The sequence below is a fragment of the Durio zibethinus genome, chromosome 24 (assembly GCF_047325235.1).
Source record: "Durio zibethinus cultivar Kanyao isolate XHJ-2024 chromosome 24, ASM4732523v1, whole genome shotgun sequence".
In the NCBI taxonomy this organism is placed as follows: Eukaryota; Viridiplantae; Streptophyta; class Magnoliopsida; order Malvales; family Malvaceae; genus Durio; species Durio zibethinus.
Genome location: NC_143185.1, coordinates 5,129,748 through 5,201,836, shown reverse-complemented (window position 1 = coordinate 5,201,836; position 72,089 = coordinate 5,129,748). Strand labels below are relative to the sequence as shown.

Here is a 72,089-nt window from a genome sequence, read left to right as displayed (position 1 = left end):
TGATAGGATGCTTGTATTTGCAACTCAAATTTTACTTTACACAACAATTAATTAATTTTAATTTTAAATTATATAAAATTCATAAAAATTTGATATGAAGCCTATATTTATAAGTTATGAATCCTTATATAATTTTTGAATGTAATTGGATGATTTTAAGATTATAGTAAAAGAAAAATAACACTCCAAATTCAAAACCCAATCCCCTAAAATTACAATTCCTTTACCATCCTCATCATTCCCTCATTTACACCCCAAACCCCTAAATCCTTTTCCTTCAATGTTTCCATCTCCTATCCTTCTATTCTCACTCAGATCAATCTTAAAATTGTTAATTTTCAAACGAGATTAATAGTTTCAAGTCATCTATTCCAATATAGAGATATTTATTTATGATGGTTGAATGATTGAATGGGCTTATGATTTGTAATTTGTGATTTTTTCGTTAAATTGTTACTTAAGGAATGCATTTTTATATGTTTTTGTAAGTTTTGGGATTTGTATATTCGAAAACTTCTTAAAATTTTTTAAAGTTTTGAGATTTTTAAAATTTTCATATATGTATTTCATAAATATTATAAATCAAGAATAAGAAGAGTTAAAGGGTAATTTATTAAAAGTTAATTAAATAATTTCATTTGGAGTATTTTTGTAATAAAAAAAATTAGGTGTGGAGAGAAAAAATAAAATGCAAATAGAAGCAGTCAAAAGTTATGATTCCTTTTAAGTGGTTATAAAATTATACAATTACCATTCTTAAAAATTTATATAAAAATTAGTTAATTCGAGTGATTTGATTATCGATTTTAGACACAAAAATAGATTGACTTCACCAATTAAACTACTTTTATTAACTGAATATAACCAAAATTGATTAGATCAAACTGAATTGACAAAACTCTGTGTAAAAGCTATAGAAGGAGCTCTGGCAGAGGATGAAGCATTATGGTGGATAAGTCCAAAAGAAATGGGAGAATTGATGCGTGCACAAGATAAAAGAGAGGTGGATGATTCCAGCTGCAAACAGATTAAAATTTAATGTTGATGGATCTGCTAGAACAAAACCAGGGAAAGCAGGATGTGATGGAGTCCTTAGAGATTCAGAAAGTAAGATTTTCGCTTTATTTTATGGGCCACTAGGAGAACAGGAATCTAATATGGTAAAATTACTGGCCATAAAGACTGCTCTACAAATTTTTGCTTCCTCTTCTTTTCTAAAAAAATTTGCGCTAATCCTGGAGTCAGACTCTAGAGTTGCTATTAATTGGGTTTGCAACAAAAACTCGAGACCATGGATGCATTGGCAAAATTTTGCTGAAATAGATAAACATGTCGAAACCGTTGGTGAAGTGGAATTCGTGCGTACATACAGAGATGGCAATTGCTTTGCCGACTCCTTGGCAAGGATGGGTGGTGATAGTAAGAATCTTTTTTATGCTTGGTTGTAATTGAATCTATTTTGCCTATAGGTGATATATTGAGGCTGATACTGCATTTTCAGCACAAGATCATCAAGTGTAACAATTTTTCTTATTAATTAAATCTCTTTGGCTGAGAAAAAAATCATATTTGACAAAAATTACTTCATTATTCAAATATTATATAATCACTTTAATTTTTTTTAATTACATGAGGGTCTCGTCGATTTGGCCAGTCTTTGAAGAAAACTATGCGTTTGGATTTGGCTTTCTTTTAATAGAGAGGAACATTGTCTAATAACATGTAAATATAATTGTAGTTTTATGTACATAATATTAAGGAATATTATACGGTAAAGTATTTTAAAGTACCTTATTTAACATTAAGTAATTTCATAAGTATGGACAAAAGGTAAGAAGTGAAAGAACTGATTTTGCATACTCTCTTTTATGCTTAATAAGATAATAAGTAGAGATATATATTTTTTGTATGTTAATGATTTGTTGACTCTCTAATCTCTAATTTGAGTGATTTTTGTTTCATTTACTATATTTTGTTAGTTATGTTTTGATCTTGAAGCTAAAAAAATCATTGATGATCTTACCAAGCTCTTTGCGTTGTTGAAAAGTAAATAAATTATAAAAATTATAAAGTGGATTATAAAGTTACAAAAGATGCAGATCAATACATATATATATATATATGTATACACTAATTTTTTATTTTTAAAATTTTTTATGGTCTCAAAAAATGTACATATATTTATAATAAAATATACATATAATTGTAATTTTATGTACATATTTTTAGGGTACATTGTACATATTAGGTTTGATATAAATGTGTCTTTTGTCTACTAAGGTTAAAAAAGTAAAAGCATAGTACTTATTAATCCTAAAAACTATTGTTTCCTTTTGAGTAATTTTTTTTTATTAGATCAAAATATAAAAATTTCTTTTATTACCTCTTTTTGTAAATCCCTCTTCCCATTTTTCTTTTTACTATATCCATTGGACCCATGGACTAAAATTGTAAATGCCATAAATAAAATGGTGGAAAAGTTGGAAAAGTGGTGCGCTGTGAAGTGTGAACATGATTTGAGAAACTAGTTTTGGCCCATGCACTAAAATTGTAAATGCCATGAATGCGAAAGAGTTGAAAGGAATGGGGAATTCTAAATGCATTTTTGTTTTATTCATACATCTCATTTTTTTTTAATTTTTTTAATGAGATTATTAAAATGTTATTTCATAAATTTAATAATTTTTGAAAATTTATCTTTTAAAAATTATAAAATTTTTTGAAAATGTATTTTTGAGAAATCATAATATTTCTCATAAATATATTTTTGAGAGTGTTAAAAATGAAATTTTATAATTTTAAAATAATAAAAATAATTTTTTATTAATTTTAAAATTTATAATTTTTTAATAATAACTTTTTTATAACATTAATTTATAAATAATTTTAACAAAATTTTTTTGTAATTTTATTTTAAAATTTTTTTTTCATTTTTTACAATTTATTTTTGAAAAGTGTTATAATTTTTTGAAAATATATTTTCAAAAAAATATAACTTTTCAAAATGGTAGATATCCAAAACCTTGTAAGAAAAGTAGTTAAGTAATTTTATTTATAAAAAATTTAAAAAAAATTAGAATGTAAAAAGAAAAAAAGGTGAAGCATATTTAAAACGCCCCGTAAAGTAATAGGACTAAAATTATAAATGCCATGAATGAACACATTATTTATATTATTAAAGAATCATGCCTTCTTACTAAAAATCTAAATGATAGTTGACGAGAAATCAATTTGGATTTAAAGAGTGTTTTCATGAGTTGTGGGCTGTGGGTTGATGGTATTTAATCATCCTAGACTAGGTGGCTTATCATAAAATAGTCTGTTAATATTACATTACTGAAAGAAATAGGACGGGTAGCTTCTGGCCAGCAAACGGTTTGTAAATCTATGGTGGGCGAGCGGCCAGCGTGTCAACCACTTTGAGCGAGTGACGTGACGATTGGATACACGTTGATTTGATGAATACAGTAATAAATTTAGAATTTTTTTTTATGTCTACTTATTATTATTATATATAATACTATTAATAAATTTACTTATTTTATAACTTGAATATGACTATCAACTCTGCTAACTTCATGATCAGAGCATAACACTGTCCACAATATTAGTTTTGATGTAAAAAATTTTAAAAATCTTTCTGTTATCTTTGTATACAAAAGAAAAGAGAATTGTATAAAGAATTATTTAAATTTATTTTTCGAATAATTGAATGGTAATAGGTTTTCTCATTCATTTATAAAAAAAATTTAATTTCTGTGGTTGTCTTCCAAGTCGACTTCACTACAACTTTTCTTATTGGCGTTCCCCGCCCCATTTCCCATGCCTATCAACTGCAGTGCAACATCAGTAGACAAAGACTTGAGATGAGTAGAAGAAATGCACAATACATGATAGCAATATTAAAGTGTGAAGCCCACTTACAAATTTGCACTGATATTTTCAGATGAAATTTTCTCTCGTCTTCTTTCCATACGTTAAATATCCAATTTATAATCTTGAATATAAGATCCCATCAAATCATATATTTAATCTTTAAAATAGTTTTAAAATAATAAAAATATGATTAAGTAAGAAAGTATGATTATTTTGAGTTAAAATATAATTTAAGAAAAGTTTTTATTCTCAAATTGATATGATTCTATTATAAAAAAAGTCAAATCATAAGATTGAGTCATATGAAAAATTTTAATTTTAAAAAATGTGAATATTAATTTTTTAAATAAAAATATTAACTATTCCAATAAGTAAATATATCAATAATCTTTTAAAAAGATATATTTTTAATTAAAAAAATTGATCTTTAATTAAAATAATACAATCCAAGATTCACTAGACTAAATCTCTAGAAATAAAAATTGATGTGAGTTCATTCGAAATATAATTTAATTCTAAATTATAACTTTTCTTCTTTCAATTTTCTTTTAAAAGGTTAGTTGTTTTAATATTATTTGCTGCATAAAACCTTATTGTAGGCAAGGCATTTTATTTTTCACTAAGGAGTCTTTAATGATTTGGCTTTTTTAGTGCAAAGTAAACCAAACTTAAGTTTCAGTATATCTTGGAGACTTTTGATTTAACCTTTTTTACATACCATAATTGATAGAAGTAAAATAAGGTATTGAATTGGATTTTTTGAGAAAATGAAGGGTCATAATATGCTAAAGGTCTCTGTATTTGTCGATTTTTAGGAATTTAGTTCTTTTAATCCTTGTAATATTATTTTTTAAAGATTTTAGTTCAATCGTTAATAATGTTAAATTTTATCCATTAAATGATTGACATGACTATTTATGTGACAATTTTATTGATTTTTAACAATATTAATACTTACGTATATTATAAATTCTGGCCACATAGACTACCAAAAAGCAATGTCAACATTAACACAAATATTTCTTAAACTAATAATATCTAAATATCATTAACCAAAAAAAAAAAAAAAGATTGAAACCCTGAAAGCTGAAGAAATTTTCATGCAACAAAAAATTCCCAAATTTTTAACCCTCATCGAAAGGTTCAAGTACTAGTCTGACTGATTCTTTTATGGAATTAATGAAAACAAAAAGGTTTCAAAAGAAACACAGTTGTTTCAATAGTTGCTTATGTTGCAAGTTTTGCAATTCTTGCTTTTTTTATCATTCCTCTATCCATCTACTATTATAAAAAGGGAAAAGATAGTAAGTTGGCTTCAACTCCCTGATAATCTACCCAAAAGATCCATCTAATTCAGATAATGTGGTTAAGATAGTTATTGCCAATAACACCAATGGAAGCACTTTTACACTAACTGGGAGTGGTTCTACAAGCAGAAATAGTAGCAACATTGGAGAGTCTTATGTCATTGAAGCTAGAGATTTGATCATATCAATTCAAGTTCTTAGAAATATGACAAAAAACTTTGTACCAGAAAATGAGCTTGGCAATGGTGGCTTTGGTGTAGTTTATAAAAGGGAACTAGATGACGAAACATAAATTGCAATTAAAGAATGGAGGCTCATGTGATTACAAGCAAGGTTTTGGATGAATTCTAAGCTAAAATTACTATTCTTTCAAAGGTTCGATATCATCATTTGGTTTTTCTTTTGGGTTATTCCATGTGGGATTCTAATTAAGGTTGCAAATTTGGGGATTTTTGTTGTGTGAAGAATTTCTTTAGCTTTTAAGGTTTCAATCGTTTTTTTTTTTAATTTTCAAAGTTTTTTTTAATGATATTAAGATATTATTAAGTTTAAGAAATATTTATGTCAATACTGATGTTGGTTTTTGGTAGTGCACGTGGCTAGAATTTGTAATATACGTCAACATTAACAATGTTAAAAACTAATAAAAATGCCACATCAGTAGCCATGTCAACCATTTAACAAATAAAATTTAACATTGTTAATGATTGGACTGAAATTCTTAAAAAATAATACTACAATAATGTGGACATCAAATTTGTCCTATAAAAAAAATAATAATATTATTAAATACAAAATACCAAAAAAAAAACAAAAAAAAATGAAGGATGGCAGTAGTGCTAGAGAAGGCACCACTACCACCATACCCTACCACCCATCCCCCCTAACCCAACTATTCACACCTCATCCACTACCTTTACTGTCAAATAAGACAGAAACAAATAAAGGCAGCATGAGGCTCGTGCTTGCATCCCATGCCGAGCCCTATGCCATTCACTACTGGAGCTCTATAAATAGAGCTCTTAGCCGAACAAGAAGAAAAAGAGGGGAAACAAGAAGAAGAAAGGGAACCCTGTAAAAAAAAAAAAAACACAATACTCATCGTTCGACGAAGAACCCTAGCGCTTAGAGCTTTCCTGCAACAAAAAAAGAGAGCAATTAGTACGGGTTTTCAAAAATAAAAAAAAAATAAAAATCTCAAAAAACTTCAAACCCTAATCTACATCAATCAGAGCTTTTTTCTTTTAAAAAGGACAGTAGATCTGAACTCAAGAAGTCAAGAAGAGTATTTTGAGAAATTTCGATAATTTTTCGATCATCGGCAATGACCACTGTCGATGACCCGACGACGGCCAACGCGGCTGTCCGACGACTGGACGGTGAGGAAGCTCTGCAGCTCCCTCAAAGCTCTCCCTTTTTTTTTCTAAAACAGAAAAAAATGAACAAAAAAAAATTTCAGTTATATATAGAGGCCTAAAGGCCAAAACAACGTCGTTTTGAACCCTAAGGATCCACGCGTCAACCCGTGACCCGACCCGGTGTCCGTGCACCCGACTCGCGACCTACTTCTTTCGTCAGCCTCTGACCGATCTAACTGAATCGAAATTGAACTGCTGAATGCAACCGAACAGTCAAACTAAACCGCGCGTTGATTGGACCGTTGATCGGTTCGGTTCAGGTAAAAAAAATTTTTTTAAAGATTTTTTAAGATTTTATTTTTGTTATTTTAATTATTATTCTTAATATTTATGCATGTTAAAAATGGTTAAATTTACCAAAATAAATTTTTATTGTTTTATAATATTAATTAATAAAAAATAAATAGTAAAATATATGATAAAGGTTTTTTATAATTTTATTAACTTTAAAATAAATCTTTTAAAATAATTAAAAATAATTAAAAATAATTAAAAAAATTTATATCCGACGATGATATTTAAAGGTATTCCGAGTAGTAATGCTTACGAAATCTCTAGGTGAAAATTTTTTTTTAAAGTACTACTAGCGTATTGGAGTATTTATAAAAAATTTTTAATACAATAAAATTTTTTTTATATAAAATAATAAATAAAAACTAATTAATAAATTAAGAATAAGTAATAAAAAATGAGAGAAAAGGAAATTTTATTGAATGATAGGATTTTAAAAGTATTCTGAGTAGAGATGCTTTAAGAAATCCTTAGGTAAGAAGATTTTTTTTTTAAATGTTACCAGTGTATTGGAATATTTATATAAAAACTTCAATATAATAAAAATTCCTTTTTCCTTTAAAAATTTAAATTAAAAAAAAATAAAAATTAAATAAAATAATTAATAAAATTTCTAAAAAAGAGAATAAAATATGTGCATCAACATAGTTACATTCTACATTGCATGCACGACATAATTTTTTACGAAAAATTAAATTCGAACCTCTAAGGATGAGATTCTAAAGTATTCCGAAAAGTGATGCCTAAGAAATCTCTAGGTAAGAAAAAGTTCTTCTGATGTTACCAACGTACTGGAATATTTTAAGAATTATTTTGATAAAAAATGTTCTAATTTATTTTTCTCAAATAAAAATGAAACAACAATTAATAAATAAAAAATAATTTATAATAAATAAAAAATCAAGAATTAGTTTTTAAAAACATTGAAAATGAGACTATTTTTCATCAAAATCAAAGGATGACACATAATTAATTGGTACCATTTTTAAACGAACGTTGTGGGAGTGCTAATCCTTCCCTACACATAACCGACTTTCGAACCCAGACTGTTACGTAGACCCTAAAATTATCCTTTTAATAAATTTTAAGATTTCATTAAAAGGATATGTTTTAATAGGTGGCTAATCGCATCTAGCCAAAAAAAGATTAGTGGCGACTCCATTTTTTGTTCTTTTATTTTTGTTTCCAAATTCATTGGACGGACACAAAACCGTTACGATAGCTTGACGACTCCACTGGGAAAGCTATTTGTTTTCAAAAGTCAGGCCAAAATTAACTATGTATTATCCTCAATTTTGCTTTAAATAGTCTTAATTGGTGTTTCTTAGGTTCTTAGATTTTGATTCAAAAAAAAAAAAACCAAAAACAAAAGAAAAATTCACACACATTTATTTACTATGCCTCTTATGCTTTATTTTTTTTTTGTAAATATTACTCTAAATAAATTAAGATATATTTGCACACATAATGACATGATGCATCTCATGCATAAGCTCTATACCCGAGCTCCATCCCTTATAGGAGGAAGTAGAGTACCTATGCTCTCGTGAGGTGATAACCTTTGTAATGGCAAGCAAAATGCTTTCACTCAAATTGAACCCTTTCCATTCGTAGCCTGTAATGGGTGAAGATTGAGGTGCCTTACTAGTCCAGCATGAACGACAGTGAGAAACAATTTGGGAACCTTTAGACACGTGTCAATCTAAACCCAGCATGTAATAAGCCTAGGAAACCAGCCTTAGGTAAAGCCCCGTCCACCTTCTTATAGGAAATATCTAAGAATAAAAGTTATGTATAATACAAAATAAAACAAAACAAAAAATTTTAAAAAAAAAACAAAAATTTTTTTTTCTTAAACCTCACACTAACTCAATTTTGTTTCATTTTTTTTACATTAATCATATCATACAATTTTGCATCGAGATATTTTCTCTAGGACATATTTCTCCTAAGAAGTTTTCATGGATCCCATAGAGCTACAGATTTGCTCATCTTCAGTTAGTGTCTCATGTGAGCAATATAATAAGGTACATGTTTCGTCAAAAGAAACCCAAGAAAATAGTGAAGATTGTTTGCCGATCGATTATGTGTCTGAATCACCCAAAAAAGTGCATTTAGATCTCACACAAAATAATTAAGATGACTTAGCCACATCTGGGGTTAGTTAAATGAAAAAAGAAGTTTTTGCAAAAAGTATAGACAGATTGCATCTCTCATTTCGATAGTGATTGATGAACAATTGATCAGAATAGCTATACAGTTTTGAGATCCATCTTATTGATACTTCACTTTTAATCAAGAGGAGTATTCAATTTTGCTCAGGATAGAACTATAGTGTCCAGATAAAGTATTCACTCGAAAGTCAAAAACAGGTTATCGTAAAAAGTTGACCAAGCTTATAGAGGTTAAAGTGAAAACCATTGATTCTTTCACGAAGTCTAAAAGTGAATATCTCGGCGTTCATTGAAACTTTCTTCGAAACTTCATTCAGGAGCATTTAAATGATGATTAAAGTATGGTTGTATTTGCTCTAGCCTGTATGGTATGGTAATCTTTTCGAAGACTTTGGATTACATTGAGATAACTATGGTAGACTTTTTTGAGTAAATTGAAACCCAAGCAATTAATTCCACTCCAACAGTCCTAGCTGAAACCATCAGGTCATTGAATTTCTGTCAACGAAATGAAAAAGGACGGTTCATAGGGTGTGCACCACTATTATATGTGTGGATTAAAAATCATTTCAAGTCTGAAAAGAGTGCTTTTTCAAAGCCGTATTTACAAAATAAAGCACCAATTGAAAAGTTTTGTGAAGTCAATGGCCAACATTGAAGACTAAGGAAAAATGGATCCTTTTTTTATGAAGGCTTATTGGGAATAAAATTGAATGGATGGTGCCTTGGATGCCTGGAGTGCCTTTGTTGTATCATGGAAGAAATAAGCCGTGGATACCATTGTTAGGGCTATGGGGTGTTGTGAGTTATGCTCCATTAATGGTGCTTAGGCAATTTGGTGCAAAGTAGTTTGTTTCTACCACTCAAGGCCTGGTCCAAGTAAAATTCATTTATGGGGAATTGAATCCTTTAAAAACCTCATAGCAGTTGATCCAAGTATGGAAAAGAACATGAAGAATGAGGTTAGGGCCTTTCATCGACAAAGTCACCCCTGATTATCAAATTTGAAATGCAAAGTGGCTCAAAGACGTAATAGTCCCTCCTAATGATAGCTCATATCAATTGGTTAATCTTTTGAAAGAGGTGCAATTATCAAAAGTTGAGCTTGTGAAGAAAGAATTAGAAACTAAAAAAGAAAAAATAAGAAGAGAAAATATGAGACTTCGTGAGAAGATGGGATAATTGAAATATGAAGCAAAAATACAAGAAAACAGATTGACCAAGATCATAAAAGAACGAGATGTGGCCAATAATGATTTGAAAGATCTACACCAAAAAAGTAAAAGGTTACAAGTCCAATTCAAAATAAAAAAAGGCACCAAGTCTTACTTTAGTTGGTAACATGAAATAGATGAGCTTCAAGAAAAAATGAACCAATGGAAAGGAAAAGCTCAAGAAAAACAAGAGGAAACCACCAAAATTTCTCAAGAATGTAAGAATTGGAAGGGGTTATACTCTACAACCTCAACAAGATTAGTGGAATGCCAAAGAGAAAGGAAATGTTGAAAGTCATGCTTGCAAAAAAAAAGAAAAAAACACTTTGAAGTACTGAATGAAAAAAAAAATTACTTCACCAAGTGATCCAAAGGTTAGACACGCAACTGCAAGACCACAAGAGCCATATTTCAGTAATAATAGATGAGTGGCATAGAAGAGAAAAAGATTGAATCTTCACATGTGATTCAGAAATAGATGCTTGCATAAAATGGAAAGCAAAAAGCTTAGGGAGGCAATAGTACATAAAGCACCTGACTAATCAAGTTTGCAAGGCAGTAAAGAAAGCATGAGAGATAGTTGAAAAGGTAAAAGCATTAAGAAAAGAAGTCATATATGAGAATATAGGCAACACCTAGTGAACTTTCTAGACGAGGTGAAGGACCATTATGAATAAGTTAAACACTTTTATGGATATAATTCTATGATGGTAAATCCCATGTAATAAAAGTTGTATGGAATCAATAAAAATTTTTAATGTTGAAATTTATCCAAAAGCAAATATCTCTTACTTGCATTCATGCATCATGTACATCATTTTTCATAAAATAAGTGAGAAAATAAAATTTTCAACACATAGCATTCTAACTTTTTTTTTCTTTTTCAAAAAAAAAAAAATTTTATGGTAGTAAAGGTTCAAGAATAGCTTGCCCATCAAAAATTTTGACCCAACCTACTCGTCATTCATACAATACTAAGACTCAAACAAGAATCATGGAATAAGAACAGGCCAATTGATTTGAGAGAATTGAGAAAGCTTAAGAAGAATAAGAGGGGATCTTAGTACAATAATGGATATGCTCAAGAAACTTGACAGGGGAAAAATAGTGGAAGAAAATCTTAACTTTCAAGAACAATCGTCAGATATGGTAAATTTTGTTTATCCTCTAGGGTTTGAGCCACGACCGACCCAACTTTTTCAAAGAACTAGAGTGCCAATTTTTACTCCCAACGGATATCCCAATCCTTATCCGAGAATGACATCCACACCTACTCCAAGATAATTTCAAAATTTTGTTAATCCTATTATGATGAAAAAACCACCTGAGCCAATCTTAGTTCCTGATTTGGATGATCTTAAAAAGAGAGAAAAGCTAGGGATAAATACACCTAAGAAAGTGAAAGATACCAATGCCTAAGAAAAGATGAAGTTATTGGAAGAAAGGTTTAGGGCTGTAGAAGGAATGAATTTTTATGGCTCCACAGACACAGTCGATCTTTGTTTAATCCAGATGTGGTTATTCCATCAAAATTTAAGGTCTCTAAATTTGAAAAATATGATGGTACAAAATGTCTAATGACTCATATCACCATGTATTGTCAAAATATGGCAGCACATATTTATGACGAGAAGTTGTTGATACATATATTTTAAGATAGCTTTATAAAATCTACAGCTAAATGGTATGTCCGACTAGACAGGACTCGTATTCATTTATGGTAAGAGCTCACAAGGACATTTCTTACACAATATTAGCATGTCAGATATTTGACTCCAAATCATCTATCTTTATAAGGTATGAAAAAGAAAGCAATCGAGAGCTTAAAAGAAAATGCACAAAGATAGAGAGACATGGCTACATAAGTTCAACATCCTCTCACTGAGAAAGAAATAACTGTTTTATTTGTGAACACCCTAAAAGCACCGTACTATGAGAGACTGATAGGCAATGTAACCAAAAATTTTACAGATATGGTGATATCAGGTGAGATTATCAAAAGTGACATAAAAAATGGCAAGCTTGATGTAAGAGAGACAAGTGGAGCAAAAAAAGATGAAGCTCCTGAAAAGAAAGAGAATGAAGCTCAAACAGTGAATTATGTGGGGCAATAGTTTAGAGGTTTCACACCCTATTCTGTACCAATCTACCAGACCCATTACCCTTCCATAAACCATTTTACATCCATCCCTCATCCATATCAACCATACCAATCATTACCATAACCAGCTTATCCACCCCGTTTTTAACCAACTTTTTGGACACCCACCTACAACTGTCTTGCTTCATCCACCAGACCAGAATGGAGACCTAGTCCTAATAGTGATTTGAGAGCCCTAAGAAATACCTAAGAAAAAACCACTTTCAATCCCATTCCCATGACATACATAGAGATGTATCCTCGACTTGTTGAGAAATATCTACTTGCTTCTATTATTGTTGAACCCTTAAAACCCCTGTTTCCAAAATGGTATGATCCTAATACACATTGTGATTATCACTATGAGAATCCAAGTCATTCCACTGAGAATTGTACTGCTTTGAAGCACAAAGTGTAAGGGTTAATTAATGAAGGGGTATTAAACTTTGATACCAACCAATAAGGGACTCTAAATATTAATGGGAACCTTCTACCGAACCATACCAGACCATCAGTAAAAGCCTTAATTGATAGAAAAAAGCCACGTGAAAAAAAAATAAATAAAGTTAAGACTCCGATGGCTAAGGTGTTTGAAGTTTTGGTCAAAGTTGCCATATTAAAATCAATAAAATCTCAGAATTGCTTTGAAACGATTAACTCAACTGAAAGCTGCAATTATCACAAAGGTGTTCTGAGGCATTCTATCGAGAATTGTCACCAATTCTGTCAAAAAGTATAAAATTTGATGGATATGGGTCGAATAGAGTTTTACCAAGAGAAAAAAAAATTGATAAAAGCTAAAGTGTCTACTATTGATTCAAAAAATAAGTTTGTGCATAAACCAATTACTATTTATTATGATGAGAAGCCAACATTGAAGTTAGAAAAGCCCATCTCCCGACTAGTGGTGACAATTAAAGTTCTTGGCCTTTTTTCATATCAGAATGATAAAGTAGTACCATGAAAATACAATTGTGATGTCGTAGTCAACCCATATACTGCCAACATAATGGGTGTAGGAGGCATGACTCGAAGTGGAAGGTGTTATACCCCAGAGGCTCTAGAAAAAGTTAGAAAGGAAAAAGCCAAGGTAGGAGAAGAAAAAAAAGTCAGAGTAGTGTAAGCCTTTGATGGAATAGAAAAAAGGTACTGAGAGATATAGAAATGTCATTACAGATTGGCCCGTGCACTTTCAACATAAAATTCCAAGTTATGGATATCTTTCCTTCATACAGTTGTTTATTGGGTAAGCCTTAAATCTATATGACTAGTGCTGTTCCATCATCATTGCATTAGAAAGTTAAATTCATTGTTGAAGGAAAGCTAATATGTGTGGTAGGAGAAGAAGATTTACTAGTAACTTAATCGGTAAATACTCTTTATATGAAATCAACAGATGAGTACTAGAATGCTCATATAGATCTTTTGAGATTGCTAATGCAACCTATGGCTGAAGGATCTAAATTGTATTCACCACACTTGTCTACGACAACTAAAATGGTTGTCAAATAGCTCACCAAAATGGGATGGCGACCTGAAACTAGACTAGGAAAAAATTTGCAAGGAATCATAAGCCACTAGCAGTATATGACAAGAAAGATAGATTCAGCTTAGGATATAAGCCAACAAGAGGGGACAGAATGAGAATGGTGAATGAAAAAAAAATAAGAGGATGGTTAATCTTGGAGGATATGAATCGAAGTCAGAACCTATGATCATTTCATACCTCTATGATTCTTTTCGTTCAGGAGAATATATTTACCCAAATTTTCTTAGAGCCCTAAATGCAGGATTCGTGGAAGAGTTTTTTGAGCTGACCATTCAAATGGTGGATGACGAAAATAAGAGGTAAGATGAAGAGCTGTTCGTGCACCCTTGTCCTTTAGATTTTAAGCTAGACAATTGGAAAGTCGTAGAGCTACCTGTTGTCTTTAAAACTTCTGAAAAGTAATGTATCGTGAAATTTTAAATCCCTAATTGCTTTTATGAGCATTGGGTGATCTTTTGTGGAGTTTTTATGTTTATCGTTTTAATAAAAGACTTAAAAGATGCATCTACATTTCTTCTATCATTTTCATCTTCATTTTGCTTTCCATTTTTCCTTTCATCATTTTTTTGCCATTTCATTTTTATGTGCCAATATTTTTTTCATATTACCTTTTGCAGGGTCTCAAATAATGAACACGAAAATAATCATGGCAATAATCTTGGATTTGATTTTGAAAACTTAATTCATGTTGATGAACTTGATAATGAGAAATATTCAGATAACTACACACTGCCTCTTGATTTGTTAAAATTAATAGAACATGAAGATAAGCCAATTGAACCCCACCAGAAAATTACCGAATTAGTGAATTTGAGAGATGGTGAAAACAAAAGAAAGGTCAAAGTTGGTACATCTCTTTTACTAGTTGAAAGGCAGAAGCTAGAAAAACAGCTCCACGAATATGTAGATGTGTTCGCATAGACTTACCAGGATATGTCAAAACTCAACACTAATATTGTAGAGCACAAGTTGCCTTTAAAACCAAAATATAAGTCGGTGCAACAAAAGCTAAGGCATATGAAATCAAAGATGCCATTAAAAATTAAAGAAAAAGTGAAAAAGCAATTTGATGTTGGATTTTTTAAAGTGGCAAAATATCTTGAATGTGTAGCTAACATAGTGCCAATTCCTGAAAAAGATGGAAAAGTGAGAATATGTGTTGATTATCGAGATCTAAATAGGGCAAGCCTTAAGGATAATTTTTTTCTACCTCACATCGATACTCTAGTGGATAATACTGCTAGGCATTTCATATTTTCCTTTATGGATAGCTTCTCAAGCTATAATCAGATCAAAATGGCTTGAGATGATATGGAGAAAACTACATTTGTGACAATGAAGGGAATATTCTGTTACAAAGTCATTCTTTTTGGGTTGAAAAATGTCGGTGCCACTTATCAAAGAGCAATGGTGACTCTCTTTTATGACATAATGCACAAAGAAATAGAAGTATATGTGGATGATATGATTGTAAAATCTCGTGAAAGAGAAGATCATGTAGTCAATCTCAAAAAGCTATTTGACAGGTTGAGAAGATTTCAGCTGAAATTGAATCCTGCTAAATGTACATTTGATGCCAAATCAGGAAAACTATTGGGCTTTGTGGTCAGTGAAAGAGGAATCGAAGTGGACCCAGAATATATACAAGCCATCTAAAACTTATTTCTTCTTCGTACCTCAAAAGAAGTGCGAGGTTTCCTAGGGAAATTGAACTATATTGCTCGTTTCATATCTCAACTTACCTACAAGTGCGATCCTATTTTCAAGCTTTTCAGAAAATATGATCCAGGAGAATGGAATGATGAATGGCAAGAAGCTTTTGATAAGATTAAAGAATACTTGTCAAATCCACTTGTGTTGGTGCCACCAATCCTAAAAAAACCTTTGATCTTGTACTTAATAGTGTATAAAAATTTAATGGGATCTGTGCTGGGCCAAAAAGATGAAACTGACAAGAAAGAATGAGCAATTTACTACTTGAACGAGAAATTCACTGATTACGAGTCTAAGTATTCACTATTAGAAAAGATGTGTTGTGCATTGGCTTGGACAGCTCGAAGGCTTTGATAATACATGCTTTATCATATCACTTGTCTTATAACAAAGTTGGATCTTATTAAGTATATCTTTGAAAAACATTTATTAATGGGGAGAATAGCACGATGGCAAGTTATGCTTTCAAAATATGATATTATTTATGTGTCTCAAAGGGCTATTAAAGGAAGTGCAATAGTCGAGTTTCTAGTCGATCGTGCAATTGAAGATTATGAGCTAATGAAACTGGATTTTTTTTATAAAGATGTGATGGCCATTGAAGGAAATAAACCTGTTAGGAGGTCTTGGAAGATGTATTTTGTTGGAGCTACTAATGTTTTGGGTCATGGTATTAGGGCAATTTTAATATCCCCTGATGAACACTATTATCCCATCACAACCAGGTTGAAATTCAATTGCATAAATAATATGACTGAATACGAAGCCTGCATTATGGGTTTGCAAGTGGCGATTGAGAAAAAAATCAAAGCGTTAGATGTATTTGGAAATTCAATTCTAGTCTTCTGTCAGTTAAGAAGAGAATGAGAAACTAGAGATTTCAAGTTGATACAGTACCATAAGTACATATTTGAGTTAGTCAAACAATTTGAAGAAGTTCAATTTGAGCATTTGCCTAGAAAAGAAAACCAAGCTACTGATGCACTAGCTACTTTAGCTGCAATGATTAAAATAGATGCAAATACTGAAATCTAACCCATTAAACTGGATATAAAAGATGAACCAGCACATTGTTCAGGTGTTAAAGAAGAAGTTAATGGAAAACCATGGTATCATGATATTATGCAATATATTAAAAGCTAGCAATACCCAGAATATGCAACAGAAAATGATAAGAGGACTATTAGGGGGTTGGCTATGAGTTTCTTTATTGATGGAGATGTCTTCTATAAAATAGGTCAAGATCAAGTACTCTTAAGGTATGTAAATGTAGCTGAAGCGAAGAAGATTATTGAAGAAGTGCATGATGAAGTTTGTAGGGCACATGCAAATGGTCATATAATGGCCAGGTAAATTATGAGGGTTGGATACTATTGGTTGACAATATAGAGTGATTGTATTGATTATGTTAGAAAATGTCATAAGTGTCAGATCTATGCTGACAAGATCCACACTCTTCCAACAATATTGCATGTTTTGTCTCCTCTATAGCCATTCTCTATGTGGGGCATGGATGTCATCGGTCCCATTACTCCAAAAGCTTCAAACGACCATAGATTCATCTTTATGATGATTGATTACTTCACAAAGTGGGTAGAAGTAACATCATATGCTAGCATGACCTGATCTGTGGTATGCAAGTTCATAAAAAAAGAGATAATATACAGATATGAGCTTTTAGAGATAATTATTTTTGATAATACCAAAAACTTAAACAGCAAAATGATGAATCAAGTGTACACTCAATTCAAGATCCATCATCATAATTCAGCATCATATCGTCCAAAGATGAATAAGCAGTGGAAGCTGCAAACAACAATATCAAAAGAATCCTAAAAAAAATTACTGATACTTACAAAGATTGGTATGAGAAGTTACTTTTTGCTTTGCATGCTTATAGAACATCAATCCGAACATCTACTGGGACTATCCCGTTCTCTTTGGTATATGGAATGAAAGCTGTGCTATCGGTCGAAGTGAAAATTCCCTTGCTGAGAATCCTAATGGAGGTAAAGTTAGAGGAAGTAGAATGGGTTCAAAGTCGCTACAAGCAATTGAACCTCATTGAAGAGAAAATACTTACAGCACTTTGTCATGGTCAATTATATCAAAAGAGGATGATGAGAGCACATGATAAAAAAATACATCCCTGTTACTTTAGAGAAAGAGACTTAGTGTCGAAAAAGATCCTTCCAAATAAACATGACAATCGAAAAAAATGGACACCAAATTAAGAGGCCCCGTATGTGGTAAAAAAGGCTCTTTTCGGTGGGGATTGATTTTGGTAAAAATGGACAGAAGTGATTTACCTACCCGATAAACTTAGATGCTATGAAGAAATATTTTGCTTGAAAGAAAAAAATGAAAAATAATGACTCATTTAAGCTGAAAACCTGAAAAAAGGTAGCTTGGGTGCGAAGATGAAGCATTATTCCACAATATAGGGGCAAATGTAGTTTGATGAACTCTGAAGGATCAAAGAAGTCATCTAATTTAGTTTTAAGAAAAGAATCTGCGAATATTTTGTTCATGATTATCTTATGATCATTATTTGGGCACCTTTGTTTCAACTCAAATACTTTGCCATGCATTTATTATCATTCTAATAAAATATGCTATCTTTCCTTTGAAAATAACACCTATCCATTTTTTTATTCTCATTCTCTGTCTGCCATACGAATAGAAGAAATGTGTGATTGCATTTTATTGATCCTGGACTTAAAATGATGAAAAGAAAAACAAACATGAAAGATCTTAGTATTACTTTTTAAAAGTTTACAAAGGCAAATGAAAAAAAAAAAGAGAAAAGCATGGTGAGACATTGATGTTGTAGACTTTTGAAGAAAAGTATCGGTAGGAAAGAATACAATGGTCAGATGTTAAGAATAGATTGGTCATATGGCAATTGTTGAGAATTTTGAACCTTTTTACCACAATGAATAATTTTGATTGCATTACATGCATTGCATTTAGAGCACTCAGTACATGCATCCATGAATAATAATGATAAAGATTTTTCATTTTCTAATCAAACAAAAATTTTCAAAAGAGAGAAATTTACTTGTTCAAATATAAGAACTTAGTTTTGAGAACATATGAGATTTTTAAAGTTATTGAGCCTCTGTTGAGAGGAGCTTTCTTAAAATGAGATTTTTAAAATTGTTGAGCCTCTGCTGAGAGGAGTTTTTTCAAGATGAAATTTTAAAGTTATTGATCCTCTCCTGAAAGGAGCTTTTTCAAATGAGATTTTAAAGTTGTTGAGCCTTTACTAAGAGGAGCTTTTTCAAGATGAGATTTTAAAGTTGTTGAGCCTCTGCTGAGAGGAGCTTTTGTCAAGATAAAATTTAAAAGTTGTTGAGTCTCTGCTGAAATGAGCTTTTTCCAAGATGAAATTATAAAGTTGTTGAGCCTTTACTAAGAGGAGCTTTTTCAATATGAAAATTTTAAAGTTGTTGAGCCTCTGCTGAGATTAGCTTTTTCCAAGATGAAATTTTAAAGTTATTGAGCCTCTACTGAGAGGAGTTTTTTCAAATTTCTAAAGTTGTTGAGCCTCTACTGAGAGAAGTTTTTTTCAAGATAAAATTCAAAAGTTGTTGAGCTTCTACTGAGAGGAGCATTTTTTAGATTTTAAATTTTCAAAAATTATCAAGCCTCTATTGAGAGGAGCTTTTTTCAAGATAAAATTCAAAAGTTGTTGAGCCTCTGCTGAGAGGAGCTTTTCCAAGATGAGATTTTAAAGTTGTTGAGTCTCTGCTGAGAGGAGTTTTCAAGATGGATTTTTAAAGTTGTTGAGCTTCTATTGAGAGGAGCTTTTTCAAGATGATTTTTAAAGTTGTCGAGCCTTTACTAAGAAAAGCCTTTTTCAGATTTTTAAATTTTCAAAAGCTATCAAGCCTCAAGTGAGAGGAGAATTTTTGATTTGATGAGAAAAACTTTCTGAGTAGTTTATATTCAAAAAAAAAAAAGAAGAGGAAAAGAAAAGAAAAAAAAAATCTCTTTGGATTCCGAACAAAATTGTTGTCTTTGTCTTTGTCTTCACTATCTTCTCACTCCTCATTTTTTTCGACATTGATATCAAACTCAATAGAGAAGTAAGCATCCTTATTAGCATTTAATGATTCAACTATATTGCTGGTATTTCAGTTTGTTCATCGGTTGCTCTATCAAATTTGAGTATTACTTTAAAATCATCAAAAAATGGAAAACGTTTGTTTCGTAACCCTCTAGCATGTAAAGGTGACTAGCAAAGTTCAAATAAAGATGTATCAAATAAAAGTCATTAAAAAAAAGGTCAAAAAGATAGATAGGCCATAATATCATCTAAAAAAACTTACCCAAACCCATTCATCAAATACTTTTTTCTCAATTGTGATACATTTTTCTTGATCATTCCATCCAAATTCACTAGAATTTTTCATATCACAAATTACGTGATATTGTCTCTTAAACAACGTAACCTACGATTCGATGTGAGGGTGGCATTAAGTTGTGAGGTAGGAATAACTTGCTTCAACATTTATTCAATATAACTTAGATATCGGACGCAAAATGTCCCATTATCCGTTCTTCATTTAGGATCATCAACCAAAGAATGTAGGCATTAAACCAAACGCGAATCCCTCTCTTTAGTCTATGAATGGTTACCAAAGCCAAAACTATCCAATCATCTTCTAGATGCACTTCAAATGGATTGTAATGGATTGTCATGCAATGAAGACATTTCAATTCCTAATCACATGGTTAGACATTATGAAACAATATCAATATAGTAAATAAAAAATAATCAAGGGAACAAAATAAATGAATACACATGGAAAGAAAGCAATGTGTTCTCCAAATTGTAAAATTCATTGAACACTATCAATCATATGGTACATAAAATAAAAACTATTAGGGTAAACAAATAATAAAATACAAAATATATCTATAATGTTATGAACCCCTAGATTACAACCAATGGATGAATATATCATTAGTTAGATTATCTATTAACTGAGAACAATAATCAGATGGCTTAAAATGCATAATCAAATATTGATTATCAAATTCATCTGGTTGGGAAATACTTCTTTTGGTAAAATCCCCTTCAATAGGATCAAAAACCATTTCAGACCTAATAAAATTATAGATAAGGCAACAAGAAAAAATGATTCTACATTGTGTCTTAATTGAATAAAATGACTTATCCTTTTGAAATTGCCCAACTAGCTTTCAATATATCAAAACATTTTTCGATACAATTTCTTACTTAAGAGTGTTTCATGTTGAACTATTCTTGTGGGATCATCAATTGGAGTCCTACCCTCCAATCACTAAGATGGTATCGTTGACCTTTATAAGGTGCCAAGAATCATTTCCCATTTGTATATTCGGCATTACATAAATAATAATTACCTGTTAGAATGATCAACAACATTGCTAATATGGAAATAAGCAATGTCGTTATTAACATTACACGAACATAATACAAATAATACCTTATGAAAACCTTAACTCATTTCTGTGTGCAATGGCATCCCTTAACACTCTACCATCTATTGCAAAACCTTCTCATTCCGGTAAAACACATATGATTGCATATCTGGGTTATAACTACCAAGGACATTGGAAGCAATTTCATTTTTCCTAGTCCTATATCTAGGCCGATTAACTATGTCAACATTGACTTTAATGTATGTCTTATCTAAGGCACCTAAACAACCCTTGAACCATTTTCATCTATTATGTGTTGAATTTTTTGGTATGGGTTTGGATTTTTTAAACAACAGCGTATACAATCTTAAAATAGAATTTAACACAGAATGAAATTGTCTACTAATTGTCTTTTCAGATCTGGCCACTTAATGCTTCATAATACTATTTTTTGTATGATGGGCAACAATGTAGAGAAAGCTAATTACTAGGTCTTCTATTGACATATGTCTAGATGACTGTAACCCCTATTCTATTTTAAACAAATGATATAATTTTACAAAAATTCTCCTATCATTTTTAATATGATCTACACACTATATATCGCTCTAAAAAATCATTGCGTTTAACTCTTTAATACGTAGCTTATCATAAGATGTTCTATCATAAGGTAGTCTACATCATTTTCTTATGTTAATATTTAATAAAGTTATAGCAACAAAACATAACAAATGTAACAAAGTCTCCATCTAGTTCGATTCCATCATAAGCAGTGTAACCAATCACATCTTTCTTAGTGAAAAACTAGCCATATTTGTTTAGAAGAAAGAATATCATTAAAGTTGAAAACATAATGGAAAGCAAATCTTGGCATATGGTGGATGGAATCCCCCCACATCATCAAGTAAGATAAAAATCACAAACAAAACATTGGAACATTGGAATGAGCTAAAATAATTTAACCACAAAACAAATAATATATATCATAAATGCCTTTAATCTAGAGCTAAACGACATCTAAAAAATGAAAAATAAGTTCATTAAAAGGCAACATGGATTACACACTATCAATCAAAAAGTATACACATCATTTTTTGTAAAAATCGATGATAAACTTAACAAGACAAAGATTAAATGACGAATAAGGAAGCTAAAATTTTTTCAAAAAGAAAAGTAAATGCTATGAGCTAAGATCTTTTGAAACATAAATTTCAATTGTATTTGTAATTATAATTGAAACATGAAGAAGACTTGAAATAAGGCGTTCATATATACAAATGCCATATTTGCAAGTTATATTCTCTTATGCTTCATGATTAGATGCTAGAACGTTCATATTGTCAAAACATGGTTATCAAGAGGGAAACCAAAATTTTAATATAGGACAATTGGGGCGGTTGTAGGAAGAAACACCTCAATTGATAACCAATGAAGATGTTTTTTCATACAAACATCATAATCATTTATTTATAGGCATATCTGAAGAAAGATCATGTCATAACACTCTGATCTATGAACATAAAAAAGAATAGTTTTTAAATAATGATCATTTAAGGCATTTCTTTAACCTAAATGCCTTGAATGATCATCATTTAAAAACTATTCTTTTAAGGCATTTCTTCAACCAAAACTTTATTTGAATGATGATTTATTGAAGGCATTTTTTTAGGAAAAAAACGTCTTAAATGATCATCATTGAAGGCATTTTTAAAGAAAACGCCTTAAATGATCAACATTTAAGGTATTTTTTAAGAAGAAACGCCTTAAATAATAATCATTTAAGGCATTTCTTCAACCCAAATGCCTTAAATGATCATTATTTTAGGTGTTTCTTAAACCTAAAATTTATTTGAATGATGATTTATTGAATAAGATTATTCAAGGTGCTTTTGGCTAAAAGCACCTTGAGTAACCCCATTCAATTTTTTGTAAAGGATTTTTCAAGGCGTTTTTAGCCTCATAAACATTGAAAGAGATTATTCAAAGCATTTTTGGCTAGAAACGCCTTGAATAATCCTACTCAATTTTTTTTAAAGGACTATTCAAGGTATTTTCTGGCAAAAAATGCAACGCATTGAGTAATCTCCTCATAAAAATTGAAAAGGATTATTCAAGGTGTTTCTAGCCAAAAATGCCTTGAATAATCCCTTTCAAAAAATTGGATAGGATTATTCAAGGTATTTTTTACCAAAAACACCAATAATCCCCTCATAAAAATTGAAGGGGATTATTAAAGGCATTTTTGGCCAAAAATGCCTTAAATAACTCCATTCAATTTTTTGTAAGGGACTATTGAAGGTGTTTTTCATGCCAAACGCCATATATAAACCAAATTGTTTACTAGTAGAAACCTATAACTAACTTGCATTCATTTTCAGACATACTTTTCAAAAAAGTAATGACTATTTCACAATTTTTTATTCAAGTCGAATTTGAAAATAACACTACTTTTCCCTATAGAATCCTAGAATACTATAGGGAGAGGTGGGTTTTTAATTTCAAGACATTAGGTACTATTAAAAATCTATCAATTTTTTTTAAAATTAGATTATTTTAAACCAAACGTTAGAAATAAATACCCGATAGTAAGATTTCGAGAGAAAATGTGTGGATTCCCCTAAACTAAATGCCTCTTAGTATAAAATTTTCAGTATTTAGGTCATTTTTAAAATCAATGTTCCCATACTCATTTTTGGAATTTTAAAATATTAACAATTATGAAATATTATAAAATTGAGATCTGAAAAGTTTCATAAAAATCTAAGCTTGAGAAGGTCAAATTACGAAAATACCCTTATAAAGGTATTTTGATAATTTTACACTTTTTGAGGTATTTTTGTGGTTTCAAATGCACCAAAAATCATGAAGTATTATGAAATTAAAATATGGAAAGTTTCATGAAAATCCGAGCTTGAAAAGGTCAAATTATAAAAATACCCTTTTAAGGGTATTTTGATAATTTCATAATTTTTAAGGTATTGCTGTGATTTCAAATGCACCAGAAATCATGAAATATTATGAAATTGAGATATTGAAGGTATCATAAAAATTTGAGCTCGAAAAGGTCAAATTACAAAAATATCTCTCATAGGGGTATTTTGATAATTTCACACTTTCAAATACAACAAAAATTTATAGTGTTTTAAAAGTCACTAAGTTTAATTTTAAATGACATTAATTCAACTTAGATTGTGAATTTTAAGGATTGACCCTAGTTTTATTCATTTTGACCAAGTTTTGTACAATTTTAACTAGAGTTGGCTTTAAGGTTTACTGATTTCATTTATTATTTATTTCTCATGCATTCACATGAAAAGGTATCATCCAAACGTGTCTCATTTTTCTTTATTTATTAGGCCTAAATATTGATGTATTTTATAGGCTCTTTAAGGGTTGTAAATGGCTTTGAGTTAACCATGCTAAAATGTTTTGGATAAAATTTGGTGTCTATAAAGACCATTGTTACCAACTTCACAGCCATTGATGATGTTAAGAGAAGATTCTTATACACATTCTACCATCATTAATTCCTCATTAAAATTGTTGTTTAGCTCAATGTGTCCATCACCTACAATTCAGACATATTTAAACTTTAATTTAGCTTTTTATCTTAAAAATAATGCAGATTATTCTTCACAAGGTACATTATATTCATTGTGTGAATAAGTCCATTTTTAAATAACAAAAATTTCTTTATTATTTTTATTTAAATTTGAACCATTAATGTAGATGGTGAAAAACCTATAGAGATAGATGGTTGTTAAGTTGAGTTTGATGGCAAAGAAAGTATGCATCAAGTGACATACACAAGCAAATTACAAATAAGTTATATTATATTAGTTAAAAAAATAATTTAATTAATATTAAATTCAAACAACTATAAATATTATTTATAGGAAAATATCCAGAACCATGAAACTTTGGAAGACCCACAAAAGTTTATAGAAGTTGTGGAGCAATAATGTGGTATGAAGAGAGAATTGATAAACACAAAAATACGAGAAATCCAAAGTTTAGGTTATGTTGTCTGAATTGAAAAGTTCAACTACTTTTATTGAAAGAGCCCCTTAATTTCTTGAAACAATTGCTTGACCATAACTGAGGCCAACATGTTGCGAAATGTAAAGATAACACTCGAGCATATAACTCCGTATTTGCATATGACCTCTACAGGTAGAGGTCATAGATAAGAAGATTAATGATGTTGGTGGTCCATATGGTTTTAGAATTAGTGGACAAAACCATTATAAGATCGGCTCTTTATTGCCAACCAATGGTATCAGGCCTAAATTTGCATAGTTGTATATATATGACATAAAAAATGAGGTTACCAATTGGTTAGGGCCATGAAATCCAATGAATCTAGCAATAGTTTGGATACTAAAAATGTTTATGGCTTGTTGGCAATGCTTGATGAGCACAACTAACTAGCAAAGGTATTTAGGATGGCAAAAGATAGGTTTCGAGAGTCAGATTATGTGCCTGTAAGTATCAAGCTGATTGGTACATGCACAAAGAATGATCAATAGTATAATTTGCCAACTGCATCAGAAGTTGCTACTCTAATTGTTGAAAACGGTGATGAATCAACAAGTAAATGAGATATGGTTATACAAGAATGTAGAGGTGGCTTACAACGTATCAGTGAACTGCATCCAAGTTTTATGACGATGCAATACCCGTTATTATTTTTGTATGGAGATGATGGGTATCACATTGACATAATGCATAGAGAAATAAAAAGTAGAAATTCAAAAAGAAAAAAACTTACCTAATGACAATACCATGCTTTTCGACTATAATTTTGAGAAAATGAAATGCATACTCTAATTGGCAGTTGTCGTTTAACCCAACAATATTTGGTTGATTGTTTCATGAGAATGCAAGTAGAAAGATTTAGTTGGGTAATGAGAAATCAACAAAAGTTATGATATGACATCCTGCAAGAATTGAAAGATGCAATCTTAAAAGGAGACACAAGACCTTTTTTTGTTAAGAAAAAGATCATTTTGCCATCATTGTCAGTAGCAGTTTAAGGTATATGGTACAAAATTATCAAGATTCAATGGTAATATATAGATAGACAAGTCATCCAGATATATTCTTAACTTTCATATGTAACCCTAAATAGCTTGAGATTATGGAATTCTTAAAGTTAATCCTTGGACAAAAGCCTGAAGATAGGCTTGATATGGTCACTAGAGTCTTTAAGATTAAGTTGGACTAGTCAATTAAAGACTTGACAAAAGGAAAATATTTTGGGTGAGTTAGAGCAGGTTAGCAAATTTTATCTTTAAAGTAGTTTATTTATTTAGTCTTTCTTAAACAATAATGACTAAAATTTATATAGATCTTGGTGTAGTAATATACACCACTGAATTCTAAAAAAGTGGTCTACCGCATGCTCACATTGCACTATTTTTCATTCTGGATGATAAGTTAACAAATGTATCCTTAGTAGATCATTTGATATCTATAGAGCATCCCAATAAGCAAGTAGATCCTATTGCTCACAACACAATTGTTCAATTCATGATGCATGGTCCATGTGGAAACACAAACATAACATCTCTATGCATGATAAATGGCATGTGTTCCAAGCATTATCCAAAATAATTTCAGTCTCAAACAACTATTCGTAAAAATGGATTCCTATCTATAGACAAAAAATGACAACAAGATTGCAACTGTAAGTGCTATTAAATTGGATAATATATGAGTTGTTCCTCATAATGTCGATTTGGTTATAAAATATGATTCACACATTAATGTTAAGTTATGTAACTAGTCTAGATGCATCAAATATTGGTTTAAGTACATGTGTAAGGGAGAAGATAAACCAACATGCTTGATTCAATAGAATGCATCAATCGACAAGAAAACTAGTAAAGAAATTATCACTAAAGTTGATAAGATCAAAAGATACTTGGATTTTCATTATGTATCAGCTTCCAAAGTATGTTAAAAAATATTTCAATTTGATATACAACATCATGAGCCAGCTGTAGAATGATTAACATTCCATCCACCACATGAGCAAAATGTCATTATCCGTGATGATGAAGATTTACATGATGTTTTGAGCAAGCCAAATGTAAATAATATGATGTTCACAGAATGGATGAAAACAAATGGTTGCATGAGGATGTAAGGAATTTAACCTATGTTGATTTCCAAACAATGTGGGTTTGGTGCAAAAGTAAAAAAGAAACAAAAACCTAAAAAGAGAGGAAGGTTTGTCAACATATTCTTTTATGCTCATCTATCTTCTAGGGAGAGATATTTTCCAAGTATACTCTTCAATATTGTAAAAGCCCATAAATCCTTTAAAGATATAAAGACAGTTGATAGGATTATTTATCCGACTTATAAAGATACATGTAGAGCATTGAGATTGCTTGAAGGTAATTATGAGTGGCATGAAATGTTACGTGAAGCATCTGTATGGGCTACCAGACATCAATTATGTGATCTATTTGTTACCATTCTTTTTTTTGTGAAGTTACAAAATCGAATGAGTTATGGAACAAGAATTAGGAGCTACCCTCTAAGGATATTCTATTTCGACAAAGAATGGCATATAGATGACCAAACCTAAAATTGACTCCTAAACAATTGCACAACTATACTTTGTTTAAGATCGAGAAGATAATAAAACAGAATAGAAGATCATTAAGAGAGTTTAAGACTATTCCTTACCTTAATTTGGTGTCAATCATTTGTAAACACAATTCATTAGTTTTGGAAGAAATGAGTTATGATAGAGATGTGTTGTTATGAGATCATAGTAACCTATATGATGGACTCAATAGTGGATAAAAAGCTATATATGATGTTGTTATTTGTTCTATAGACAATGTTAGTGATGGATTTTTTTTTTGTTTATGGAAGTATAGGTACTGGAAAGACATTTTTATGGAGAACAATTATTTCTAAGATCTAATCTCAAGGTAATATTGTTGTTGTAGTTGCATCTTTAGGTATTGCTATTTTATTATTACTTGAAGGGAGAACAGTGCACTCTAGATTTAAAATTCCTATAAAGTTAGATAAAAACTCATGTTGTAATGTTAAGCAAGGCAGTCCATTTGCTAAATTACTCTACAAGGCAACTTTGATCATATATGATGAAGCTCCAATGGCATACGGACATGCATTTGAAGCTGTTGATTGTGTGTTATGAGATATTATGCATTTCAGTGATCCTAATTCTAATTAAAAGATTTTTTGGGGGAAAACTATGATATTAAAAGGTGATTTTAGTCAAATATTGCCAATGGTTTCTCAAGGTAGTAGAAGTGACATTATAGTTACTATAATTTGTAGATCTATAATTTGTAGATCTAAAATTTGAGAACATTGTCAAATATTTATTCTCTCAATTAATATGCGATTGAGAAATTAATCATGCAACTCAATGTTAGACTTTAGCCAATGGTTATTATACTTGGATGATGGTAGGTTGCCTTCAGTTGGACCAAGTGAAAGTGCAAATTCAACATGGATTAATATTCCAGATGAGTTTTTAATTCCACATGGGAATGATTCAATAAGGCAAATTGTTAATTATACATATCCTAATTTGAAAAATACATTCAACAATCCATCTTATTTAAAGGATTGAGCTATATTAGCATTGACTAATGAAGTAGTTAATCAGGTCAATACTTACATACTTTCAAAGCTTCCTGGTAAAGTAAAAAAATATCTCAATGCTGATGGATTTCACCTACCTCAGGTAATGTTGAATAACAATCTATTTTATATCCTTCAGAATTCTTGAATTCACTTAAGTTTCCTAAGGTACCTAATCATGAAATTGATTTGAAAGTTGGGGTTCCTATTATTCTTTTATGCAACATAAATCAAAATGTTGGTCTTTCCAATGGTATTAGATTGGTTATCACAAAATTGAGTTCTAAGGTAATTAAAGCTGAAACAATAACTGGGACTAATGTGAGGAGTTGGTTGTTCATCCCTAGAGTGGAAATGTTCCTTTTAGAGTCAAAATGGTCGTTCACTCTAACACGAAGACAGTTCTTAATCAAAGTTTGTTTTGCAATGACCATAAATGAAAGTCAAGGACAAACATTTGAAAATGTCGGTGTGTATTTGCCAAAATTGGGTTTCACTTATGGCCAATTATATGTAGCTACTTCCAAAGTAACATCACAAGAGGGATTAAAATTTTTAATTGAAAACAATGACCATGATATTCATTCATGCACGAATAATGTTGTATACACTAAGGTGTTTTATGATGTTTTCCAAAGGTGACGAGCTTGATTTAATATTTAATTGTTTAATGTTTATATATATTTAAAAATTTATGCATTTTTATTTTAATTATATTTAATATTTAAATAATTCAAAAATTCCATTATCCTCTTATAAGGCATAATGCAAGGTTACTAATACTTATGATAGATTTCAACAATTAGAGACCAATGGAAGGTTAAAGTAAGAATCACTAGAATGTGGGATGTTGTTAATGTTAATAAGAATGAAAAAGTTATAGGTTTGAGAATGATTCTATTGGATGAAAATGTGAGAGCTTTATTTACCTTAATTTGTACACAATAGATTATTCATTTTATATATCTCTAATAAAATTATTCAATAAACATTTTTTTATAGGATGATCATATTCATGCAATGGCATTCAAAAATTTGGTAGACAAGTATCGTACACTACTAATGGAAGGAAATGTTTACATGATTCAAAATTTCAAAGTTTCCAATGTGTCTAGCTCCTATCGAATTGTGAAAAACAATTTGATGGTCTACTTTAAACCTAATACATTTTGTCAAAATTGTTAATGGTTTGAATAGTTCACTTAAGTTGCATAAGTTTGAGTTTCTGAAGTTTGATGCTATTCAATCGCATTATCATGATAAAACATATTTGACAAGTCCATTGACTTCAACTTTCTATAATTCTTTTTAATTTTGCATTTTATATTAATTTGACTAATTATACTTTGAAACTATTTGATCCTTAAATATGTTATTGGAAAATTGAGCAAAATAAGTTCAATCATGAATCAAGATGTTTGTAGTGAAAAAAGTAAACAAAAGAGTATCAAAAATAAAAAATGCAATGTATGCATTGAGAAATTCTTAATTAGATAATGCATATGTGAAATTAATTATTTAACTAACTATTTTGATTTTTTTTTCTCATAGGGGAAACTCAATGGAAATTACTCTTTGGGGTGGAGTTGCATATTAACTTGATGATAGTATTTTGGCAAGCAATAATGAAACTATCATATTGGTTGTGACATCTACCTTTGTCAAACAATTTAAAGGTAAGTAAAAAAAAACTATATTTTAATTAATTTAGTTTTAATCCCAATTATTTAAACAATGTTTCTTATATTGAATATTTAATTTAGGTAAATATAATTTATCATCTATGTCAGCAACAAAGGTATACAAGAACTTGGATATACCTGAAGTTGTTATAATTCCAAATAGGTACTTACGTATTTATCAATAGTAGATATAAAATTATTTAAAAAATATTGAACCATACAAATGATATAATGCATTTCAAAAAATATATATTTATAAATTCTGATGCAAATACAGTCAAATTATTGGTGATTCTCAAGTCCAAAAGTCTTTGACACCAATAAAAGAAGTTGCATCTTCCAAAGAAATGTTGTTTGCAAATAGGAGATTGATAGCTGATATTTTATCATGTCATGAATAACAATTCATCCAAGGTAAGGACTATAGACTTTAGTTAAATATATTTCAATTTAAATATATATTGTGTTATAATTCAAAAAAATACTTCTTATTTTTACTACCAACAGGAGAAAAAGTTAACCTATCGAAGTACTATAATGCAAATCAACACGAGGTATGGATGGTATTATTTGTCATGTACAGTGCATAAAAAAAAGGTGTTAGAAGCTGGCAGAGGTTATGCTTGCAAGGATTGTGTACTTCAAACCCAACTTCCATTTGTAAGATATCATTAAATTCCATCATCATTATATGTCAATTTAAGTAAAATTTATTGAGATATTTTTAAATAAGTAATTTTTAAAACATAATCATTTGAATATTTACTTTTTTTTTCATTTTTTTCAATTGATGGTAAGTTTGATAATTATTAATATTCCATCATAGGTACAAATTAATTATCAATGTATCAGATGAGCTTGACAATGCATCATTTGTCTTTTTTATGAAAAACCTAATTGAATTCTAGAGTATACAGCTGAATAATTGTTTCAAATAAAAAATGAGGTTATATCACATTCAAAATAATTTTCTAAATTTGTATAAATATCAATGTTATTTAATTAAATTTATATAAAACTCATTCATAGGAAAATGGAGATGCCAAAGTGGAAAAAATATGGGAAGAGTTGATAGGCCGTTCATTTATTTTTGAAGTAGTAATCAATAATTACAATTTTTTTCATGAAAGTTTAAGATTGACTGTTATATATGTTCATCAGATACTTTATGCAAAGAAGAGTCAATATTTACTTTAAATAATACAAAAAGTACGTAGTTTAATACATTTCATTAAAACTTTTTGTCAATAATTTTCTTAAATAATTGTTTATAATTTAATACTATTATTTAAAATTTAAAACTATTTCATTTCAGTTTTTATAGGAATATAATTCCATATAAGATGTCAACATCAAAACAATTGAAAGGGACAAAGATTTGAAAGCCATAAATATACTAAAGATTATGATATTACTGAAACTCCTACAGAAAAAATATACATAAGAGTAAGTTATCACATATATTATTTAAACATTTAAAATCATTATTTTTTTTAAATAAATAAAATTTATCTTAAAATTACATAAATTTGATGGTGTACAAAAATGATAAAAGAAATTGGAAATAAATTGAATAAAGTTCATTTGAAGCGATAAGATTTTTAGTTTTTATTTTAATATTTTGTTGGCATAATTAATAATTTTTTTACAACATCTTTTGGATTTTTTTTCTTCCTCCACTATTATTTATCATATATTTTAAAGATTATTAATTTGTTAATTAAAATTTTTATTTTTTTATGAGTTGATATTTTAATTATATTATTTATTTTTATATATTTATTTTGAACATATTAATAATTTAATATTTTTATTTTTATTTTTATTTAAATTTAAATAAAATAAAAATAATCCATGCATTACAAGTTAATTTATATATATATAATAGCCCACTTAATACCGTGAGTTTATTAACTCCAATTCAATTTACAGCCAAAAATTTCCACAAATCTAGATGCCTTCTCTCTTTGTACTGGGGCTGTTATATCTTATCTTTAATTTAAAACTTGTTAATGTTTTTCTTGGCCTTTAATCATTGACTACTCTAAACTAATTCCTACGTTTATAGTAGAGATAATTTAGTTTGGTGAACTTTCAATTTTGTCATATTTATTGTTGAACAATATGATAGAGAAACATTCAGTTGTATATATTATTTAATTAATGATCAAGTTGCGTATTTCTCTATCAATTCTCTATCTCAATTTATTATGGCATGTTTTTTAAAGTTAATCAATAAAACAAATGATTAAATGGATAAGCGTCGATTTTTGAAAATTTTATTGTGAAATTTAAAAATTTTATTATCAATTTATAAAGATAGTAATCTTAAAGATATGTTCAAAAAATATCTTGGAAAACATTATAACTTCTTTAAAGTAATATATCTTTTGGTTTTAAAAATGAAAATTGTATTAAAAGGTAATCTTTTGATTCTAAAAATTAAAATTTTGTTAAAGTAAATGTATGCCTGCAGCCTACAACATGTACGCAAGAAGAATATTTCATGCAAAAGCATATTTTATCGTTTTTTTCAAAGTTTATTAATAAAATCTTTCGCTTCTTAAATATCATTTCGAGTAATATACATATTTGATAAAAATTACTTTATTAATCAAATATGATATGAGCACTTTATTCTTTTTTAATTACATGAAGGTTTCGTTGATGAGAAATTGAAGATGAAAATTAGAAGAAGAGAACAATGAAGAGATGGAAAATTGAGAGAATAGAAGAAGAAATAAAACGTCAAACGTTGAGATGCAAAACAAGCCTGTAACCTGTAAAAGGCTGACAAGAAATTGCTAAATTGTGAGTGAGCGGATAGGAGATAGGAATTGGGGCGGATGGGAATTAGGTGTCAGGGAGATAATTTTGATAGGATGCTTGTATTTGCAACTCAAATTTTACTTTACACAACAATTAATTAATTTTAATTTTAAATTATATAAAATTCATAAAAATTTGATATGAAGCCTATATTTATAAGTTATGAATCCTTATATAATTTTTGAATGTAATTGGATAATTTTAAGATTATTGTAAAAGAAAAATAACACTCCAAATTCAAAACCCAATTCCCTAAAATTACAATTCCTTTACCATCCTCATCATTCCCTCATTTACACCCCAAACCCCTAAATCCTTTTCCTTCAATGTTTCCATCTCCTATCCTTCTATTCTCACTCAGATCAATCTTAAAATTATTAATTTTCAAACGAGATTAATAGTTTCAAGTCATCTATTCCAATATAGAGATATTTATTTATGATGGTTGAATGATTGAATGGGCTTATGATTTGTAATTTGTGATTTTTTCGTAAAATTGTTACTTAAAGGAATGCATTTTTATATGTTTTTGTAAGTTTTGGGATTTGTATATTCGAAAACTTATTAAAATTTTTTAAAGTTTTGAGATTTTTAAAATTTTTATATATGTATTTCATAAATATTATAAATCAAGAATAAGAAGAGTTAAAGGGTAATTTATTAAAAGTTAATTAAATAATTTCATTTGGAGTATTTTTGTAATAAAAAAAATTAGGTGTAATAAATTGTTTTAGTTAAAAACTCCTTTTGGTTTAAAAAAATACTAAAACGGCTGTTGCATTGACTTATAATAATACACATATCCTGGATATATTGTAGCTGGACATCATAAAACCCACGCATTGAAAGATATAAATAAATAAATAAATAATTAATTAATTAATTATAACATTTCATTTGTCATTATATAATTATTATTAAAAAAGAATTAACATTTCATTTGTCATTATATAATTATTATTAAAAAAGACTTGCTTTTCACTACGTTAAAATTTTTAAATTTTATAAATGAATTAAATTATAACAGACATGACTGTTTAAATACATTTAAAAATTAATATCATAATATGATTAATTAAATTACGTGGCATTTTATTTTAAATTCAATTGTAAATTCTAAAAATTCTAATGTGTATAAAAGAATAGTAATAATCTTTAAATAACTCTAAAATATATATATATATATATTATATAACAACATGCAAAAACAAATTTGTCATATAGTTGTTTATGTGGACAACTATTTTAAATGATATGTAATATAATTTTTTTAAAAATAAGATAATTCCTTTTAATTACAAATTAAAATAATTTTAAATTTAATCAAATATCAAAATTATTTAAATTGTAATTAAAAATCAAATCAATTTAGAGATATATATTCTAAAATTAAAAATATGAAATATGGATTTTATTTTTTAATAAATAATTTTAGTTGTTCACCAAATAACCTTATTTAAAAAATTATTTACTTATCAAAATATTTCAAACATATTTAAAAATTACAAAGATTAAGTTTATCCAAATATTTGAATAATATTTTTTTATCTTGATTTAAAAAATTATATTTTTAAAAAAATTTATATAAGACATTAAAAATTCAACTAATTTTATGTAAGATTTGGAAAATTAAAAAAATTTTCATCTTAAATCTTTAAATAATAAATTATCAAAATAATTATATATATTTGAACTCTAATTATCAAATTTATATTTAAAAATAAATGCAAAAAATTTAATATTATCTTTATCACCTATTATATCCATTCTAAATTTTAAAAAAATTAATTTAAAAATTATCTATTTAATCTTAATTGCCACTAAAAATTATTCTACAAATTTAAGACTATAAATGTAATGTTTTATACATCAATTTTTTTTTTGTTATTTCAATAACTTTTTTTAAGGTATATTCTATTACTATTGCAAATTTTTTTGTTTATAAATTTTTTAAAGATATATTTTGTTATTATTACAATTTCATTCTTATGAAAAAGAGTTTTTTTTTCAATTTATTTTTTCCTTTTCCACATATTTTTTAACATTTTTCATATTTTATATAATAATTTAGTTAAGATTACTAAAGTAAAAATGTGTTAATACTTCTTTTATTATTTAATTTGTCATTCAATAATATATATTTTTATTTTTTAAAAAAAGGCATAATTTATTTTTATTTAATATAATTTTGCAGATATATAAATATTATTATAAACAAAAATATCCAAAGGAAAGATAATTTTTTTTTGTTGTTTTCATAAAATTTATATTTTAATAACAAGTCAATATATATAAATTTTGTATATGTTATGAGTTTTAAAGATTTGAATATAATTTTAAAAAAAATTAATTTATATATATTTATATTAAATAAATAAAACTATTTCATATACCACACTAGTTATGATCTAGTTTACTATATATTTAAAAAAGGAAAAAATAAGGAAGAGCTTTGTGTAATTAACAATTAAGGCATACAAAAGGAGGTTTTTCTTATCATAGGGTACATTAAAATCTTAATTCCCAAAATGAGGTACTTTTAATCTTTTTTCTATAAATAAGGTATTTTAAGTCTATGTCATTGTCTCCGTGCTCAAATTGTCAACATTACAATGAACACCATTTTTTATCGCTTTTGCTCTGTCTTTTCTTTTTTTTTCTTTTAATATTTTTTCCTTTCTCCTGTAATGCTTTTCTTCTCCTCCATGCGAACAAAATTGCGGAAAAGATTAACTGATGCTTTTCTATAACTGATGCTTTAATTTGTTTGTTTGCTTCCTTGAATTCTCTCCCTCCATTGGTGCTCTCGATGCAAGTTTGAAAAGAATAGAAGTCTAGGCTTCAAAGGAAGAATTTCAAATGATAGTACCGGATTTTGGACGTGGGTGAAAATTTGTTAGGAACGAGGGAATCGTTTTAAATTATTTTACATTGTAATTAAAGATTAACCAATAATGGTAAATAGAAGTGGTGAGAAAAGAAAAGACAAGAAAAGTAAGAAAATGAAAAATAAAAAATAAAAAATAAAATTAATCCAATTTACAAGTAAACAATGTAGATAATGATACATGGTTGACATTGCTTTTAGTATTCCATTTAAAGAAAAAAGATTAAAAGTGCCTTTATTTGGGAATAAAAGTTTGAATGTACACTTGTGCAGGAAAAAACTCAATACAAAAGACCTTTCCTGCCAATTAATAAATTTATTAGCAAAGATTGGCCTCCACCAGATGACAACAAATATCTTAATTACAGCCTTATTCATAAGACAACATTTATGGATTACTACTATTAAGCAATGATATATTAATTCCACTAGAAGGAGCTAGGGCGAACCAGTTTTTGCCAGCATAGCAGTAGCAGCCGCCTTGGCTTTCTCTTTGTGCTCTTCTTCATCCATTGTATCACAAATTGTCCCACCCCTTGTCTCCGGTAACCCAAGCACTGGTAGCCCACAAACCCCTATCACCAACCCAAATACCCCATACGATAACAGCTCATTTTTCCTCCCAGCCGCCACCAGCACTGGGCTGAACACTCCCCCGAACACAAGCGCCTGCCTCGCCATTGAGATTGCCGAGTTCCTCACGCAAGTGGGAAACAGCTCTATTGTGTATATCAGTACCATGTTGAACGCTTGGCAAGCGCTGAAAAAGGATACCAGCTCCAGTCCTATTTGAAAAACTGGCCACACTTTGCCAATCACCACACAAAGCACACTGCATATCCCACTTAAGATTGTGAAGCCCAACAATGAGCCTTTCCGGTTTAATTTCCCTACAAGGAAGAATATAATCAATGATGCTGGGAGCTCCGATAACGCATTAAATGTGACGCTCAGGTAGAGGTTGAATGATAGATTTCCCAGGCTTAATGGCATGCCGTAGTACACCATCCCAATCCCAAAACCTGATAACATAACCGCTGCTAACCTTCGAAAAGCCCATCTCTTGTTCAAAAGTATCTTGATTGAGGAGTAAAGATCAGCATTCCATGACTCTTGCTCGATTAAGACATTGGAAAAACTCATTGTTAAGACAGTCTGATTAGCCTGAGCCATGCTTTTGAGGGTTGAAACTGCTTCCTCTTTGCGTCCACGGACGAAAAGCCATCTTGGAGACTCATGGACTAAGAAACGAACTAGTATACAATAGAAGATTGATGGTACCGAAATCCATAGATAAAGAGTTCTCCATGAAGAACCTTTATTTATAAATGCTATTAGTGGTAATGATAAAAAGCCTAAGGTAAAACAAAAGAAACCAATAGCTCCAACCTGGCCTCGCCATCGTTTTCCCACTAGCTCGGTTGATAACACAAGTGCACAAGTTCCAATGCTTGCGCGGCCAAAACCGTTGATGAATCTCAAGGCTGAATAGATCCATATATTGGAAGAGAAGACGGTGAAGATGGAAGATAAAGACATCATCAGACATGAGAAAACGAGCATATTTTTGCGGCCAAGAGTTGAGTCCGCGAGTGTTGCTAGCGCAAGCCCACCTGTTAGGCAGCCCATAAAGAAAGAGGAGGCAGGTAGCCCTCTGACGATAGAACTAGAACATTCAAGGCCCCATTCCGATATGATTGATGTGTGTGCAGGCCAATCCCAAGACCATGAATTTTTGGGGAGTAGGCAAATGTTGGAGAATGAGTTACAAACTGACTCGTGTACCACTTGAGTGCAGTGCCATGATGGTTCAGCATTAGTGAATACACTAATGAAAGTTTGCTGTGCGTCAAAGACCCAAGCAAATGATACAAGTATTGCTTGCAGGAATTGCGACCACCCGAAGTCTCCGATACACCGTTCAATTGCCTCATCGAGGGACCGAGGCTGTTTGCGTTCTACCGGCTGATCATAGTGAGAAAGAAGCGGTGTTGGATCTGCCATACACAGCAAGAAGCAAATGAATCCGTATTGTTTTGATAAGAGTTTATGCCTTTGGTGGTTTATATGACTATATATGTTGAGCGCAAGCACAAGGCCAATACGAGTAGGGATAAGCTTTGGTAGGCTAATGATTTTGGCAACATTTTCTAAGACTTTAACGGGTGGAGAGATATATATATATATATATATATTTATATAACTTTTAACATTATCAATTACTAGATTACACATCATCACCAGTGACATAGAGTTCCATCTAGTAAACAGCCGTAAAATATCACACGACATGAGAGAAAATATCACACATTTGCTCTTTGTCATGATTAAGATAAAAAATAAAATGTGCATGTGGTTTGCAAATAATATTTTTCATATAATATATACAGCATGTATAAGCTGCCTCGAAATGCAAACATATTATTGGCTTAAAAATATGTCAAAATCTTTAAATGCACAAGGAGAAAGTTGTTTTTCGTAACAGTTTTACATTTTTGTAAATTACATATAATATTTGTTATTTGAAACAAGAGATTTAAACTTTGCTCAAGCTCAAAGATCATGCACTAATAATTAAGTCACAGGTACAATTATATCTAATTTTAGCTTTCGCATGTTAAATAATTAGTCATTATCGGTTCATTCAAGGTTTGTAAGAATGATTTTTTTTTTTTTTTTTATATTCCTGTCAAAGTTATTTTTAGACTTTAAATCTAATCTCCTCTTGAACAATTTTAAAGACATATATAGTATAATGCTTCGGTCCGATACATTTAAATTTTACTTTTGAATTATTTTTCATAAAAATTGAATCTTAATTAATAGAAAAAACTCTTTTCTTTTGAATTAAGTTTTGTGTGTCAAAAACAAAAAGACGAAAAATATGGTTATCATAAACTATTTGGACCAATTGTTTTGTGCTGTAAATTACATCTATGGAAAACCATCTGTGTGGTTTTCTAGAATAATGTATTAACATGCTGTCAACACCAAATTTCTTTCCGGATGCGCTACTTAGTTGTTCCCTTTCTAACCCATCTTCTATTGGAGATCTTGGAATTCAAACCTTCTTCCAACTCTTGGAGTAGAGCTTCCAGATACATACATTAACCATTGAATCAAATATTTTTAACAGTAAATTAATAATCTAATAATTCCAGATCATTAATATATTGTTTTTGTTAAGAATTAATTTTTGATATATTGATAGTGTAATTTTTTAAAATTTTATAAGTGAGATTAAAAAATTAATAATTTTTTAAATACTTTAATATATCCTAAGCAACAATTGTTATTCTACTAACTCTACTAGTAGAGTTTAAAATTTTTATTGACAATAGGCCAGATAATTTCTATTTTGTTAAATGGGCTGAAGAAGGTTATTACATAGGGTAAATTATCTAGTTAGACTCTAACGAAACACCTGCTTGACATTCCACATTATACATTATTTGTTTTCAAAACACAACTTTTAAAATGCAGGTGACCAAAAGGAAAAAAAAATCTAAATAATGTGATGACCAACAGAGTAGTAAGAGCAAAACCACTTGTGGTGGTTTGGTTCTGTACAAGACACATAAAAATTGTTCAAGTTAATGATTTGAAATAAATCTACTAAAATTGGTGAAGGCTCAAAATTAAACATTTGCACCAATTAGATTAATTGACAAGCTCCTAGCTAAGGATAATTGTTATAGATTCAACAGATTGCAGTAACACAGAAAGAGTAAGAGAATAAGACCAGAACAAGAACCAAGAAGGATAGAGAAGAAAGATAGTATTTTCATTCATGAGATTCTTCTGATAATAGTGTTGTGCCTGTATATGCTCACACAGTTCTTTATTTCCATGAAATACAAGGATCCAATAATCTCGCAACTCTTAGCGGCATTTTCTAAGCCAACTGTTTACAAATAGACAAGTCAGCATATTGAACGGTCCAGCTATCCCCTTTGTCCTTTTATTCAACGGCCTTACAATTTAGCACGTCTTCATATTCTTCTTTCATTTATGCCATTGTCAGCTCCACAGAGTATTAGGCATCCTCTGTACTCCATGACCCAGCTATAGCCTTCTTCAGCTTAACTGTATTTTGGCCACTCCCAGCTTTTTTGTCGACTTCCATTCCATTAATCTCAATAAAAGATTTAAATAGCGGTTGCAATAACGTTTTCAGTCGCATCGTGTTTATTGTATTTTTAGATATAACAAAAATCATTACGATCATTGAAATCTCCGTAATCGTAAATTTTTTTTAAATTTTGCACAATTTGTTATAAAATATAATAATTATAATTATAATTATAAAAATTTTTATTTAATGATTTTTAAAATAGTTTATGATACTATATTTTTTATTTTCTAAAAGAAAATATTCACAAATTTAGTTAGATTATAATAAATAGAATATTCAATAATTACACAAAAATAAAAATAAATTAATAAGAATTAATTTAATAGCAAAAGAATTGACAACAATATAAATACCAAAACAAAAAAAATTATTAAATTTTAAATATAAAATATAAATTAATAAATAACAAAATCAAAATATAATATTTAATTTTAATTATTTTTCATTTAATTTATACTAAATTCAAGCCCAGTGTCAGTGGAAACCCTTTGTCGGATCACACCGAAGGAAAAATCAGTATGGTGGGTAAGAAAAAATATGTGAAGATTAAAAGATGCACGAATGAAGTGAGGACCCCTTTTGAATGAGTGTATGACTGTTTGTATGAGACGGGCAGGATTCAACCATTATTTTTGGATGACAATAGAAGTCATGAAGACCCTGACCATTTTTGTAAATACCATGGGAGAACAATTAGACATTCGATCCAAAATTGTGAGGTCTTTAAGCAAACATTACAGAGCTTGATGGATGAAGCCATCATTGAGTTCTATGATGAATGTGATGGAAATAGTGTGAATACAGTGGGTGACGAGCGTCCTGACAAGCCTTTTATTCCTAAACCTCTCACTGTCTACTATGATGAAAAACCAGAGCCCCTAATTGAGAAAACCATCTCCTCTTCCAGGACATCAATGACCATTTATGTTCCTAGTCCATTCCCTTATCAAACCAACAAAGCAGTCTCGTGGAGATACGATTATGATGTGGTGATACGAATGCCTAATATAGCCTCGAATAATCCAAGTAGGGAGAATACTGCCAACATAGCAGGAGTAGGAGGAATGACCTGAAGTGATCGAATTTACACTTCTGAAATGTCAAAAAGGGTCAGGAAAGGGAAAGGCAAGATAGGAGAAGAAAACATAAAAGAAAGCCAAGATTCTCAATCGGTGGTAAGCTCGAAGTGCAGGTTAACAAATCGGTGACAAAAAAAAGAAGCTTGTCAGTTTTTAAAGATCATTAAACATAGTGAGTACAGTATGGTTGACCAACTAAATAAACTATCAGCTCGTATTTCTTTACTGTCACTACTACTGAATTTTGAGCTACATAAGAATGCTTTACTGAAAGTGCCCAACCAAGCTTATGTCGAGTATAACATTTCTATTGACAAGGTAGATCACATGGTTGAAAATATTATAGCCTCAAATTTCATCACCTTTAATGATGATGAAATACCTCCGGAAGGACGTAGTAGTGTTAAGGCTTTACATATTACTGTCAAGTGCAAGTCTCACACTATGGCTAAATTGCTGATTGACAATGGATCATCTATTAATGTTATGCCTTTGATGACATTGTCAAAGCTTCCAGTGGACCCCTTTTACATGCGAAATAGCCATATGATTGTAAGAGCGTTTGACGGGACACAAAAAAAGGTAATTGGCGATATAGAGATCTCATTACAAATTGGTTTTTGTACCTTCAACATCATATTTCAAGTAATGGACATAACTCCAGCATATAGTTGTCTACTTGGAAGACTTTGGATTCACACGATCGGAGCTGTACCTTTATCGTTACATCAGAAGGTAAAATTCATCATGAAAGGAAAACAAGTCTATGTGGATGGTAAAAAGGATTTATTGGTAACAAAGACCTTAACAACTCCCTACGTTGAGGCAGCAGAAAAAGTAATCGAATGTTCTTTTAGAGATTTTGAAGTAGCAAATGCTATTTACGTAAGAGAAAGATCAAGGATGTCAATCCCTTAATTGTCAAAAGCTACGAATATGGTGATCAAGCAGACTATTGGTAAGGATTGGTGAACTGAGTAAGGCTTAGGAAAAGCTCTACAAGGAATCACAAGAGCACCATGCTCGATTGAAAACAAAGAAAGATGAGGGTTAGGCTATAAGCCTACAGCTGCTGATAAGAAGAATGTAATGTTGAAGAATAAAGAAAAGAGAATGGCATGCCTCAAAGGATAAAATTCGATTGATGGAAAAATGGTGTTCCCTTATTTGTTTGAAACCTTCTGTTCAACCGAGCATATCTATCCTGGGTCGACAAGAGTTGAACAAAAAGGACTAGTAATAGGATTAGAAGAAGCTTTCTCACGACTTCAAGTGGAAGCAGATGAATGAGTCATGAAAGATGAAGAGATCTTTTTTCCTTTTTAGGAGACTTAAAGAATGGTGTATCGTTTTGGTTGTTCTTGAACCTTTTAACTCAAAAATTCCAATTGCTTCTGCCCAAGAGCATGCAGAGGTTAAGTATGTGGGCTTATTTTCATTGTCTTAATAAAATGATGAATGCAATACATTTCACTTAAACCATGTTCTCTGTTTTCCATTTTCTTTCCTTTTTCATTACCATTCTCTTTGCCTTTGCCAAGATCAATATATATTTCTATGTGATTATACCCATTTTTAGGTTTTCTAATAACGAACATTATGGATGACCAAGGCAATAACACCGAGTTTGATTTTAAAAATTCGACTCATATTAGTGAGCTTAATAATGATGTTGATTTAAAAGACTATGATTTACCTCATGATTTGTTGAAATGGATGGAACAAGAAAAAAATATTATAGAATCCCACCAGGAATCAACTGACCCATTAAATTTGAGAGATGGTGACAATAAGAAAGAAGTTAGGATCGGTACTTCACTATCACTAACTGAGAAGCAAAAGTTGGTGAATCTACTGCGAGAGTACATGGATGTATTTGCATGATCTTACCAGGATATGCCAGGACTTAGCACAGAGGTGGTTGAGCATAGGTTACCCTTAAAAGCAGAATGTCAGCTAGTACAACAAAAATTGAGACGTATGAAACCAAAAATGTTATTGAAGATTAAAGAAGAAGTAAAAAAGTAATTTAATGCTGATTTCTTAGAAGTAGCCAAGTACCCTGAATGGGTGACCAATATAGTTTCAGTTCCTAAGAAAGATGGAAATGTTAGAATGTGTGTGAATTATCGAGATTTAAATAGGGCTAGCCCAAAGGATAATTTTTCATTACCACATATTGATACTTTTATGGATAATACTGCTAAGCACTCCATTTTTTCATTCATGAAAGGGTTCTCTAGCTACAATCAGATCAAAATATCTCGTGAAGATATAGAGAAAACTATATTTGTGACAATGTGTGGCACGTTTTGCTATAAAGTTATACCTTTTGGGCTAAAAAATGCTAGTGCCACATACCAAAGGGCGATTGTCACTCTCTTTCATGATATGATGCATAAAGAGATAGAGGTATATATTGATGATATGATAGCTAAGTCTCAGGAAGGAAAAGATTATGTTGTTAATCTCAAAAAGCTTTTCGAAAGATTACGGAGATACCAGCTCAAGTTGAATCCAGCCAAATGCACATTTGGTGTTAAATTTGGAAAGCTATTAGGGTTTATAGTTAGTGAAAGAGGTATAGAAGTAGACCTTGAGAAAATTTGAGCCATTCAAGAATTGTCAGCATCATGCACGCAAAGAGAAGTGAGAGGTTTTTTGGGACGATTGAATTATATTTCTCGCTTCATATCCCAACTTACCTCGAAATGTGATACAATCTTCAGGTTGCTTCACAGAAATAATCTCGGTGAATGGGATGAAGAACGCCAAAATGCATTTGAAAAGATTAAAGAGTATTTGATAAGCCCACCAGTGTTGGTTCCACCAGTTGTAGGAAGACCATTGATTTTATATCTAACGGTTAAAAAAAAATCGATTGGATGTGTATTGAGGCAAAAGGATGAAACTGGCAAGAAAGAGCATGCTATATACTATTTGAGTAAAAAGTTTACAAAGTACGAAGCCAAGTACCCCCAAATAGAAAAAATATGTTGTGTCTTGGCTTGGACTACTTGTAAACTCAAGCAATACATGCTCTACCATATGACGTGGCTAATATTAAAATTGGATCCCCTCAAGTACATTTTTAAAAAATCATCTTTATTAGGTAGGCTGGCTAGATGGCAGGTCATGCTCTCAAAATCTGATATTGTGTACGTGACATAAAAATCCATAAAAGGGAGTGCAATTACTGATTTTCTTGCTGATCAAACTACAGAAGATTATGAACCTATAAAGTTTGAGTTTTCAGATGAAGATTTGATGGCAATCTTGCAAGATGAAGATAAAGAGCCTGTAAGAGAAGTATGAAAAATGTTTTTTGATGGGGCATCCAATATAATAAGGCATGGCATTGGAGCAGTGCTGATATCCCTAGAAGGAAATTATTACCTGTGTACCGTAAGGTTAGATTTTAATTGCACAAACAATGTCGCTAAATATGAAGCATGCGTCATGAGGTTATAGATAGCCATTGAAAAGAAAATTGAAACACTAAAAGTATATAGGGATTCAACCTTGGTAATTTATCAACGAAAAGGTGAATGGGAGACCAAGAACTCGAAACTAGTGTTATATCAAAAGCATATAACTGGTTGGATGAAACATTTTAAAGAGATCCAATTTCAACATGTTCTCCGAGAAGAAAACTAGATTACTGATGCCTTGGCTACTTTGACAATAATATTTAAGTTAAATAATAGTATGGGAATCCAGCCCATTGGAGTACAAGTGAAAGTTTCACCAGCCCACTGTTCAAATATGGAATAAGAGGTAGATCGACAATCATGGTACTATGACATTGTACAGTATATCAAGTGTCAAAACTACCTATAGCAGGCTTCAAAAAATGATAAGAGGATCATTCAAAAATTAGCAGCAGGTTTTGTCCTTGATGGAGAAATCCTGTATAAAAAGAGTCACGATCAGATTTTGCTAAGATGCGTCGATGTTGTGGAAGCAAGAATGATACTTAAAGAAGTATACGAAAGAATTTATGAAACACATGCTAATGGGCATATGATGGCCAAAAAGATCATGAGAACTGGTTACTACTGGTCTACAATGGAAAATGATTGCATCAGTTATGCTAGAAAGTGTCACAAATGCCAAATTTATGCAAATAAAATTCATTCTCCTCCAATCTCGCTACACGTCTTGGCACCACCATGGCCTTTCTTTATGTGAGGAATGGATGTAATCGGACCCATAACCCCAAAAGCTTCAAATGGGCATCGATTTATCTTTATGGTAATCGATTATTTTACAAAATGGGTGGAAGCAGCTTCATATGCTAGCATTACGCGATCAGTGATATGTAGATTTATAAAAAGAGAGATAATATACCGATATGGCCTCTCAAAAAGGATTATCTCAGATAATGCTAGCAATTTAAACAATAAAATGATGAAAGAATTATGTGCACAGTTCAAGATCAAGCATCTTCATTCAGCACCATATTGCTTAAAAATGAATGGTGCAGTGGAAGCTACGAATAAGAACATCAAGAGAATATTGGGGAAAATGACTGACACATATAAGGATTGGCATGAAAAGTTACCTTTTGCTTTGCTTACCTATAGAACATCAATCCGAACCTTCACGGAGGCTACCCCATTTTCACTAGTGTATGGGATGGAAGTTGTACTATCGATTGAAGTGGAAATTCCTTCTCTGAGGGTATTGATGGAGACGAAATTGGATGAGGTAGAATGGGTCCAAGATCATTTTGAGCAACTGAATCTTATTGAAGAGAAAAGGCTCTTAGCACTCAGTTATGGACAAATGTATCATAGGAGAATCATGCGAGCACATGATAAAAATATACGACCCCGATGCTTTCGTGAGGGTGAATTGGTTTTGAAAAGGATTTTGCCATATCAGCATGACAATAAAGGAAAATAGACGCCTAATTGGGAAGGTCCATATGTGGTAAAAAAAGTTTTTTCTAGTAGAGCTTTTATCCTTGCAAAAATGGATGAAGGTGAATTACCAAACCCTGTAAATTCGAACACTGTCAAGAAATATTTTACTTAAAAAAAATAAACAAAAAAAAAAGAGAAAGGAAGTGGTTCAAATTAAAAACCCAGAAATGGTGGTTTGAATCAAAAGGGGGTCATTTGAGTTGAAAACCTGAAAAAGCAGCTTGAATAAAGGTGGAGCTTAGAGAAAGTTTTTCAGAGAATGAAGAAGTGGCACCGAATGGGCAAATTGTCACCAGATGATTTTTAAGGGACAAGTTCTCATTAGTCACAGATGTTTGGCAAGGATTGGTCATTTGAAATCAAAGGCGACAAGATCGCAAATGTAATGAGTTTTTAGAAAAGACTTAGTCTGAGTAGGCCAAGGTCATTCAAATGTTCATTATCTAGAGAATTGATAATTTGGTTCTTAAAATACTTTTGAGTTAAATGTTCTTTGTGGCCCGAAAGGCTTATCCTTATCTTCCTAAAATACCTCATTACTGACTTTGTTTCACACCCAATTTTGAACCTGAAAACATTGCATTTGTCATTTAAAATTAAGATATTAATTGATAAAGTTCATAATAGACCAATGCATCGCTCGAAAAGAGAATGCAATATAAGGATGACAAAAATAGTAATATGGAGGCTGAAAGAATGAAACGAAATCGATTGGTTACTGAAGAAAAAAAAAGGGATAAAGAATAAAAAAAAGATTTTTGAGCAGTTAAAAGCCAGATGGGTTCGTCATGAGACAGAGGTTTTTGGTCGAAAAAAAAAAGGACAGGACTATTGGAAGCAGCTTTTAAGGATTGAAAGAATTTAGCCAAAAGTTAAATTAACTTTGATGAAAATGCATGATATAATTCATTGGTTGCATCTTTATCCTTTCAATCATCACAATTATTACATGCATTGCATACCTTTTGGTAAGTTGCATAAAAGGTTTCTTTATGAAACATCAAGAAGAAGTCTTTTTTTTCAAAACAAATATGATGGCCTTGAAGGTAATATGTTACCTCCAAGATAATTCTTAAAACCAAACTACCGGTTTATGGAGTACCCAACCCCTTATTTCTCAAATCATAGTTCAGTTATGGTTATTTTTATTCCCTTGACTTGCGGTTCAGTCCCAATTGTCGTTAATCTTTGACACATGGTTTAATCTCGATCATTCTTATAGCTTCTCGACTTACGATTTAATCTTAGTCGCTTTTATTTCTTCGACTTGTGGTTCAGTCCCGATCGTCGTTAATCTTTGACTCGTGGTTTAATCCTGATCATTCTTATAACTTCTCCACTTACCATTTAATCCTAGTCATTTTTATTTTTTTGACTTGCGGTTCAGTCCCAGTCATCTTTAATCTTTGATTCATGGTTTAATCCTGATCTTTTTATTCTTCGATTCACGGTTCAATCCCGATCTTTTTAATTTAAAATCGTAGTTTAATCTCGATTGTTGTTGTTATCTTCTGACTCATGGTTTAATACCGATCTTTTTATTCTTCAATTCGTGGTTCAATCCCGATCTCTTTAATTTAAAATCGTAGTTTAATCTCGATTGTTGTTGTTATCTTCTGACTCATGATTTAATCCTGATCTTTTTATTCTTCGATTCACGGTTTAATCCTGATCTCTTTAATTTAAAATCGTAATTTAATCTCAATTATTGTTATTAACCCCTGAATCGTGGTTTATTCTCGATCTTCTTATTTTCTAACTTGTGATTCAATCCATGTTAACATCATTTTTTTTGACTTGCGGTTTAATCCCGATCTTTTTATTCTCTGATTTATGGTTCAATCTCAATCTCTTTAATTTAAAATTGTAGTTTAATCTCGATTGTTGTTGTTAACCTTTGACTAGTGATTTATTCTTGATCTTCTTATTGACTTGCGATTCAATCCAAGTTAACGTTATTTTTTTATTCGTGATTTAATCCCGATCTTTTTATTCTCTGATTCACGGTTTAATCCTGATCCTTAGTAGTTCTTTTACTTGTGGTTTAATCCCAGTCTCCTCATTTTTGACTTGTGATTCAATCCAAGTTCAATCCTGATCTTGTTATTCTTTGACTCGCAGTATCGTCCCGATCACTTTCTTTATTATTCGACTTTCGATGTTGCCTTAATCGATTCTTTATTTTTCAACACACGATGTGATTTTTTTTATCACTTGACCTGACCTACAAAAAAAAATTTGTTTGGATTCTAGACAAAATTGTTGTCTTTATCTTTGCCATATTACTGATTATCAGTAATGTGCAAATAGGGGTAGCTGTAGACATCAATTTTGTCCCAAAGTAATAAATAAAAATAAAAATAATAATATTACAAAATATGAAATATAGAAAAAATATGAAATACGTACAAAATACAAAACAAAATACAAAATGAAAAAAATATAAAAAAAATGAAAAAGAACAGAAAACAAAAAAAATCGATGATGGCAGTGGTGCCATCCCCAGCACCACTGCCACCATATCCTACCACCATACCTTACCATTTCCCTACCCCCCACCACCTAACCCTACCTCTACCATACATGGCAAAAAAAAAATAAAAAGAGGCATGGGGCTCGTGCTCACACCCCATGCCGAGCCCCATGCCCTTCCTCCCAAACACGTACGGCTAGAGCTCTATAAATAAAGCTTCTAGCCAAACCAAAGAGATAAGAGAAATAGATAGAAGGAGACGCTGCCAAAGAAAGAAAAAAAATTAAACAATTTTCCCTCATAGGGAGGAACCCAGCGTCAAGTTTCTTGCACGAAAAAAAAGGGGTCAGTTTCATAAAAAAAAAAGAGTCAGAATACAAAAACAAAAATTTCATCGAAACTTTGAAAGTAGATCTAGAGAAGTGGAGACTCTTTTTGGTGAAAAGGATCTCGGATCTAAACTTAAGAGGCCGAGAGGAACATTTTGGTGTTTTTTTAAGAATTTTTTGACCATCGACGACGGCGGCCGATGACTGACGAACTACAACGACGACGGTGGTGGCGGTGGTGACGGTGGTCGGCCGACCGGCGTTTGGCTGAAGAAGAAAGGAGAAAAAAAATAATCATTTTTTGTTGGAGAAGAAAAAAAATGACCGAAAAAAATTTTTTGAACCTTTTATATAAACGGTGAAAACCAAAACGACGTCGTTTAGGCCAAGGAGGATCCACGCATTGACCCAAAGCCAACCCGAGGTCCGCGCAACAGACCCGCTAACCCGATTTCTCAACGGCTCTGAACCGATTTGATCAGACCGAACCAAACCGCTCTCTAGACAGGCCTGAACCGTGCCTCACCGGGCTCAACTGAACCACTGCTGAACCAAACCTTTTTCGATCCAACCGAACGTCGTTAATCGATCTGGTTCAGATAAAAATTTTTTTTTTGAATTTTCTAATAATTTTTATATATTATTATTTTTGTTATTTTAAGTAATTTTTTTATATATTTATGCATGATAAGTTTTAAATTTGTTAGGATAAGTTTTTTAATTATTTTAATAATAATAAAAATAAGAATAAGTACGATGATAATTAAATATATATATTAAAAATGCTTTAAAAAAATAATAAGATAATTATTATTATTTTCCCTGCCTAGATGTTGGAGGGAATATAAAAAAAATTTTAAAGAAATAATTCCGCCTAGATGTTGAAAAATTATTATTAATAAATTTTCATAAAATATATATATAAGAATTTTTTTTTAATTTTCAAAAATAATTAAAATCGAACTTACTTCGAAAATCCGCCTAGATGTTGGGGATTTTTAGAGATGTTCGTATTTTGCTTAAAAACGAAACCTTGAACACTAATTCTTAATTTTCAAAATCCTAGGTTTCTAAACTCCTAAAATTCAAAATTTCATAAATCCGAAACCCCTAAAATCCAAAACTCCCTAAAATCCGAAATCCCAAACCTTTAACTCTTAAATCCAACCCCCTAAAATTCAAATCTTTAAATCAAAACCCCAAACCTCAAATTTTAAAATCGAAACCCTAAAATCTTCAAACTCTAAAATCAAAACCCTAAACCTTCATACCTTAAAACCAAACCCTAAAACCCTTAAAACTTAAATCTAAATCCTTAAAATTCGAATCTTCAAAATCTTGAAACCCTAACCTTGAAAACCTCTACCCAAGCCCTTACTCAAAACAACCTAAAAATCCTAAGGACACATGTGAAAATTCTATTTGAAGCAATTTTTTTCGAATGCCGCCTAGATGATGGGGTATTTAAGAAATTTTACTTCGTTAAGTCTTTTCACACGATTTCTTAATTCACATTAATAATAAGATTAATAAATAGTATAATAGTAAATTGAGATCTTAAATATAAACAGTCGCACCTAAGCTCTGCCTAGATGTTGGAGAGTCATGGTGGTCTCATTATACTTAAGAATCCAACTTTAAAATTACATCTCATTCTACATAACATTCATTGGCATGCATACATTAGCATGTTATTATTAGTAATTACTTGCACTATTCTGTCTTTAATGTTTATTTGCTACTTAGTGATAAAATATTTTATAATAAAAAAGAATAATACTTAAAAAAATTGTTTTTGTGATATTATAAAATAAAAATAACATTCCGAAAGAAATAATTTTTGGTACTCTGCCTAGATGTTGGAGAGTCACTAATAGTTATTTTCTATAAAGATTGTTTTTTTATTTTAAGGATTATTGTGTTAAATATTAAGCGAAAAGAGTTATTTTAAATTTTGCCTAAATGTTGGAGAATTTTAAGATAATTCTTTAACTTAAAGATTTTCTTGATATTTCTAAATAAAATTTTTTAGCAAAATTTTATTTTTTCAAATGAAAGGAATTAGTGTTAAATTTCAAATTGAAACTATTTTTATCCAACACCGAAAATAGCGCGTAATTAAATGGTACCAATTTATGGACGTTGTGGGGTGCTAATCCTTCCCTACACATAACCGACTCTCAGACCCAACTTGATTTTTCATAGACCAAAATTTATCTTTTTGATAAACTTTAAATCTGTTTTTATAGTTTTATTAAAATGATAAATTTTTTGGTGGCCAATCAAACTCTAACAAAGATTGGTGGCGACTCCTCCCATTTACTTCGATTTTAAAACTCTTTTACATCTGACGGTCCCAAAATCGTTACGACAGATATCTATCTTATAAATTCTACAATTCTTTTACATGCTTCTTTTTTACCTAATTCTATTGGCTCTAAAAACAGGATGATTGTTCTTAAAAAAAAATTGTTGAATGAATGAAGAGTAAATATTTGATTGTTAACATACAAGAAAAGAATAGAAGCATGGAGAGAAATCGAGATGATATTGGATTGGATTTAATTTAATTATTTCATTAAATACATAATATTATAAATTTTAAAAATTCAACTCGAATTTGAATAAATGTTTTTTTTATAAAATTGAATTAATTCGAATCAAAATATATCCATTCATTTTATTAATCTTTTAAAGTTAATTATTTTTAATTATTTTCACATTATTTTAAATAAATTTCAATATAAAATAATTAATTTTATTGTAGAAAATTTTAAAATACATATAAAAACTGATAAAAAAATATATAATTCAATTTCCATTTAAATATTTTTAATTTTTATTTTTCAAATTTCAAAATCAATTAAAATGAATTAAAACATATGACATTCGAATTTAAAACATATAACAATTAAAATATAATTCCATTTTTGTTTAAATATTTTATTAAAAACTATGTCTTATTTTTTTTTTAATTTTTTGTTATATGTTAAAGAGTATGTGTCATTCTACTAATTCTGATATTGTGTTATATATATATATAAAAGTGGGTTTGGGGCTTTGTCTATGATCTTTTTCTTCTTTTCTTAAAAAAAAGTTGCAAAAGATTGGGGTGGGCATAGGTGAATACTGGGAAATCCTACCCGATCTAACATAAAGTCAATTAAGGTGAGAGCTAGGAGGCACAAAAAGGTTGGATTGAAGGAAGGTTCTTCTATGTCAATGAAGGGTTTTTTTTTTTTTTTTTTTTTTAAGAAATTTTAATTTTAATTTTATATTTAAATAAGTTTTTAATCTTTAATTTATATCTAAATAAATATTTAACAAAAATTAAATTTTTATTTGAAATAAGAGTTTATTTATATACAAATAAAAAATAGAAACTTATTTAAATACAATAAATGTAAAAAGAATTTACTTAAAAAAATAAAATAATTGAAAATTTTTTTTTAGTATTTTATCCTTAAACAACTATCCCGTGCAAATGACTTTAAAAACTTAGTACTAACTAATTTGCATGATAAAATTAAAATTAAGTTAAAGACTCATTGGCCCTTCAAATTTATACAATATGCTATCAATATTTATCATGTAAAAATATCTTCTCAAAAACAAGATGAATAAAAAAGGTTAAAGGGTAAAAAATGCCTATAAAATAGAATTAAAAAGTTATTTAAATTTTTAATATTTTATTATAATTAATCAATCAAGCCATTAATTTTTAATTTCGATTTAATTGAATTTTTAATTAAATGAAATTTAATAATGTATCAAAATTAAATTAATTAATTTTTAAAGTACAGTTAATTGATCTCTTAAAAAATCTTAAAAAGAGAAAGAAATAAAATAAAGAAAAGAAAAGAAAAAAATTTTATCTTATTTTCTAACGGTTTGACGGATACCGCAAAACACCAATAAAATAAAAAAAAAGTATCGCAGTCACAGCTTTTCCCCTCCACTTAAGAGCTTATCTACAGGCCTTGCTTTGTTTCTACCATGTTGCGTTGCCCTGCAAGGTGGTCCTTGCTGATTCACACGGGATTCCACGTGCCCCATGCTACTCGGATCAGAGCGTAAGCTAGTGATGCTTTCGGCTACTGTGGTCCAGGACGCTCACCTACACGAAGGGTCATGGTAGGGGAAAGAGAAAGACCCCACTCCAATAAATCAATTCCTCTGTCCTCTAACTTCAAATATTACGCTTTCATTTTAGGTAGTTTGTGTTGATGATGGTAGTGATTTTGCTGGGATCTTGTTTGTATTAAAAGTTAAAATCACATAAATTATCTTGTAATTGAAATGATTCAAAAATAAATTTTTTTTTCTATAAAATCAAAATTTTGAACAGAATCGTGACTTGATATACACTCACTATTATGAAAATAATTTTGTCTTTAAATAATTTTAAAGATCATCTTTTATCCATTATAGAACTTTTTCATTAATTTGAATGTGATTCATATAATCTAAGAAGTAATGATGATATCTTAAAAATTTTAAATTCTTATCATATGCAATAATTAATCATGCTGAATAAATTATACTAAATTTTAAAGAAATCAATCCATAATTTTAAAGAAATTAATCCATATTAAACATCTACCGACACTTATAAACGTGAATTGTATAATAGAATAAATGAACATAATAATATTAAAGTTTTTCTGTCTTAATTAAATTGCTACAATTGAAACTTTTATCAAAATTTTTTAATTTTGATTGTTATTATTTTAAATATTTTAATCAATTAAATTTTATAAAATATATATTTAAAAACTACTTGATTCAAATTTTCAAAAATATTATTTTTATATTTTTGTTAATGATAAATATAAAATAATAAACTATCAAAGTTAAAAAATTTAACCACAAAAAATTGTAATAATTTAATTAGAAGATTTGTCGAGATTGGAAAATAATTAATTTTTATTTCATTATACTACTTGGTTTCGGTGAAGAAGTCCTTGTTCAGGCTGTCTTTCAAAGATGTTTGGATTTAGACCTTTCACCTATTAAAGAAAAAGGAAAAAGCATAAAAGAAAATAGGTTTGATTTTAAGATTAGACATAGCAAAAATGAAAAAAAAAAAAAAAAGAAAAGAAAAGGAATAATCAAGTTTAGGGAAGGGCAAAATTAAGTCGTTGAAAGGCTAAAGGTAACAGATGTTTTGAATTATAATTTAATAATTATTTAAAATTTTTAATATTTATTATAATCAATCAAAAATTTTTATTTGATTTAATTAAATTTTTAATTAAATAAAATTTAATAATGTAATACAATTAAATCAATTAATCTCCAAATTATTGTTAATTGAATCCTTATAAAGATCTTAAAAAAAAGAGAGAAAATAAGAAATAAAAAAGTTTATTTGATTTAACTTTTACATATATTAATTGCTTTACATGACAAATTTTATTGTCACATAAAATTTTATTTTAATTTATTAAAAAATTAATGTTATTAACTTTTTATCAAAATAAACATTTAATTAAATACAAATAAATATTGGAGAGCTATAAAAAGCAAAAACTTAATTATTTTTTAATTATAGTTTATAAACTTTTTATATCCGTTACTCTTGTTGAAAAGTCTATTTCAATTAATTCAATTATCTCAAAGATTGACTGATTTAATCATACTTCTTATCTTTTTGCTAAATTGTGATTAATATGTAAATTATCTTTAATTTTACATATTAAAAAAAAGTTGTTTCCTATAATGATATCATATAATTTTTTTTTTGTCCATTATCCTAGAGGTAATTCTCGTAACAGAAAATTCACTTAACTTTCAATAAATTTCATTGTAAATGAGGGGAAAGTTAATTTGCTTTTTTGGTTTTCAAAGCAAGAGACGAATGCTAAGATTGATAGCTTCAAAATATTTTTTCATTTCACTTTAATTTTATTGAGTTTTACAAATTTACTTTTGATTTTGTTGATTTTTGGATAAAAAAAATAACAGAACTAAAATAGTTTATAAAATATTTTATTAACGCAAATGAGAAATTTTCTTCATATATTTTCAATTCCACTGATTTTTTAATAGAGTAACGGCATTGAAATATTTTATGAAATATTGCTTTGTTAATGGAAATGACAATTTTCATCGATATAATTATTTTATGTTAAAAAATCAACAAATTAAAATTAAAATTAAAATTACAAAATTTTAACTGAATTGAATTATTGTACTAAAATTCAATGTGTTTTACTAGATTTACTTATTGGATTTCCCCTTGATTCTGTTTGATCTTAAATTTAGATTTTTTATTTACCATGTGATTAGTTTTTGAGTTGATTTTTTTTTTTTTTTAGGACCGTCATTTACAGAATCAAAATTTTTTCTTTTGGCCAAATTATAGAATCCATTTTTTTTTTATAGATATAAAATCTAATGTTGAATAAATATATTTTTATAATTAAAATAAAATTTAGTCTATTCTTCAAATAAATAATTGATCTCACAAATTTCAACATCATTGAAGATAAAATCAAGTAATGACATAAATAATTGAAAGACAACTTTGATAATGTTTAATAAAGTAGCACGAATTTATCTTTTTAATAATATGATTCCGGCCTCTTGAATGAATAAAACATAACATTTATCGAAAAAGAAAATTCCAAGCATTGCCCTTACTAGGCTGAAAACATTGTTACATATTAGCATAGTATTTATAACCATTAGATTTCGGGGATTGGAGAATAATTTATTTTTTATTTTCATTGTACTATATAATTGATTTTCAAGCTGTCTTTCATCATTGTAAATTTTAATTTAGATCATTTACTTATAAAAGAAAAACAAAAAGAAAATAATTTAAAAAATGAAAAAATAAAGAATAAAGTGTCTCAAAAGGTCAAATTAATTTGTTAAAAAGTCTTATTTGAATTTCTTTATGTTCATTATTGAAAGCAGCATGCCAAGAAAATTATAAATAGTATGAATCTGACGTTTGTCGATAGGTTCCGGTCCCCTCCGCAAAAGTCATAAAGTGGAACAAGCTGCCAAGGCTATCTCCATAATTGAAAAGAACAGTAACCTCAACGAGCTACTTGCCTCACTAACTATTCCTAGGGTTTTCATGCAAGGCAAGATGCTGAAAATGCTCAGGCTGATATCTTACATATTAGCATAGCACTATTAAATTTGTGGGGACTGGAAAACAATTAATTTTTTTGTTTCATTATAATATATGTTTGATTTATGGGTTGTCTTTAATCATTGTACGTTTCGATTTAGACCACTTACCTATAAAATTAAAAGAAAAAAAAAAACAAAAAAGTTTGATTTAAAGATTAGACCTACCCATAATAAAAATGGAAAAAAAAGTACTCCCTTAGTTTGAAAATTTTTGAATAGTATTAATTATTATGAAATTTTAAAAGAAACTTCAATTTTGATATATTTAATATTAAATTTTAAAATATTTTTATAAAATTAAATTCTCATAATTTTAATATCAAAAAATAAAAAATTTTAAAATATAATTTTAAAATATAAAAAATTAAAATTTTAAATATGTAAAAAAATATAATATAATTTGAAGATATTTTAAGAAAGAAACAAAAGAAATTAAAACAGAAAAAGTATTCAAGTACAGGGAAAGGCAAAATTAAATTGTTGAAAAGTTTTATTTTAATTAATTACTTCAATTGTCGCAAAGATTTTTTTTTTTTTTAATGGAATGATGGTTAAGAAAATTCACCTAACTTTTAGAAAATTTAATTTAACTTTAAATTAAATGAAAGAATAATAATAAGTATAAACACCCATTTGTGTTTAAATTCATTTGATGCCAGGCCCAATTACATTTATATCCGAGCCCATCTGATGCTCGACCCAATTACATTTGCATTCGAGCCCATTTGATGTTGGGCTCAATTACATTTATGTCGGGGCCCATTTAGGTTCATTTTGTTGAGCCCGATAAGGCCTATTTTATTCGAACCTAATGGGCTCATTCGTGTTCAGGCCTAACTGCTCATTTCTGCCCGAGCCCAATTATCTGTTTGTCGGAGCCTAAGTAGGTAGTTTTTTTTTTTTTACTTCATATTATTATTATTATTATCATTATTATCATTATTATTATATTATGATTTTTTTTTCTTTTTTTTCTTTTGTTTTTTTTCCTTTTTATGCTTTCCTTTTTGGTCTAATTTGCCTGTTGGCAAGATAATCAGGATCAAAATCTTGGGTCAAAGCTTTAATTGCAAATCGTGTCAATGTGATTAGACTAGAATTTTGGATTCGAAAATCTCGCTGGACAGAATCAATCCCAAGATTCACATCATGGGATTGATTCTGTCTGTTTCCTAAAAGTCTTCCTAAGGCTACCTATAAATTGAACCAATTCTAATGGAGAAGAACACAGAAATCTGGAGAGAATATTATTGAACAAAAATATGGGAATTTTGGCATAAGGTGTTTGGCAGTTTTAATTTTGGGGTTCTGATGTTCAATCTGAAAATTGTGGGTGTGATTTTAGGTTTTTGGGTTAGGATTAGGATTCAAGATGATTCTGGGAGGTTTTGAAAGTAATCTAGGCAAAAATTGGAAGAATTTGGAGAAAATTAGAGGAAATTTGGATTTTTCTAGGTTTTTGGGTTTTTTTGAAGAATTTTAAATTTTTCGAAGAAATTTTTTTGCGAAGGTTGAAGTTTCCAGCAAGATTTTTAGAATTCGATAGGTTTTCCAGAAACCAATGGATTTTCTAATTTTCGGTTGAATTTTTTGACGAAGTTTCTAGAAACCAATAGAATTTCTAGTTTCTGGTTGAAATTTCTGATGTGTTGTAAAGAGATTTTTAGAGAGAAAGAGGAGTGTCTAGAAGTTAAACCGAGAGAGAGAACTGGGATTCTGAAGAAAAGCACTGAAGCCTAGCCTTTATACTGACCCTGAACGATGTTGTTTCGAAAAGCTTAGGATTCGCGTGAACCCAACTCAGGATCCACGCTTTAACCTGGTATCGACCCGACTCGATTGCAAGTTTTCCTTTTTTGATTTTATTTTATTTCTAGCCCAATTTTTTATTATTTTTTGGTTTTATTTAAAAAAAACAAAAAAAGAGAACTATTTCTGCCACTAATATTTTTGGAAAAAATATATTTAAAAAAAAAAGAAAAAAAATCTTTGTAAATAATGTTTTCAAAATAATAAAAAAAATTGAAAGATTTTACTGTTCTAATAAAATTAATAAATTATTTGATAAAGTATTAAAAAATGATTAAGGCTTGAATAATTCGAAATCAAACTGGTATCATCTCTTGGATATGCGTTTTGGGGGTGCTACAACCTTTTTCACATGCAATCAACTTCTGAACCTAATCTCTGTTTTGTAGATCAGATTCAATTAGGTAACCAATCACACCTAGCCAAAAAAATTGGTGGCGACTTCTTTTATCCATGTCTATTAATAGGTCAACAGATCTATATGTTATGACAGCTTGACGACTCCACTGAAAAAATTAAAGAGTCAAGCCAGTAAAAGATTTCTTATTATCTAGGCCTTGTTCAACAAATTTGAAATTATTCCTTTCCATTGCTTATATTTGCTTTATTATTTATTACATAATTATTTATTTGTCTGCTTTATTATTCATTACTTATATTTGCTTAAATATCTACTTATTATATCTGTCATTCATTTGTATGTGCATAATATAAGCCCTTCACCTCGGCTCTACCTTTAGAAAAGAGTGAAGTACCTATGCTCTCGTGAGATTTCATGTCTTCATATTGGCCTATGAAACACTTCCACTCAGATTGAACCTTTTTTGCTTAAAACCTATGATGGGTGAGAGTTGGGTTACCTTACTAGTCTATAATGGATCATGATGTAGGGAACAATATGGGAACCTTTTAGAAATAGCCCAAACCACATATAGTTAGCTTTAGAAGCCCAACCATAAATAGAGCCTTATTTTCTCACTCTCTGTAGATAATCCAAAATTCTAGGTCATGTTGTTATCCTAACTATTATGTGATGTTTTCCCTATGTATCATTGAAGTGATTAACTAAGTCTTCTTTTATTTCTTTTTGTATACATTCATGAACATGTTTATATATTGCATAGTATTCTTACCCCAAAGCTATTTCAACAAAAACCCTTATGGATTCCACAGAACATTAAGTTTACGCCTTATCTATGCTGTCCAAATGTGACTCTCCCATAGAAGTGAGAATGAAATAAAAAAAGAGGCAGCTAAAAGAAGGAGACTGTTTGCCACCTGGTCATGTCCCTACACTATCAAGAGAAGTCTGTCTACTCCTCAAACATAATGACTTGAAAAGCCTATCAGACACATGGAATTGTATGAACCCTTCAAGGTAAAAGGCTTTTTGTGAGAAATTTGGGCATATTGCATATCTCTTATTAGAAAAGGTTGATCACTCACTTATCAAAGTGATGGCACAATTTTGGGATCCTTCCTACTGATGTTTCATCTTTAATGAAGTTGATTTAGTACCAACAATAAATGAGTATTCAACTTTGGTGGGTATGCATCTATTGTATCCAGACAGAATATACATCAAGAAACACAAATCAGAAAGTTGCAAGAAGCTGGGCCAAATGCTAGGAGAGGGAAAGGAGACTATAAATTCATACATTCAAGAGAAGGGAAATCACAAGGGTATTCCATGTGAGGTTCTCCATGATTTCATTATCAAGCATCTAGATGATGATCAAGGAATGAATGCATTTGCTCTAGCCATATTTTAATTTTTCAAAAATTATATATACAAGTTAATAAATAAAATAAATTGTATGTTACGTATTGTTTTGTTTTGATTTTGTGTTTATGGTTTGTTTATAATATTTTGATTAATATGTTACATGGTACACTTCTACATATTCACTCGCATGCATGAGCTCTAGACCTAGGCTCCATCCTTTTTAGGAGGAAGTGAAATAGCTACACTCTCGTGAGGTGGTAACCTTTGCATTTGCTAGACATTTCCACTCAAATTGAACTTTTTCTATTAGTAACCTGTAATAGGTGAGAATTTAGGAGCTTTACTAGTCTAAAATGGACAATGATGTGAGGAATAGTCTGGGAACCTTTAGATGTATAAATCTTAACACAACATATCATGAGCCATAGAAAGCTTGCCTAGGGTAGAGCCCTGTTGACCTTTTTATAGAAATAACCCAAATATGCATTAAAATTTTTTTAAAAAAATTTCTCTTGGCATATAGTTCATTCATTTTGTAGTTATCCAAAATTTACATTTTCAAAAATATTTTAAAATAAAATGAAGAAACTTTTAGCATTATCCAACAAAAAAAAAAAAACAACAAACAAATTTTTCAAAACAAAATTAAAGGTTTTTCTTAAATTCTTTGTTTATTGGCCAAATAAAAATTAATTTTCAAGTCCTAGTTATTCTATGTGAAAAAAAATTATTTTCTTAAAAAAATTATTTATGCTTCTCAAAAATTTTTTTTTCTTTTTCAAATGTCATTTCATCTTTCATATTTTCACACATCATAATAAAATAATACGTGTATCCTATCACATGTGCATCATAATAGGATAATATAAGCATTCCATCACATACATATCGATAGATAGTATATGCATTCCATTTCATTCATATGCATCCCGTACATGTCTTAATAGGTAGTACGCACATTCCATTTCATTATATATTTTATGGTAGTGTCAGTTTCATTATGTTGACATAATACAAGCATTGCATTCCATGTAGAAATGTAACGTGCACTTGATAGGTTCATGCATTTCATACAAGTGTGGTGCATTAATTATAGGTATATATTTCGTGACTCATATAACATTTCATGCATATGGATTCATGAATGGTAGGGTTTTATAGAACATGCATTGCATTCCATATCCCACCATCAACATAACAATACATTCATTACATACACATTCATGGATGAGGAAACTTTTACCATTTGGAGCTTGTACTCATAAAATCTATTGTCTTAGGCATATAAGCATTTCATGACATTCATTAGGCATTTGTTACATTCATGAACATGTTATATGTGCCATATAAGTTAGAAGTTATTTTTGTGGCATTCATTTAATAAGGGTAATAATATGAAATTTTTGGTCTAAATCCCAAAATAAAATGTTTGTCTTGGTGAAATTTAGAATGGTGAAAATGGGAGAAAAAACTTTCAAAGCAAAAATATATTTATGAAAGTTTTAATAATAGAATTTATGTCATGCATTTTTTATTTCTGGTAATTAATAAAAGGTTAAAGGATAGTGCATCTTAGGAAACAAGATCGACTAAGTCTATGCACTTATAGTACTTGAGATGGTACCGAAATCATGGAAAATAAAAATGCAAATTGGATAGACAGAGTGAAAAAGGCCCAAGGCGAGATCAGGGAAACAGTCATGAGAATATAACAGAACATGGACAGACAGTTGGCAGAATTAAAACATATGTTAACAGTGTTGACCAAAGGGAAAGAAATTGTTGAAACACACATGGTAAGGGAGGAAATAGCTATTGAGACATCATTGTATCCATCTGGGTTCATATATGTCTAAGACCCTCATATGCCGTAAGCACCTCTAGCAACTCATCAACCTTATACTAGCACTTCTACCAAGTTGCCCTCAGTTCAGACAAATGGCAATCCTGAGCCTATTCTCTACAACTCCATTACTGTGCCTAATGTGGATGATCCTAACAAGTTAAAGAAATTGAAAGGGGCACCAGATCCATTATGAGACATAGTGATGAAAGATAAGTATGACTTGTTGGAAGAAAAATTAAAGGCAATTGAAAGCCATGATGTGTACAGGAATGATGAAGCCAATGAACTTAGTCTAATGCCTGATCTTGTTATTCCATTAAAATTCAAAGCCCTAGATTTTGAGAAGTATGATGGAATGAAATGCCTTTTAACACACATTACCATGTACTGTTGAAAGATAACAGGTCACACTCATGATGATAAGTAGCTAATCCATTGCTTTCAAGATAGTCTTACTGGGCTTGCAGCAAGATGGTATGCTCAATTGGATCGAAACAAGATTTACTTTTAGAATGATTTGGCTAGGGCCTCCTAGCATAATACAAGCATGTTAAAGATATGGTGCTAGATAGGTTGTCTTTGTAGAACATGAAGAAAAAGTCAATTGAAACTTTCAAAGAATATGCACACAGATGGAGAGACATAGTAGCCTAAGCACAACCACCACTGTTAGAGAAAAAAATTGATGTTCTGTTTGTCAATTCTTTCAACACTCCCTATAATGAAAGAACGACTGCGAATGTCTCTAAAAACTTTTCTAACATGATGATTTTTGGTAAGATTATAGAAAATGCAATTAAGAATGGTAAGATTAAGTTGACAAATATGACAGATGTTGTAAAAAAAGTACATAAAAAAAGAATGAAAAAGAAGTACAAACAGTTATAATGGAGGGACATCTACCCAAGAGCTTCATTTTGTACAATCCTTATTTTGTTCATCAACCTCATCACCATGTCATAGGTAATATCTCTCAAAACCTATATCTTTGCCAACCAAGCCAGCATTTGAGCTTTCAAGCAAATTCTTATCCCTAAATGACCGTTTATGATCTTGTCCTTACATTTGAACCTACCATCTGACCAATAAAGAATCAAAAGAGATCAAAGAATGATCAAGATAAACTACCAATCTTTATTTTTTACCTTTTACCTCTACTAATAGAAGGTTGGTATCTTACTCTTGTGCCTCTAAAAACTACACCAAATCAATCGATAAAAAGTTATGATCATAATGGTAAGTGTGATTATTATATGGAGGCAATTGACCACTTAACTAAAAAATGTAGACAATTGAAAAAAAAGGTTAAAGATCTTATTAAGAGTGATATTCTGACTCCAGAGGTGATAAAACAATGAAAGTTAACTCCATCCAATTGCCAAATATGAATAGTTGAGATGAAGAAGAAGGTTTCGAGTTTTGCAAAATAGAGATAGGATGATTTCTTTTTAAATCTTTTCATTATTTATGCATGACATATGCATGGTGTCTCTAGGAGTTATCTAACTTATTTTGAAAAAAATTGAATGCTTTGGATCTCTTTTTTAAAAATTTCTTTTTATGTATTTGTTTGAATAAAAAGTTCCACATAAGTAACTTTCAAGATTAAAAAAAATAAAAAAATAAAAAAAAGAGAAAGAAAAAAAAGAAGTTTTCTTCTGTAATAAAAATAGAAGGATTCTTAAAGGAAATTGTGATTATTATTAGGAAAAAGCTCATCAAATACCTCCATACCTTTTTGAATACTTTCATGTCCTTAATCATTCAAATGATTTGACCCATTAACCATAATCCTTTAGGGAATGTGAGTTTGAATTCATACTTTAAAGGAGTGATAATATTTTCTTGGACAATGAGTAAAATAGGTCAATTTTAAAAATTTATTTCAATTTTTTTTAAAAAAATCAAGTAAGATGCTCTTTCAAATTTTCAATTGGTAATTCAATGTGTCAAAATTTTGCTATGACCATAGACACAGAAATGCTTGAACTTTTTCTCTTAAGTAACCCTTGTTTCATGTCTTAAGGTATATTGATTAGAAAAAAAAGAATGCATTTTTGCCTAAGACAATTTGTTTCATATCTTTACACTTTTTCTTTTATTTTCACTAAGAAAATGCCAAAAAATTTGAAACCCAAAAAGCCTTTTTGAACTGTGCAATCAATCCATATAATTTGATTTTTATCACGAGAACCTTGAGTGGAAAACCAGATGGGGCATAAAAAAAGAAGAAAAAAAAAAGCAAAAGCAAAAAAAACAAAAAAAATAAAAAAAAAGATGAAAAAAATAAAAAAAAATCCCTTTTATTTCATCATTCTATAATTTGCTTTTCGAACCAAGTGATCATGTTTGAAATAACAAATGGCCATCTTTCTCTATCCTTCTTATATATAAAAATTATCCACTTACTGTCCATTTGAGCCTATTAAATTTTGTTCCAAAATGAACCTCAACCAAGAATCATTTTCTATATTGGGGGAAAATAAAGATACCTTCAAAAGACCAACTTCAATAAAAGTGCTTGATATTGAAAGCATCTAATATATCCTTCAGAGATAGGAGTCTAGGGCAAAAAGTGAATGAGGCTTCAATTAAAAGCCTAAGAATTCAAAAGAGTAAACAGCTAAAGATAAAGTTAGGCATTTCCAAGGAAAAGCAAAAAAACCATGGGGATAAGAATCTAAAGTTTCAATTAGAATAAAAAAAAAAGTAAAAACAAAAAAAAAAGAGAAAACATGTAACTTAAAAATGAGAATTCAGGGCAAAAAAAATAAATAAAGTTACTGAAATTAAAGTCAAATGTTTCAAAAAAAAAAAAGCCAAAAAATGCTCCTTAGGATCCTTGGCCTAATTATCCTGAATAATATATTTTGAGCTTATTTATCCATTTTTTTCATAACCCTGAACTTCGGCCTACATTACATACCTTGAAAAGTCCATTTTGATCAAATGTAGATACTTGGATTAAAAAGCAATGTCCTTGAAAATTTACATATACTTGTAGGTATTTGGCAAGATTTCACCAAGTTCTTCATTGATGTAAAATATAGCTTTAAGGTGAAAACCCTAAAAAGATAGTTTAGGGCTAAAATCATTCTTGAGGCCCAAAAATTTTTTTTTTAAGTTTCGAGGTTCTATCTAGAATAAGAAACCTCGATGCAAAACTTTTTGAAAGGTTAGTACCCATTAAAGACTTTACGTTTAAAAAAAAAAAGCCTTTTCCTCTTCCTAAAACTCGTTCAAAAAGTAATGGCTAGTTTTTACACACATTGAAGTATCACATTTTCAAAAAACAAAAAAAATATTTTAGAAAGTTATCCCTTTCGTAAGCCCAAGAGAAATCCTTGCAACCCTTATCGAGCTTGCATGAGATATGCCCACTAGTGAAAAAATTGAATTGTCAATTATCCCATCCATAAGCTTTCCAAATAGTAATAATCAATTTTCAAGGGATTCAGAAGTCTTGAGTTTTAAATTTTCTCATTGATTGCAAAGATACTTTATGTGGGAAATTTTGTGATCACTTTTGAAAAGTTTAAAGATTATTTGAGTATTTTATACATAATATTGAGATCATTTTTAGTGAAAATTAAACATTGAAGATTTGAACAGAGATTTTTCAAAACAAAAAAGGGCAAAAAGAGTTCGCATTTGTATTACTTGTATCATGAGAAAGACATTTAACCTGTAAATAAAAAAAAAAATTCATAGTTACATCACTTGCCTGTGTGCATCATGAAAGGAATATTTGCATTTGCATCATTTACATCCACAGCACAAGAAAGACATTTGCAATTGCATCACTTGCATTTGCACTTGTATAAGACATTTGCATTTGCACCGTAGAAAAAATTTGCATTTGTATCATGGCATCTGCATCCTAAGAAAAGTTATTTGTAAGGGCATTTAGATGAAAAGAACATTGTCATTTGCATTGTGAAAAAATCAATTGTATTTGTATTGTCACTTGCATTCTTGCATATGCATTGACATTTGAATTCACATCGACATTTTGCATTAACATCATTTGATGAGAATAGACATTTGTATCATGATTGCATTTATCAACATTACAAAAAAAAAAGAAAAAATATAAAAAGGAAAGAAAGAGAAAAAAGATTTTAAAGTTTTAAGGCCTCTATTTAAGGGGAACCATTTTCAATCAAGACTTCAAAACCTTAGTTTGGAAGGAACCTTCTTTAACAAGACCTTTAGAGTCTAAAAAATCTCTAATTAGGCGAAAGCCATTTTCAAAAAGATTTTAAAATTTTTAAAGTTTCATGGTCTCTGATTAGAGGAGCATTAAAAATTTTTACAATTTTTAAAACCTCTAGGCACAATTTTTAAAACTACTGGGCAAAACATTTTAAAGTTCATTGCCTTTGATTAGAGGTGCATTAAAAAATTTTAAGATTTTCAAGACCTCCGAGCATAATCTTTAAGACCTCTGGGCAAAAGATTTTAAATTTTCAAAGTGTCTATGCCTCTGATTAGAAGAGCATTCAAAAATTTTAAGATTTTTAAGACTTCCAAGCATAATTTCTAAGATCTTCGGGCATAATTTTCAAGACTTTTGGGTAAAATATTTTAAATTTTTAAAGTTTTATGGCCTCTATTTAAAGGAGCATTAAAAAATTTTACAATTTTTAAGACCTCCGAGCAAAACATTTTAAAGTTTCATGACCTTTGATTAGAGGAGCATTAAAAAATTTTACAATTTTTAAGACCTCTAGGCACAATCTTTAAGATCTTTGAACACAATTTTCAAGGCCTTCAGGGAAAACATTTTAAAGTTTCATTGCCTCTAATTAGGAAGAGCATTCAAAGATTTTGAAATTTGTAAGACCTCCGAGCACAATCTCTAAGACTTTCAGGCATAATTTTTAAGACCTCTAGGCAAAACATTTTAAAGTTTCATGACCTCTGATTAGGAGGAGCATTCAAAGATTTTGAAATTTTTAAGACCTCTGGGCATAATTTCTAAGATCTCTAGACATAATTTCTAAAACCTCCAAACATAATCTTTAAGACCTCCGAGCTAATTTTGAATTGTAGTGTTGTCCTAATCGATTCTTTAAGACCTCTAGGCATAATTTTTAAGACCTTCGAGCAAAATCTCTAAGATCTCTAGGCATAATTTTCTAAGACCTCTAAGCATAATTTTTAAGACCTTCGGACAAAATCTCTAACATCTCTGGGCATAATTTTTTTAAGACCTTTAAGTGTAATTTTCAAGACTTTTAGGCATAATTTCGACTTGCGGTGTTGTCCTAGTTGATTCTTTATCTTTTGACTTGTGATGTTGTCTTGATCATTCTTTACTTTTCGACTTGCGATGTTGTCATGATTAATTCTTTATTTCTCGACTTGTGGTGTTATCCCGATATTTTCTTTATCACTTGATTTGTGGTTTAATCCCAAAACAAAAAAAAATGCCAAAAAATAAAAATACAAAAAAAAACTTTTGAAAAATCCTTGATTTGTTTTGGGATAAAATTATTGTCTTTGTCTTTACCCTATTCTTGATTCTCAGCAATGCCCAAAGAGGGGCAGCTGTAGACATCAAATTTGTTTGGATCTTGGTTTAAGTTTATAAGTTTTATTAAGCTTATGGGTCAAAGCTTGATTTTTTTTTAGGCCCAAGCCCACTATTTTTGTTTCGTTTTTACTTTTGTTTTTATTTTTCAAATATTATTTATTAATTAAACATTAAAAAAATTAATTAAAAAATACAAAAAATACAAAAAAAGTAATAAAAAATAAAAATAAATAAGAAAAATAAACAAGTAAAAAAGAAAAGAAAGAAGAATAAGACAGGAATGGCAGTGGTGCCTTGCACAGCACCATTGGCCACTCACATGCCCTGCAAACCCTGTTCACCCCTGAATCACCACTGCCAACACCCTATTCCATGCCAAAAGCCCCATGCCCTATCAATCCCATATCTCTACAAAACCAAACCTTTCTTGAAGTATCTATCCTTCAAAAAACCCTAACATACTGCACTTCATACCCAAAGACTAAGCTTTCTTCCTTGTGCAGACCTCTACCACCAATTACCTCGCCTAAGCACCATACCTTGTCAGGCACACAAATAGAAAAAACCCTCAACTACACCAAGCCCAGAAAAAAAAACCATAAATCTCCTATGCTTAAGTGATCACCCGTTCACACACTAAAACCCAATAGTTTCACCCCTTCACGAGCCCCTATGCATGACTATAGTCTCCGCTCAAACCTTCCACCATAGCTACACCAAGCCCAGAACCAACCCCTAGCTCTACCCCAACCAATTGCTGCCCATACACCACCACATTTGCCAACACAACAACCCAAAAAAAATATATCCCAAAAAAAAAAAAATCAGGTGGGTTGATACTGAGTGTCAGGAATAGAGTTTGTATGGTTGTGTCTGCAAAAATTGAGAAAGACGTGAGTACTATAAAATTTGTACTCACTAGACTCCACTGCCTCTCCACTAACATGCACCTTTATTTTTTCCATAATTTTTTTCTTTTTTCTTACTAATTAGTAATTACTATTAATATTTTTTTAAAATCCTTTCTTGTTATTAGAGGAAGGAAAAAACAGTGGTGGTGATGGTTTAGTTTTTGGTGCTTGTTTGAGTGAGTTGGGTCGTTACCAAGTTTTTTTATTTTTTATTTTTAGTTTCTTTAAAAATAAAAAATAAAAATATATTTGGTAAGTTATTTTTATTTTTTGTTTTTAAAAATTGAGAACAAAATTTTAAAAAAATTTAGAAAATTTTAAACATTTTCTAAGACCTTTGAACATAATTTTCAAGGCCTTTAGGCAAAACATTTTAAAGTTTCATTACCTCTAATTACGAAGAGCATTCAAAGATTTTGAAATTTGTAAGACCTCCGAACATAATCTCTAAGACTTTCGGACATAATTTTTAAGACCTCAAGGCAAAACATTTTAAAGTTTCATGGCTTCTGATTAGGAGGAGCATTCAAAGATTTTGAAATTTCTAAGACCTCTGGGCATAATTTCTAAGATCTCTAAACATAATTTCTAAAACCTCCAAACATAATCTTTAAGACCTCCTAGCTAATTTTGAATCGCAATGTTGTCCTAATCAGTGGGAGAACGATCAAGACAACACCACAAGTCAAAAGATAAAGAATCAACTGGGACAACACCTCATGTGACGGTGGAGAAGAAGTTTGGAGAAAATTTTGAGCTAGAAAAGAGAGAGATTGACTGATGGCGGTGCCGACATTAGAGTGGTGGCGATCGCGACGGTTTTTTTTATTGAAAATTAGGTAGTTGGGAGAGTTTTTTGGTTTTGTTAAGAAGAAGAGTTTTTTTTTTTTTTTTTTAAGAAGGGTTTGAAATGAAATAGAAAAACAAGTTGATATATATGGTAAAAAACTAAAAATCAAAAAAATAAAATGACGCCATTTTGGACCAAGGAGGATCCATGCATGGACTAGGATTTGACCCAGGGTTTGCATAACTCAACCCATAACCTGTTTTTTCCTCAACTTAAGGTCGATCTAGTTAAACCGATATGGAACCGTCAGAAAGCTGGTCTGAACCATCGAACCGCTGAACTAATTAGATTGGCCCAGACCAACGTTGACTCGATCATTGATCGATTCGGTTCAATTTTTTTTTTGAATTTTTGAATTATTTTATATTATTATTTTTGTTATTTTGAGTTTTATTTTTAATATTTATGCATGATAAATTTTTAAATTTGTTAGACTAAATATTTGATTGTTTTTAATAATAATAAAAATGAAAACAATAAAAAATAAAGATAAAAATAAGTAATGAAATATATTGTTAAATTTTTTTAATTATGTTAATTTTTAAAAACAAACCTTATAAAATAATAATAATAATAATAAATATATAAAATGCTTATAAAATATAGTAATAAAAAATTTTTCCTTGCCAAGGTGTTGGAGGGAATATAATAGTGCTTCAAATAATAATAATTCTGCCTAGATATTGAGGAATTATTATAAAGAAATCAATAAATAAATTAATAATATTATTAATAAAAAAATTTTATAAAAAGAAAATATATGAAAATTTTAGAATTAATTTTTGAAAATAATAAAAACCAAACTTGCTTCAAAAATCCACCTAAATGTTAGAGATTTTTAAAAATGTTCACGTTTTTTTTAAACTCTAAAATCCAAACCCTAAATTTCAAAATCCTAAAATTGAAACCCTAAATCTCTAAACCCAAACCCTTAAAACCCTAAAATCAAAACTCTAAAACTACAAACCCTAAACTTCGAACATTAAAATCAAAACCCTAAACCTGAAATCCTAATATCAAAACCCTAAATCCTCCAAACCATAAAACAAAAACCTTAAACCTTTTAAACCCTAAAATAAAAAACCTAACCCTAAAACCCTAAAATAAAAACCTAAACCCTTTAAACCTTATAACCAAAACCTCTAAACCTTTCAAACTTTAAAAGTTCGAAACCCTAAAATCCAAAACCTAAAACCCTAAATTTTAAAATTCAAAACTTAAAACCCTAAATTTGGTACACAACCTTGATCATCAAAACATCATTCAAACTTTAAAAACTAGACCTAAGCTTTGACTTAGATCACTCTAAAATCTTAAGGATATGTGTGGAAACTTCCCTTGAAATAATTTGTTGTCAAATATCGCCTAGATGATGGGGTATTTAAGAAATTTTTTCATTAAGTTTTCATGCCAGTCCTTAATTCGCTTTAACAATGGGATTAAAATCAACAAATAAAAAAAGAATAGTAATAAAATGAGATATTAAATATAAATAGCTGCGCCTAAGCTCTGCCTAATTATTGGAGAGTCAAGGTGGTCTCATTATATTTAAGAATCCAATTTCAAATTTGTATTTCATCATTATACGTAGCATCTATTAGCTTAAATGCATTTATTTGTTATTGTTTGCACTCATTCTACATATTTGTTTGCTACTTGATAGTATCATCATTTACTTTTTTGCACAAAACATTTTTTACTTACTTTAAAAATATGAAGTTATAAAATAAAACAAAAATAACATCCCAAAGGGAACAGTTCTTGATACTCTGCCTAAATGTTGGAAGTTATCAACAATTATCCTTCCCAAAGAATGTTGTTTTCATTTTCAATTGATGTCATGGTAAATATCAGTTAAAGACGTTATCTTTAAAGTTCTGCTTAGATGTTGGAGAATATTAAGATAATTCTTTAACTTAAAGATTTCTTCGATACTCCTAAATAAAGAATTTTGATAAAATTATTATTATTTTTTAAATAATAAAAAAGGATTATTATTAAATTTCAAACTAAAACCATTTCATCCAACACCAAAATAGGGCATGATTAAATGGTACCAATATATGGGCATTATGGGGGTGCTAATCCTTCATCACGTGTAACCGACCTTCGAGCCCAATCTGATTTTTCGTAGATCAAAATTTATTTTTTTGATAAACTTTAAACCTATTTTTATAGTTTTATTAAAAAGATAAATTTTTCAGTGGCTAATCACACCCTAAAAAAGATTGTTGGTGACTCCTCTCATTTTTTTTATTTTTAAAATTCTTTATATCTGACGGTCTCAAAACTTTTACGACAATATCTATTATCTTTATTTGTAGGTGCATCTAAGACCAAAGTGATAGCAATAATTTGAAATTTGTTCAAAACTACTACTCTGATATTGAGTGGAAAAGAAAGCATAAAAAGAAAAAAAAAGCAATAATTTATAAATTGCCAAAGATAATAGTACACACACACACACACACATATATATAGAGTATATACTCAGAGATTTGGTTTACTAATCTAAAATGCATAAGTTTCCCAAAAAACAAATTGAAGAAGATTATAGTCAAATGAAAGGAATAATTACCCAAAAAAAAAAGATGATTGTTCTTTAAAGAAGAATGAAAATAAATACTGATGAATGAATGAAAAGTAAATATTTTATTGTTCATGTACAAGAATAAAGTATAAGCATGGAGAGAAAATGAGATAATAATGAATTGAATTGAATTTGATTATTTCATTAAATTCATAATATTATAAATTTTTAAAATTTGAGTTGAATTTGAATAAATTTTTTTAAGAAATTGAATTAATCTGAACTAAAATTTATTCATTTGATCTATTGATTTTTTAAAGTAATTATTTTATTTTATAAAAATTTTAAAAAATATAAAAATTAATAAAAATATATATTCCATTTCTATTTAAATATTTTTATTTTTTATTTTTCAAATTCCAAAATCAAATTAACCCGAATTAAAACATATAACATTCAAATTTAAAACATATAGTCATGTTTGATACACAAAATTATTATAGAATAGGATAATATTATATTATAAATAAGATTACATTAGATAATATCATCTTATTTTATATTTAAAGTATATTAAGATTAAGATATGATTATTTATTTATTTTTCAAAATTATCTTTCTTTAAATTTTATATAATTTTTAAGAGTATAATTAGATA

General features: G+C 29.6%; 1 protein-coding gene and 1 pseudogene across 2 annotated transcripts; one reads left to right on the top strand and one right to left on the bottom strand.

Annotated features, from left to right (window-relative positions):
• The first annotated feature begins 16,114 nt into the window (after positions 1-16,114).
• LOC149511879 (uncharacterized) lies at positions 16,115-17,750 on the top strand. The gene is made up of 3 exons (XM_089753444.1): positions 16,115-16,460; positions 16,920-16,993; positions 17,583-17,750. The coding sequence occupies exons 1-3, from the start codon at positions 16,115-16,117 to the stop codon at positions 17,748-17,750; spliced, it is 588 nt and encodes a 195-aa protein (XP_089609570.1).
• Positions 17,751-36,335: 18,585 nt separating this feature from the next.
• On the bottom strand, positions 36,336-38,272 carry LOC111276664 (organic cation/carnitine transporter 3 pseudogene; annotated as a pseudogene). The gene has a single exon (XR_016333187.1). The product of XR_016333187.1 is annotated as an organic cation/carnitine transporter 3 pseudogene (transcript).
• Positions 38,273-72,089: the final 33,817 nt, after the last annotated feature.

What these genes read in the sequence shown, in the direction of transcription:
- LOC149511879 (XM_089753444.1), top strand. Translation starts at nt 16,115, where the DNA reads ATGGGGAGAATAGCACGATGGCAAGTTATGCTTTCAAAATATGATATT. An exon ending in ATACGAAGCCTGCATTATGG is followed by an intron (nt 16,461 to 16,919) that starts GTTTGCAAGTGG and finishes TCTATAAAATAG; the next exon opens with GTCAAGATCAAGTACTCTTA. An exon ending in TTGAAGAAGTGCATGATGAA is followed by an intron (nt 16,994 to 17,582) that starts GTTTGTAGGGCA and finishes GCATGCTTATAG; the next exon opens with AACATCAATCCGAACATCTA.